The sequence below is a fragment of the Oncorhynchus clarkii genome, chromosome 28 (assembly GCF_045791955.1).
Source record: "Oncorhynchus clarkii lewisi isolate Uvic-CL-2024 chromosome 28, UVic_Ocla_1.0, whole genome shotgun sequence".
Lineage (NCBI taxonomy): Eukaryota > Metazoa > Chordata > Actinopteri > Salmoniformes > Salmonidae > Oncorhynchus > Oncorhynchus clarkii.
In genome coordinates, this window is record NC_092174.1 from 18,528,734 (window position 1) to 18,600,822 (window position 72,089).

At 43.1% G+C, this 72,089-nt stretch overlaps 2 protein-coding genes across 3 annotated transcripts in view; both read left to right on the forward strand.

Moving 5' to 3' along the window:
• Positions 1 to 4,194: 4,194 nt before the first annotated feature.
• On the forward strand, positions 4,195 to 60,595 carry LOC139386992 (extended synaptotagmin-2-like). Of its 2 annotated transcripts, XM_071132925.1 has the most exons (24): positions 4,255 to 4,291; positions 4,419 to 4,451; positions 4,643 to 5,075; positions 18,997 to 19,038; positions 21,826 to 21,960; positions 22,351 to 22,427; positions 22,520 to 22,592; positions 23,473 to 23,562; positions 29,704 to 29,759; positions 37,258 to 37,378; positions 37,625 to 37,801; positions 37,908 to 37,993; positions 38,144 to 38,192; positions 38,292 to 38,381; positions 39,215 to 39,310; positions 43,677 to 43,751; positions 43,891 to 43,977; positions 47,560 to 47,709; positions 53,161 to 53,537; positions 57,054 to 57,149; positions 58,302 to 58,433; positions 58,546 to 58,651; positions 58,799 to 58,848; positions 59,078 to 60,595. In XM_071132925.1, the coding sequence occupies exons 3-24, from the start codon at positions 4,650 to 4,652 to the stop codon at positions 59,124 to 59,126; spliced, it is 2,640 nt and encodes an 879-aa protein (XP_070989026.1). In that variant the 5' UTR covers positions 4,255 to 4,291; positions 4,419 to 4,451; positions 4,643 to 4,649; the 3' UTR covers positions 59,127 to 60,595. The 2 variants fall into 2 exon arrangements, with proteins under 2 accessions (XP_070989025.1, XP_070989026.1); XM_071132924.1 differs by lacking the exon at positions 4,419 to 4,451 and having other exon boundaries at positions 4,195 to 4,346.
• An 8,436-nt stretch (positions 60,596 to 69,031) lies between these two features.
• The window catches only part of LOC139386907 (receptor-type tyrosine-protein phosphatase N2-like), a 144,508-nt gene continuing 141,450 nt past the window's right edge, over positions 69,032 to 72,089 (forward strand). Inside the window, exon 1 of the mRNA XM_071132783.1 lies at positions 69,032 to 69,184. Coding sequence (XP_070988884.1) covers positions 69,100 to 69,184 — 85 coding nt within the window. The 5' untranslated portion in view covers positions 69,032 to 69,099. The remainder of the gene's footprint in view (positions 69,185 to 72,089) is intronic.

Here is a 72,089-nt window from a genome sequence, read left to right on the forward strand (position 1 = left end):
CAAGGTTCAATCAAATGTATGAGTAGATGGAAGGTATGTATCAATCCTGTCCTTTAGAAAAGTGTCCTTTCTTTATTCAGCTTGAAAATCTCTCCCATATTGACAAAAAAGTGATGTGCTTTCTAATATGGGATAAGAATGGAAATGTCTAGCATGTCTTTCACTGTCATGTGGTGTCTCCATAGAATTCAATGCCTTCGGAAAGTATTCAGACCCCTTGACTTTTTCCAAGTTTGTTAGGTTACAGCCTTATTCCAAAATGGATTAAATTGTTATTTCCCCCCTCATCAATCTACACATAATGACAAAGCAAAAACAGTAAATAAATAAATAAATATACCATTTACATAAATATTCAAACCCTTTACTCTGTACTTTGTTTGAAGTACCTTTGGCCTCGAGTCTTCTTGGCTATGACGCTACAAGCTTGGCACACCTGTAATTTGGGAGTTTCTCCCATTCTTCTCTGCAGATCTTCTCAAGCTCTGTCAGGTTCGATGGGGAGCTTCACCTCACAGCTATTTTCAGGTCTCTCCAGAGATGTTCGATCAGGTTCAAGTCCGGGCTCTGGCTGGGCCACTCAAGGACATTCACAGACTTGTCACGAAGCCAATCCTGCGTTGTCTTGGCAGTGTGCTTAGGGTCGTTGTCCCGTTGGAAGGTGAACCTTTGCCGCAGTCTAAGGTCCTGAGTGCTCTGGAGCAGGTTTTCATCAAGGATCTCTCTGTATTTTGCTCCGTTCATCCATCCCTCGATCCTGACTAGTCTCCCAGTCCCTGCCGCTGAAAAACATCCCCACAGCATGATGCTGCCACCACCGTGCTTCACCGTAGCGATGGCACCAGGTTTCCTCCAGACCTGATGCTTGGTATTCAGGCCAAAGAGTTCAATCTTAGTTTCATCAGACTATAGCATTTTGTTTCTCATGGTCTGAGAGTCCTTTAGGTGCCTTTTGGCAAACTCCAAGCAGACTGTTTTTTATTTAAATTTTATTTAACCTTTACGTATTTAACTAGGCAAGTCAGTTAAGAACAAATTCTTATTTTATCATGACAGCCTACCCAGGGCCAAACCATCCCCTAACCCGGACGACGCTGGGCCAATTGTGCGCCGCCCTATGGGACTCCCGATCACGGCCGGTTGTGATACAGCTTGGGATTGAACCAGCGATTAGGGAATTCATTTCTTTTTTATTGAACTGGCAACTTTTTGCGAGATGCTCAGGATTATTTCTACACCCATCCACAGCATCATGTTCTCATGGGCATTGTGCTTTGAACTAGCACAGAACACATTCATCAATTGTAATGTGAGAAACCAAACTACCTAGGCCTAATTGTCTACTCGTCATCGACTGCATGATAAACAGACGTGAAGGGTCTAATGGTGTCCTATTGCATTGAATAACATCGTTATTTTCTTTCATAATGAATGGGTCCTTCATCCCACAGGCAATCTACTGTAGTAACACACAAATACACACACATACACTCTGCCGTCTAAATGCAAATTTACTATTTCATTTCTGGCAACAATCCTCATGAAATTTTGCCAAACAGAGTCCCCCCCCCCCCCCCCCCCCCCCCCCCCCCCCCCCCACACACACACACACTACTAGACAATCCCTGCACCCTCTCTGAACTCAAATTCAACCAGGCAGGGCCCTTTGAACTGCCCAGAGAGATCAGTGATGAACACAGTCATTTTTCCTCTGAACAGGACGTTTTACCAGGAAACCCTCAATGAATAGGAAAGAACCAATAGAGATCCTATAATTCTGTGAAAGAACCCCCACTAACTGTACAGGCAGGCAGATGGAATCTTACTTCTCATCTCCAGCTATGCTTGGCTGCTACCCTCATGGGCTGCATCTTTTGTCACATTATTGTTTTGAACGTTCTTTAGGCGACTGAGCAAACATGTTAATGTTTCATCCAACATGTGTACCTTTCTCGAGGATGGATGGGGGAAGACCTTGTACATCCACTGCAAAGTCTACATAGTCTACTGCACTGAGTTAAATCCATTCCAGGCATTTCTTGAACACATATGTTAATGCCATACCATTAGAATTAATTAATTATATTTCTATGCCATGCCCTTCTGTTGAATGTGTTCATGCATCAGAGTATCAGATGGTATCAGATGATATGAATGTCAGCAGGGATACAGGGATGCATACTTAAGCAATAAGGCACAAGGGGGTGTGGTATATGGCTAATATACCACGGCTAAGGGCTGTTCTTAGCACGACGCAATGCGGAGTGCCTGGATACAGCCCTTAGCTGTGGTATAATGGCCATATACATATATTTATATATATAATGGCCATATACCACAGTCAATCATCATTCAGGGCTCGAACCGCCCAGTTTATAAAATACTTTGTTTGAGTTGCGATGACAAGTGTACATCTCCAGCTACATTGACAATACAGGGAAGCTGATCGAGTATAGCTCTAGACCTACTGAATAGAGCCCTCTAGTGACAATAGTTTGTTTCAGTGGTGTTTGTATATACCCCACTGCATCAGTCATATGATGCATTGTCACCTAGAGGGCTCTATTGAGAATGTCTAGACTAGAGCAATACTCTATCAGCTTTGGCTAATGTAGCTGGAGATGTACACTTGTCATCTCAACATTCATAGCCTATCAGATTGTTTGACATCTTGTTTCAAAGCGGTTTTCTGTCATACTCTACACTTAAGGGAATGTCAACTCCTGTTAGCTTTTTGTAATAACATCCTCTCTGAACTGATAGCCCATTCAAAATATCATATAGGGCATAAGAAATGGCCTGTTATAAAACCACATAGATAGCGATAGTTTCCCAGGGTTGCTATATTGTAGCCTGTATCATTGACGCATATCATTCTAATCATTCCATTAGGCTTATACCTTGGTAATGAATGATCTAATCCAACTACTATTATCCACGCCACGTTCCTACTGGGATTTGGCAAATTCAACAGTGCCTAGTTATAGGCTATAGGTAGGCTACAGTACATTATCAAGTCTTTATTGACATCTAGTGGACAAAATACCTTAGTACATTATGTTTTGAGCATGGTGGGACAGATCACAGGTTCTCTAATCTATCCCTTTTGTGATAGAAAATACATCAGGGACCCCCTCATAATCAGAACACAACTGGAGTTAGATTTTTTTTTAAATAGCATGAAAGGAGATTTACTATGACTTCGGCAGTGAATGGCCGGACGAACCAAGTCTCTGATTACTGCATTGTAGGAAAAGAGCTTTTAACAAAGCCATTTCTCTGTACTTGTGCACATGACAATAACACTTGAAACTTGAAACTTCTGGTCCTGGGAAGGCCTGCCTATTGGCATCGGAGAGAACATTTTTGCCGTTTTCAAGCTAATTTCCTGCAATTCTACATATTTTGTCATGGGGCAGTAATCTTTTTTGCTGTTGTTGCAGTTTTAAAGCTAATATCCTGCAATTCTACAAATTTTTCCATGAGGCAGAGAGAAAACTTTTACGTTTTAAATATTCAATTACAGTGCATTTATGTATTCAGACCTTTTGCTATGTAACTCTAAATTGTGCTCAGGGGCATCCTGTTTCCATTACTCATCCTTGATTGCAGTCCACCTGTGGTAAATTCAATTTCAACATGATTTGGAAAGGCACAGGGGTCTGAATACTTTCCGAATGCACTGTGTGTGTGTGTGTGTGTGTGTGTGTGTGTGTGTGTGTGTGTGTGTGTGTGTGTGTGTGTGTGTATATATAATTGGTGGAGTACTGTGGATACCAATATCTCTGGTAGCCTCGCAGGCCCATCTTGCCCAGGGTTAAGAACATAAATTGTAGATTCATAATATTACATTGTATTATATTATAACACGGATACCTCGGCAAAAAAAATTTATTGAGATCTGACCGCAAACCTCCTGCAGTAAACCTCATCGGACCCCCTTTGAGAACCCCTGTGATAGATGACATGTACAATAAACAGTAAAAAAAAAAAAAAAACTCTGATATTAGACTATTTTTTGTTGTTGTTGATTATTAGACTATTCGATCAATATTTATGGTTTAAAGTTCACGTATCCACGAGATGGCGCTTGGAAATCCCTTTTCAAAAATCCCTCCCTGAGTTTGACCTATCTTGACAATGATAATTTCCTGTTAGAAAAATGAGAAAGGGGCTGAGCCAGAGGGCTGATCCATGATCCTGTCTTGCGTGCGTGTAGAGGCGAAACATTCTGAAGCGGGATCTAGTGAAGGGATTATTACTGTGTTACGTTGGAAGGACGTCATGCAGTGTACGGGACTGGTACATCCAATTTAAATAATTACGGATGTCGAATTGGGAAACGGGTGAGGAAAAATATCTGTAATATAACCGAAAACGAATAACGAAAGTGTGCTGTCATTTTGGTTTATTTGCAGCTCATTGGCCACTGAGCAGGTTGACCAACTCAGGTGAGCCCTTTGCTCCGAACTATGATTCAATCAATCGAAATCTTTCCTCGGCCGCTGTGGTTGCAACATTTTGACAGTGGTAACATTGCAACGTTTCTCAGTGTGTTTGTATTACATTGTAGAAGATACGTTGTGTTTGTAAGTGTGAAATGTTTGTCTGTCGCTTATTCTCTTCTCTCTATTCTGGGTAGAGTGGAAATGAGAAGAGCGGTGGCGGCAAAGAGTGGAGCTCAAGGAAAGGAGCCTGGAAAGACAACTTCCACAGGACCAACAACGGCCAGGGAAAATGGACCGAGTTTACCAACAACACCGATATCTCCAGTCAGCCCCACGACACCAATAATAGCCCCGGTGGATCTGAAAGATGAGCCACAGTCTCCCGTCACAGATGCCACTCAGATGTTGATAAAATGTGCCAAGTCCTTCATCGTTATTTTCCCCATTTATGTGTTGGGATATTTTGATTTCAGTTTCAGTTGGGTTTTAGTAGGGCTTACCATCTTTTTCTGGTGGAGAAGACATCAAGGCCACAAAAACAACAGACTGACCCGTTCCCTGGCATTCTTGGAGCATGAAGATAAAACTGTCAAACAAAGTTTGGCGACCTCTGAGTTGCCACCATGGGTAAGAATGACATTATTTTGTTTTATTGAGTTGAGCATTTTAACGGTTCTAACACGCCTACCTTGTTCCTGGTCAGTTGTAACATATGATTAGTGTTATGAATGTTATTTTCCCCTCAGCTCAACTGTCAGTTAAATAATCAGTTGCACAGTATTTTTTTAGTGTTGATAGGATAAGGTGATACAAAGGTTCTGAGGGGGGAGTCATCGGCAATGTAACCAATAATTTTGTTCGGTAATGAGCCAATTTGAAAGTTGTGAAAATGGTGGTGTTTGATGCAAGAAACCACTTTACAAAATAGAATGCATTATTATTATTCCCATACCATTATTACAGAAAATCGGACAAATTATGCTACTCTCTGCCTATTGGCTATTTAGGCTTGAATAAACTCTCAAAATACACCGCTGCCCCTTTTAAGACAAAAAAAGCTGATTACCTGACTTGCTTTTCAAAGATGTCTAGCAATGTACACGTTTTGTGCTCTTGTAGGAAGCAATCACTACCCTATTGCTGACTACAAATGATCTATAACTGGGCTAATAACTCACTAACTAGTAAAGGATATTAACAAAATGTGCACATGTGGCTACATGCAGCTTTCGCTTACTCAAGACCACAGCTGTAAACACAGTCCATTTCAGAGTAAATGGCACAGATCCATATATGGCTATGGTCTATTTGCATATAGGCCTACTGCAGCTCTTTTTAAAATGTATTTAATTTATTTCACCTATATTTTTTATTGTATTTGTATTTCACCTTTATTTAACCAGGTAGGCAAGTTGAGAACAAGTTCTCATTTACAATTGCGACCTGGCCAAGATAAAGCAAAGCAGTTCGACACATACAACAACACAGAGTTACACATGGAGTAAAACAAACATACAGTCAATAATACAATAGAAAAATAAGTCAATATACAATGTGAGCAAGTGAGGTGAGATAAGGGAGGTAAAGGCAAAAAAAAAAAGGCCACGGTGGCAAAGTAAATACAATATAGCAAGTAAAACACTGCAATGGTAGATTTGCAGTGGAAGAATGTGCAAGGTAGAGATAGAAATAATGGGGTGCAAAGAAGCTAAATAAATACATACAGTAGGGGGAGAGGTAGTTGTTTGGGCTAAATTATAGATGGGCTATGTACAGGTGCAGTAATCTGTGAGCTGCTCTGACAGCTGGTGCTTAAAGCTAGTGAGGGAGATAAGTGTTTCCAGTCTCAAAGATTTTTGTAGTTCGTTCCAGTCATTGGCAGCAGAGAACTGTAAGGAGAGGCGGCCAACGGAATAATTGGTTTTGGGGGTGACCAGAGAGATATACCTGCTGTAGCGCGTGCTACAGGTGGGTGCTGCTATGGTGAACAGCGAGCCGAGATAAGGGGGGACTTTACCTAGCAGGGTCTTGTAGATGACCTGGAGCCAGTGGGTTTGGCGACAAGTATGAAGCGAGGGCCAGCCAACGAGAGTGTACAGGTCGCAGTGGTGGATAGTATATCGGGCTTTGGTGACAAAACGGATGGCACTGTGATAGACTGCATCCAATTTATTGAGTATGGTATTGGAGGCTATTTTGTAAATGACATCGCTAAAGTCGAGGATCGGTAGGATGGTCAGTTTTACAAGGGTATGTTTGGCAGCATGAGTGAAGGATGCTTTGTTGCGAAATAGGAAGCCAATTCTAGATTTAACTTTGGATTGGAGATGTTTGATGTGAGCCTGGAAGGAGAGTTTACAGTCTAACCAGACACCTAGGTATTTGTAGTTGTCCACATATTCTAAGTCAGAACCGTCAAGAGCAGTGATCTTAATCGTGCGGGCGGGTGCGGGCAGCGAACGGTTGAAAAGCATGCATTTAGTTTTACTAGCGTTTAAGAGCAGTTGGAGGCCACGGAAAAAGTGTTGTATGGTTTGTTAACACAGTGATTGTTTATGCCATAAGGGTCTGTGAAGAGGAAGGGCTCAGTCTTGCTTCTCAATGCAATAGAATCCTACTCCAATGTGTTCTGTCTACAACAAAATCTCTTGCATATTTCATTTTGTTATGTTGCATTAAAAGTGGTTAATATTTTGTTGTTTCGATCAACAGTAAACGGAAACGTTGATGGTGATAACTAACAGGGGGAAATCCAGACAGTTGAGTGAAGTTCAATCTCGTGGTTATCTCCTTGGGCTGATATTTCTTCTGCGCAGCAGTCCTGGTGCTACCGCACTGATGCAGTTTAGAGGGAACATTGATCATCAGTCACCACCAGTCTCAGCTCACCTAACGCAAACTACTGCTTATCACTGAGGACTGGTCAAGTCCACTAAGGAGACAAGTGCCCAGTAACCAATGGTATTATTTTAGGCCCAGCTCTGTTGACATGATGTAATGATGACTGGAGACAGAGGTTACGTCCCAAATGGCAACCTATTGCCTATGTATTGCGCTACTTTTGATCAGAGCACTATGGGCCCTGGTCAAAAGTGGTGCACTATATAGGGAGGTAATGTGCCATTTGGAACGCATCCCAGAGTATCCCTCCATTACATGATTTACGACTTCACACAGGCTCACAACAAATTAAGACCTAATCCTTGGTCTTTGGGTGAGGGCTTTCGATTATTCTGTTTGGGTGTGATGTACTCGCCCTTTTGGCTGCAGGGGTCGAGGCTGTTGGGTCTTGTTTACTAGATGTCCATCTATGTCTTTCCAATTTTCACTTTTCTATTTCTACCCTGAATGCTTGTTGTGGACAGACCTGAGGTTTCCTCCTTGAGATAGTGTTTTGGTGGAGGGTGTAGTCCTGTCACAGGTCTACATGCTTGGCTGTTACGCTGTTGGGTGCAGTCTGTTGGGTTTTGTGTAGGGCTGTCAAACAATTAACATAATTAGGATGCAAGTAACATGACTAGCTAGCTAAAGAATGTTGTTAGTTATCAAACCAGAAAATAGCAGCTTGAGAGTATTTTAAAACAGCCTGCGACATGCGCATGAATCTGCAGCAGAACCCCCCCCCCCCCCCCCCAGTAATATTGGGCACAACTTTACATGATTTGGGCTATAGGCACATGGTCATTGACTGTTAACTGGGTTCCGTGTTGTGTTCTGCACTTAAAAGGGTCCGTGCGGAGAAACACGTTTGCTTAAAAGGATGAAGAAATGATATGAAGAAATGGAGACCTGATGAACGGCGGCAAAAAAATGAACGCGATCAAAATGTCACGTGTTTAACGCGTTAACTTAGAGGGCCCTAGTTTTGTGACGTAATATAAATAGCCTTAATTCAGAGTGAGAGTGTCGAGCAGTATGATGTATTGGGCTGTGAGTGTAACATCTTAATAGAGGTCGACCGATTATGATTTTTCAACGCCGATACTAATTATTGGAGGACCAAAAAAAAAGGTTTATTTTTTATTTATTTATTTGTAATAATGACAATTAAAACAAACCTGAATGAACACTTATTTTAACTTAATATAATACATCAATATAATCAATTTAGCCTCAAATAAATAATGAAACATAATGCAAAAATAATGCAAAAACAAAGTGTTGGAGAAGAAAGTAAAAGTGCAATATGTGCCATGTAAAAAAAGCTAACATTTAAGTTTCTTGCTCAGAACATGAGAACATATGAAAGCTGGTGGTTCCTTTTTAACATGAGTCTCCAATATTCCCAGGTAAGAAGTTTTAGGTTGTAGTTATTATAGGAATTATAGGACTATTTCTCTCTATACCATTTGTATTTCATATACCGTTGACTATTGGATGTTCTTATAGGCACTTTAGTATTGCCAGTGTAACAGTATAGCTTCTGTCCCCCTCCTCGTCCCTACCTGGGCTCGAACCAGGAACACATCGACAACAGCCACCCTCGAAGCATCGTTACCCATCACTCCACAAAAGCCGTGGCCCTTGCAGAGCAAGGGGAACAACTACTCCAAGTTTCAGAGCGAGTGACGTCACCGATTGAAACGCTATTAGCGCGCACCCTGCTAACTAGCTAGCCATTTCACATCAGTTATACCAGCCTAATCTCGGGAGTTGATAGGCTTGAAGTCATAAACAGCTCAATGCTTGAAGCATTGTGAAGAGCTGCTGGCAAAACGCACGAAAGTGCTGTTTGAATGAATGCGTTTGAGCCTTCTGGTGCCTACCATCGCTCAGTCAGACTGCTCTATCAAATATCAAATCATAGACTTAATTATAACATAATAACACACAGAAATACAAGCCCTTGGTCATTAATATGGTTGATATCCGGAAACTATCATTTCGAAAACAAAACGTTTATTCTTTCAGTAAAATACGGAACCGTTCCGCATTTTATCTAACGGGTGGCATCCCTATGTCTAAATGTTGCTGTTACATTGTACAACCTTCAATGTTATGTCAGAATTATGTACAATTCTGGCAAATGAATTACTGTCTTTGTTAGGAATAAATGGACTTGACACAGTTCGCAACGAGCCAGGTGGCCCAAACTGCTGCATATACACTGCTTGCACAGAACGCAAGAGAAGTGACACAATTTCCCTAATTATAAGAAATTCATGTTAATTCATATTAACTAAATATTCAGGTTTAAAAATATATCCTTGTGTATTGATTTTAAAGAAAGGCATTGATATTTATGGTTAGGTTTGGTGCAACGACAGGGCTAAATCATCACCCGTTTGGTGATATAGGCTGTGATTCGATGAGAAATTAACAGGCACCGCTTCGATTATATGCAACGCAGAACACGCTAGATAAACTAGTAATATCATAAACCATGTGTAGTTAACTAGTGATTATGTGAAGATTGATTGTTTTTTATAAGTTTAATGCTAGCTAGCAACTTACCTTGGCTTCTTGCTGCCCTTGTGTAACAGGTAGTCAGCCTGCCACGCAGGTGGTTAGAGCGTTGGACTTGTAACCGGAAGGTTGCAAAAATGAATTCCCGAGCTGACAAGTTAAAAATCTGTCATTCTGCCCTTGAACAAGGCAGTTAACCCACCGTTCCTAGGCCTTCATTGAAAATAAGAATGTGTTCTTAACTGAATTTTCTAGTTAAATTTCCGATTGTTATGATAACTTGAAATCGGCCCTAATTAATCGGCCATTCCTATTAATCGGTTGACCTCTACATCTTAACTTTGCTTACTCAGACTTCAGCTGAAGATCATAGGGAGAGTTGTTACTGTATCTCGGAGGGATCAGGGAAGGGAAAAGTCCATTCACCTGATGAGAGGTAGTTGTCTGAACATTGTGACTGATTATCATTGTTCTTGGTTGGGATATAGTTGATCCCACTTGTCATTCTTAGGGTGGATTTACATTCGATCTTACTAGACTTATTTTACTATCTCTCTTCAACCTCAGATTTGCAACTTTTCTGTTTACACTAGCCTTGGATGTGGTGTAGCCCAAGCCACATTCCTGCTTCATGTGTGAGTGCAGCTATTAGCATACCGTAAATACTAGGGCCGTGACTATCAGTGTTGCAATACTCATTAGTATCGTGGCAAGGGAACAAAACATGAAGCGTAGTTAACTTCTTTAGTAAAACAGTCCTAATGTTGGAAACAAACATCCGTTTGTTCTCTTCCAGAGTCACATTTATTTATTTTCCAAGCTATAGCACACAATATTTTACATACAGTAGGTTTTTAAAGGACCAAAGATTTAGGTTTCCTTCACGTTTTAATTTTTGCCTTTGAAAAATGATTGTGATACTGCTATCTTCACAGCCCTAGTAAATACCATGGAATATAGACAAACAAATAAGGATAGCAATTCAAACTATACAGGAGCTTCTCATCTATACCATATTGCATATAGTGTTGCACACTCGATTAATGCAATGATTCACAAATGTGTGGATATTTTAAAAGCCTTTCATTTTCAATTTGGCTAACAGAGCAAAAATTGTGTCTACTGGTATTAAGGTAATTCTTGCATGGTGTGGGAGAGCCGTTGACTTTGCACTATCACTCAGGGGGGTGTAGATGTCTACCTCCGGAGGCAGTGTCGGAGACATCTCTTAGAGAGATTTGTGTCTAGATCCGTCTCTTTAAACTAAACAGGTATCTCTACTGGACCTAGTTTGTGTTGTCAACAGGGGGGGAAAGTAGATTAGGTATGGGCCTAATCAAATAATTACATATAGAATCTCTAATTCAATAGGATCTCAATGGGCCTAGTCATAAAGATTTGTCATTAATGTTTATAATGTGTTTTATTGTGGCATAAACACAACCAGTCGTGATGTTTTCATCTGATTTGTCACTTCAAAGGGCTCCTGTACTAGGCTACCCGTGTACTAGGCTACCCGTGTACTAGGCTACCCGTGTACTAGGCTACCCGTGCACGTTCATCCGCTCACAACATATTACCAGCCTCCGATCAGTGGTGAAAGGGTAGACTTATTTTACACCAAACAGCAAAAAGTGTAACCACATTTTGGCGATTGTCTTTAGGCCAGAGGTGATGTGTCCACTGCGGTCTATACACGCGTCTCGGTGTCAGCCACTCATCTCTGCCTTGGCAAAATGGCAGTGTTCTAGTCAAACTACATCGCATTTTGGAGCGTAGGCTATACCACCTGTTTAGGTCCATTCGCAAATGTTTCATGCCTCTGACATGTGGTAATGATTCATAGCGGTGACATTTTGTCTTCATTATTGTGATGGGCTCATGTTTTACCGGTACGGCGTACCGCCACTATTTATTTTGCCGGGACACCTCACTTTCACTCCTGGTCGGCGAAGCAGTGTAGTGTAAGGATGCCCTTATTTGTATGGGTACCCACTTAATCAGCCAGCTAGATCAATGCTGCTACTCAACATGTTTGTTTCCCAACTTCAAACAACAGTTCACTTTCCCCACATCACTGTGCTTGACAGTAGCTCAACAGCCCTCATGGAGAGACTATGTAGGTCTATACTGGCCCCTATACCTATTAGGTCCTGCTGTGTCAGAGCAGCTCTGAAGGTCCTGGGGATGGGCTGATTTCCATTAGGCTAGGAGGGAGGGAGGAGAATACGGCTAAATTCTAGAAGACCGAGCTTCCTTCCTTCCGATAATATATCGTCAGCGGAAGACCAACATGAATGCTGTTGGGATATCCCATCATTCTGACACTGTAGGTTGTGCAATAAAAAAAAACACATGTTTTGAACAATGGGTAAAATTGCGTGTTAATTGTGTAGCTAGTCGTGTAAGAAACCAATAGTCCATACCTCATGTCTCCATCATAATCTGTTCTAAACTTCTTGGAGTTTTTACCCTTGTAGGATGGTCAAAATTAGGGCGACTATTGTAAGTCAATGGAGGCAAGAGAAAAAGTGGTCAAAAATCAGGAATATAGTGTCAGCTAGGCTGGATGCTGTGAGAGTTAAGGCTACCTGACAGGCTGACCGTTGAACTTGTCATCTTTCTTGTCAAATCAGGAGGACATAATACAATATAGAGGTAGATGGATTTCGATTTTGAGATATGACATGTAGAATTGCTTTATTCAGGTATTTATATGCCTTGTAATAGGTCCTTATTGTAGATCTGACAGGTTGACATTTCACTCTGACAGGTGGACAAGTCAGGGCAAGTACAGGCAGCTTTGGTTAAGTAGCCTATACAGAACAATCAATTCCACACACAACTTGTCTTGGTTACTGTCAGAAACCTGCCCCTGTGTCTGACATTGAGAAAATCAGAAGTAAGCAGCAAGCACTCTGTCAGGAGGAGTGGCATTGATTGTGACGTGATCCACAATACAATAGTTTGAGCTTTATTTGAAAGAAATGCAGCAGGCCTTGCCCTCCTCTAGACTAGGACTGTATCCCAAATGGTACCCTATTCCCTAAATAGTGCACTACTTTTGGCCAGAGTCCTATAGGCCCTGTTCACTACAAAGGGAATTGGGTGCCATTTGCGACACAGCCAGCCTAGGTCTCAGCAAATATGCCTGGAATCAGGCTTGAAACAGTGTGGGCTGCAACTCAGCCTGTTGAGCCAGTAATGTCTCATAGTGGATGGACAGTTTGTTTTGTTTTCCTTTTTTACAGAAATGCACTCTTACCAATAACTAGGCCTATTTCCTATATTTAAGGTGGCTTGCTATCTATATAGATGTCATGCCCGCATCTCTCTGATTCAGAGGGGTTGGGTTAAATGCTGAAGACACATTTTCAGTTGAATACATTCAGTTATACAACTGACTAGGTATCCCCTTTTTCATAGTCTATTCCTGTGAGCCAATATAAGCCTAAATCATGAGCAAGATAAAGCGAGATCAGGACTTGGATGTAATAGGTGCCGGTAGTCAATTTGGGTGCCGGTATTGTTTATATTTAGGTGCAGGAGCTCCGCAATACTTTTGAGTTAATATTCTATAAAGAGGAACAGGAGCTCAAGCAGTAGAGCATTTGAGGTGTTGGTACTCAGCTCCGGTGATCTCCTGCCCAAATCAAGCACTGAGCAACAATGTCACAGAAATCATAAGGGAGTCTGAAACTAAGATTTTACCTAGTATGTACAGAGTATCATATATATATCGGTACAATATATATTACATAATGTCTTAGATGTCTCATTTAAGATACTCTTTGAAGAGTCTCCCTCTCTCTCTGTTTTGCACTTTCCAATGGTGTGTCATCATGGTGTGTACATTTTTTTTTGTTGAACAGAGAGCCTTGATTATTTATTTATTATTGGCTCGTCTTTGTTTTAGTGATGTTCCTTACCACAATTTGAGTCTACCATAAAAACAACAGCTTCTAACACTGTTGAATAACCAAGAGGTCAAGAAAACAAAATGTTTTTATTATCTACTGCATCTTAGAAACATGGACTAAATCCCTAGACGTCTGTTTGTCACAGTAACACCTCCCTCTCCAGTGAGTTCTGGAAGTGAGAAGGGTCTCCAAGGAGGCTGGTACCGGAGCTGGGTTATCAGAGCTCCAGATACGGGATGATTTATATCAGGCTGCTGCCTGCCAGCCTCCCAGCCCGCCCGATTTTTATTTATAAAAATCCAAATAACTTCACAGATCTTCATAGGAACGGGTTTAAACACTGTTTCCCATGCTTATTCAATGAACCATAAACAATTAATGAACATGCACTAGTGGAACGGTCGTTAAGACACTAACAGCTTACAGACGGTAGGCAATTAAAGTCACAGTTATGGAAACTTGGGACACTAAAGAGGCCTTTCTACTCACTCTGAAAGACTCCAAAATAAAGACGCCCATTGTCCCTGCTCATCTGAGTGAACGTGCCTTAGGCATGCTGCAAGGAGGCATGAGGACTGCAGATGTGGCCAGGGCAATAAATTGCAATGTCCGTACTGTGAGACGCCTAAGACAGCGCTACAGGGAGACAGGACGGACAGCTCATCGTCCCCGCAGTGGCAGACCACGTGTAACAACACCTGCAACACAGGATCGGTACATCTGAACATCACACCTGCGGGACAGGTACAGGATGGCAACAACAACTGCCTGAGTTACACCAGGAACGCACAATCCCTCCATCAGTGCTCAGACTGTCCGCAATAGGCTGAGAGAGGCTGGACTGAGGGCTTGTAGGCCTGTTGTAAGGCACATCCTCACCAGACATTACGGGCAACTACGTTGCCTATGGGCACAAACCCACTGTCGCTGGACCAGACAGGACTGGCAAAAAAGTGCTCTTCACTGACAGGTCGTAGTTTTGTCTCACCAGGCGTGATGGTCGGATTTGCGTTTATCGTCGAAGGAATGAGTGTTACACCGAGGCCTGTACTCTAGAGGTGGAGGGTCCGTCATGGTCTGAGGCGGTGTGTCACAGCATCATCGGACATAGCTTGTTGTCATTGCAGGCAATCTCAACGCTGTGCGTTACAGGGAAGACATCCTCCTCCCTCCTGACATGACCCTCCAGCATGACAATGCCACCAGCTATACTGCTCGTTCTGTGCGGGATTTCCTGCAAGACAGGAACGTCAGTGTTCTGCCATTGCCAGCGAAGAGCCCGGATCTCAATCCCATTGAGCACGTCTGGGACCTGTTTGATTGGAGGGTAAGGGCTAGGGCCATTCCCCCAGAAATGTCCGGGAATTTGCAGGTGCCTTGGTGAAAGAGTGGGGTAGCATCTCACAGCAAGAACTGGCAAATCTGGTGCAGTCTATGAGGAGGAGATGCGCTGCAGTACTTAATGCAGCTGGTGGCCACACCAGATACTCACTGTTACTTTTGATTTTGACCCCTCCCTTTGTTCAGGGACACATTATTCAATTTCTGTTAGTCACATGTCTGTGGAACTTGTTCAGTTTATGTCTCAGTTGTTGAATCTTGTTATGTTCACAAACATATTTACACATATTAAGTTTGCTGAAAATAAACACAGTTGATAGTGAGAGGACGTTTCTTTTTTTGCTGAGTTTATTGCTTTCTGACTACTGACCTGACTACTTTCCACAGTAGCAGAAAGGCTAAACCTGCAACCTCTGGTTGAGTTGGAAGTTGGAGCTGTCGCTTTTGACCTGCTGCTCTGTAATGCCTCAGACACAGTTACTGCTACTGACTTTTGACCTAGTAAGCAAACAGAACAGAAGATCTGAGTGTGATAGTTTCATGGCACTAGGACCTTTTTCTTTTTTTACTGTAATAATACTGACATCTTTCACAAATGCACTATTCTGAAGGCAACACTAGTCACGTCCTAACCAACAAAATGTTAATAGCTGGTGAGAGCAAGACGACCAGTGTAATTCCATGTCTAGGCCTATACAGTATATTACAATTTCCTTTTTTTGTTATTATAGTGTTTCTCTCTCTCTTCATAGATAATCCCACAGAACACAAATCTCGTAAATTGTTCCTGTGACGGTATGTGTCCACTGATAGCACTTTTGTGTGTGTGTGTGCTACCCAAGAGGAAACGCCTGCGTTAGAGGCAAGAGAGGGGGTATCCTGGCGAGGTTAAGGTGAAGGGAGAACCAGCCACCTCTTCCCTCCATTCTACTGGCCAATATACAGTCACTTGATAATGATAGATGACCTTTGATCGCAGGTTTGCTACCAATGGGACTCTCAACTGCAATATTCTCAGCTTTTCTGAAACATTGCTCACGGACAAGATACCCCTCCATGGCTGTTCAACTGTCTCATCAACAACAACTGGTGTGCTGACTCGAGCGCGGTGGAAGTATCAACTCATTGATCACAGTCTTGAAATACCTAATGGTCAAATGCTGACCCTTCTACCTCCCGAGGGAGTTTTCAGCTGTTATCGTCATTGTTTTATATATACCACCTTAGTATAAGAAAAATAACAATCTGGCACTTAACCAACTGTACAAGGCTGACTCGCTCCATTGAGAAATGATGTCCAGAGTCAGAGATTATGCTACAGGACTGCTTTGCCAGCGTTGATTGGGATATGTATTCGGTACTCCGCCGTTAACATTGAAGAGCTAGCTATTCACGTCTGTCCCATTGCGCATGGTGATCTTAGGCTTGTGTGTGGCTGCTCGGCCATGGAAACCCATGTTATGAAGCTCCCCGACGAGCCGTTCTTGTGCTGACATTACTTCCAGAGGCAGTTTGGAACTTGGTAGTGAGTGTTGCAACCGAGAACAGACGATTTCTACGTGCTACGTGCGTCAGCACACGGCAGTCCCGTTCTGTGAGCTTGTCTCGTCTGCCACTTCGGGGCTGAACCGTTATTTCTCCTAGACGTTTCCACTTCACAATAACGCTCTTACAGTTGATTGGGGCAGCTTAAGCAGGGCATAAATTTGACGAACTGACTTGTTGGAAAGGTGGCATCCTATGATGTTGCAACATTGAAAGTCACTGAGCTCTTCAGTAAGGCTGTCAGCAACGGGTGTGGCTGAAATAGCCAAATCCACTAATTTGAAGGCGTGTCCACATACATTTGGTGATGTAGTATATCTACCTCTCACTCCAGTATCCCTGCATATAGTAAATATGGTACTGGAACTGACCCTGTATATAGTATGCTTGCTTACTTGATCATGTTCATCTTGTTTTTGTCCCATCCTGTTATTTTTAGTACTACATTGATATTGATTACTGCATTGCTGGCTTTAGAGCTTGCAAGAAAGGCCTTTCACTATGCATGTGACATTACAACTATATAGGGATTAGGGTGCCATTTGGGGCGTATTCCCGCACGACTCTCCCATGAGCTGTCATAAGGTGAGATGACCACAATGCTCCACCTCACATGAGATAGGCCCTCTACATTGGTTTATATTTACATACTGTACTAAGATACGCCATAACACCATGAACTATAAGCCTATCGCCATACAGACTAATGACAATAAGGCTTGAAGGACCTTTCTAAATAACCCATGATTATTTTATTATTAAACCATTTTATTCATGATCCTCTGTGTGTTTTCCGCGGCACCAAAAACAAGAGTTCCCCCTTCAATGGGCACTGAGTCTGTTGGTTGGAAACCAGACTGTCCACCAGACTGACTGTTCAGTCAAACCAGGAAATTACTTCTCCTGTGAGGAATTACAACAAACTTTTGCTTTTATTTTCCACTGTGTGGGATCTCTCTCTCAAGGCAGGCTGAAATATGCTGCTAGTCAAACTCTTGTTTGTCTACCACAGACCCTAAAAAGGAGAGCAACATCCTGATAATGTGTCATTGAAGGGGGAACTTTATCTGGGAAATGAATCGGTTGTCTTCGGTTTTAGACAAGGAAGTCAAATCTGATTGTACAATATTATGCAGACTCATGCCTGGCTATTTGGGATTGAGTTCATGGTATTACAGTCAAATAGCATCCCTATGCATTGGAACTGCTCCGGGGTGAGGTTTCCCCTATGTAGTAAAGATCTAGGATCAGCTTCTCCTCCCCCAATCCCAACCTTCACCAGTTGGCGTTTTCCATGTAACTTACCCAGGATCAGTGTTTACAGGCATCTTCACCCTACACCCATTCAAACCATACTTGTCCAGTTTCTTTACTTCATTGATTGAGCAATACTACTTTAACACTCCACCACTACTTTGACATAGTTCCTTTCATCATTGAACTGATCTAATCTGTATTCGAGTACATCCCAATTACCCTGCTCAGTGCCTATAGAATTGAGTTACTCTCTCTGTCTCAATATGAGCCCAGGATTGCTCTCTGAACAGTCAAGCTTGTGTATGAGGCGTGACTGTTGCGCGTTCCAAGTGGCACCCGATTCCCTATATAGTGCACTACTTTAAAAGCGGTGCCATATGTAGTGAATAGGGTGCCATTTGGGATGCTGCCGGCCTGCAGAAGCTCTGTCTGTGCAACTGCATGTCTGTCATATTCGACTCCCTGCCTCAGCAATCTCAAAGTGGCTTGGTGCTGCTGTTCTCACGCTGTCAGCCTTAGACAGCAATACTGCAGCATTGTCTCTGAATGCACAGAATCAGCACTTCCTTCCTCTCTAAGCTTTACATTTGGTGCTTTTAAACCAAACCGTCGTCATCATTTTCATCTTCTCCTTCCTCATCATTCCTAGACAGCCACAGATATCAAAGCTCTATAATAAGAGGATTTAATGTTGAGGGATTGTTTTGGAGAAGAAGTGGGATTGCTGTTTTGTATCGGTTCTGTGTGTGTGGACTGTTGATTGAACTGCAGATGCCAGGGAGTCCTCATTGTTTGGAGTGTTCTGTGTACTGTAACAGTGTCTTGTTTGTCTTGAACAGATATAGGGAGTGTACAGGGAGATGACTATAGAGCTTGGCCTGGATAGCTGCATAAAACACTACTTAACAAAAGGGATGTGCTGTGTGTATGTGTTAGTGTATTAGTAGAATACCAGCATCATACAACAGACACTACAGTATCCTGTCAAACGAATGAGACATGACATGTTGCATCTACCCAACTGTATCTCTGATCAGACAGGAATATGAACTGATCAATGTTATTCTCTTTCATTCCAGGTTCATTATCCAGACGTGGAGAGGGTGGAATGGCTCAACAAGGTACTGAACATCTTCACTGCAGTGTCCTACAGGTTACTGACCAGACCTGGATTCAAATTCTATTGGAGATCTTTCAAATACTTTGAGTGTTTGCTCTAGCCTGCCTAACAGATGGGTGGGTTTTGCAGTTTTGGGACTATCCTATTGGTCTTTCAACCCAGGCAAGCTCAATCAAGAACAGATGATAAAGTATTTAAAATTATTTAAAATAATATTTGAACCCAGGTATGATACCAACTTCCCCTGCTGCAGCACTTCCCCTGCTGCAGTACTTCCCCTGCTGCAGGCGTGCTGGGAGGCGGGGATGCTGGCTGAGAGGCGGGGATGCTGGCTGAGAGGCGGGGAGGCTGGCTGGGAGGCGGGGAGGCTGGCTGGGAGGCGGGGAGGCTGGCTGGGAGGCGGGGAGGCTGGCTGGGAGGCGGGGAGGCTGGCTGGGAGGCGGGGAGGCTGGCTGGGAGGCGGGGAGGCTGGCTGAGAGGCGGGGAGGCTGGCGAGCACTTAGGGCTGGGAAGAAAGCAGGCAGGCAGGGCTGGGAGGCGAGCGGGCTGGGGAGTGGACAGGCAGGGCTGGGAGGAGAGCGGGCTGGGGAGTGGACAGGCAGGCAGTGCTGGGAGGCGGGCGGGCTGGTGAGCTGGGAGGCTGGGGAGCGGGCAGGCAGGGCTGGGAGGCGGGCGGGCGGGCTGGGGAGCGGACAGGCAGGCAGGGCTTGGAGGCGGGCGGGCTGGGGAGCGGACAGGCAGGCAGGGCTGGGAGGCGGGCGGGCTGGGGAGCGGACAGGCAGGCAGGGCGGGGAGGCGGGCGGGCTGGGGAGCGGACAGGCAGGGCTGGGAGGCGGGCGGGCTGGGGAGCGGACAGGCAGGCAGGGCTGGGAGGCGGGCGGGCGGGCTGGGGAGCGGACAGGCAGGCAGGGCTGGGAGGCGGGCGGGCTGGGGAGCGGACAGGCAGGCAGGGCTGGGAGGCGGGCGGGCTGGTGAGCTGGGAGGCGGGCGGGCTGGGGAGCGGCCAGGCAGGCAGGGCTGGGAGGCGGGCGGGCTGGGGAGCGGGCAGGGCTGGGGCGCTGGGAGGCGGGTGGGTTGGGGAGCGGCCAGGCAGGCAGGCAGGCAGGCAGGACTGGGAGGTGGGCGGGCTGGGGAGCGGGCATGGCGGGTGGGCTGGGGAGCTGGGAGGCGGGCGGGCGGGCTGGGGAGCTGGGAGGCGGGCGGGCGGGCTGGGGAGCGGATGTGCAGGCAGGCAGGGCTGTGCGGCGGGCGGGCAGGCTGGGGAGCGGATGGGCAGGCAGGCATGGCTGGGTGGCGGGCGGCATGGGGAGCGGACGGGCTGGGAGGCGGGCTGGCTAGGGACTAGGCAGGCAGGGCTGGGGGGGCTGGGGAGCGGCAGGGCTGGGAGACAGGCAGGCAGGCTGAGGAGTGGGCAGGCAGGCAGGGCTGGTAGGCGGGCGGGCTGGGGAGTGGGCAGGCAGGGCTGGGGAGTGGGCGGCATGGGGAGCGGACGGGCAGGCTGGGAGGCGGGCTGGCTAGGGACTAGGCAGGCAGGGCTGGGGGGGCTGGGGAGCGGGCAGGCAGGCAGGCAGGCTGGGGAGCAGGCAGGCAGGCAGGCTGGAGAGCGGGCAGGCAGGCAGGGCTGGGAGGCGGGCGGGCTGGGGAGTGGGCAGGCAGGCAGGCAGGGCTGGGAGGCGGGCGGGCTAGGGACTAGGCAGGCAGGGCTGGGGGGGCTGGGGAGCGGGCAGGCAGGGCTGGGAAGCGGGCGGGCAGGGCTGGGGGGGCTGGGGAGCGGGCAGGCAGGCTGGGGAGTGGGCAGGCAGGCAGGCAGGGCTGGGAGGCGGGCGGGCTAGGGACTAGGCAGGCAGGGCTGGGGGGGCTGGGGAGCGGGCAGGCAGGGCTGGGAAGCCGGCGGGCAGGGCTGGGGGGGCTGGGGAGCGGGCAGGCAGGCTGGGGAGCGGGCGGGCAGGCAGGCTGGGGAGCAGGCAGGCAGGCTGGGGAGCGGGCAGGCAGGCAGGGCTGGGAGGCGGGCGGGCTAGGGACTAGGCAGGCAGGGCTGGGGGGCGGGCAAGCTGGGGGGACGGGCTAGGGAGCAGGCGGGCTAGGGACTAGGCAGGCAGGGCTGGGGAGCGGACAGGCAGGCAGGGCTGGGAGGCGGGCGGGCGGGCTAGGGACTAGGCGGGCTAGGGACTAGGCAGGCAGGGCTGGGTGACGGGCGGGCTGGGAGGCTGACAAGCAGCCTGATATAAATCGTCCCGTATCTGGAGCTCTGCTAACCCAGCTCCGGTACCAGCCTCCTTGGAGACCCTTCTCACTTCCAGAACTCACTGGAGAGGGAGGTGTTACTGTGACAAACAGACGTCTAGGGATTTAGTCCATGTTTCTAAGATGCAGTAGATAATAAAAAGAGCAACATTTTGTTTTCTTGACCTCTATTGGTTATTCAACAGTGTTAGAAGCTGTTGTTTTTATGGTAGACTCAAATTGTGGTAAGGAACATCACTAAAACAAAGACGAGCCAATAAACTGTAGCAGGGCCACACCCAAACAAAGAAAATGCGGCAGTTGAGATAATGGTAGGCAATTATGAGGCCATTTCCTACCTGTTAGCTATGACGCAGTAATGCTCCTAATTTTCCTTTTGAGGATTAAAGTATTTATCTTCAATTGAACAGTTTAATATTTAGTCCTATTAAATAAAACCATACAGAGAACAGGGCCGTTACCTGTGTGGTGTGTCGGACAGACATTGAGCTTTGAGAATATGACCTGTCTAACCCTGAGTCTTCCTCGTTGTCTCCCTCCCCAGACAGTGAAACAGATGTGGCCGTACATCTGTCAGTTTGTTGACAAGCTGTTCAGAGAGACCATCGAGCCGGCTGTGAAGGGGGCTAACGCTCACCTCAGCTCCTTCTGCTTCACCAAGATCGACATGGGGGACAAGGTGAGACTGAGGCATTTAGATACATGTATGTTTGTGATGAGTTCTGGGGTCAATGTTACTGTTGGTTAGGTTCCCACTGTTATGTCAAGCCGTATGGAAAGCGTTCTATATCCTGTTATATAGGTGTTTGGTCTGTGTAATATAGTTAATAGGTGTTTACAGTCATTAGACATATATCAACAATGTCCAGTTATGCTTCCTGCATGTACATTTTCATATTTGTTTTCATATTTGTTAACCTTGACGTGTGGTTGGACCAGCGCAGTTAGGGAGTTTTCCCTTGTTTGAGCACACAGAGGCACTTGTCAACCAGCGGGTCCTGCTTTGTCATCCCATCATCTCTCCTCTCTCTCGCTCTCTCTCTCTCTTTCTCTCTCTCTCTTTCTGCAGCCACTAAGGGTGAACGGGGTCAAAGTGTACACTGAGAATGTGGACAAACGGCAGATTATCATGGACCTGGAGATTAGGTATAGTCACATGCACTGTGGTTCAATTTGAAGAGGTTTCTGATTTGATGTAATTGTGCGTCATAACACATTGGTTTTGTTTATCTTTTCAGCTTTATTGGAAATACAGAGATTGATGTTGACATCAAGAAATACTACTGCAGAGCTGGTATAAAAAGTATACAGGTAGTCATGATTTTAATATCATACACATGAATACACTACATACTATTCTGAAATGTGACTTTCTCCCGCTATTGAAGAGTTGATATACCAGACCTGAGTTTGGAGAGGATCTGTCTGGTGCATTAGACTAACCATTAGCCACCGCCATATTTGGCTATGCATTATGTAAACTGCAGTTTTTCTCTCCACACAATATGTTGACACATATAGATAAGGATGAAAGGTGATTATACAATATTGGCAGAGGTTGCCCTTGCAAACCACCAGCATATTTGCTGTTCCGAGATCAGAGAGAGACAGTTATATTCAGAGTAGCCTACAGTAAAGATTGCAAACCCGTTGTCTATGGCTATATTAAAGACTGTCATCTCAGGTGGTCTATGCGTCCACTCTGATAGGCTGTTTAGGTATCAGTCCAGATTTCAGACTGTTTTGTTGGCTCCTAATAGGTTGCTGGCTTTTCACTGTAATCATTTGTGAACGTGAGAATAAGTCCACATAGAGTATGGTTATCGAAAATGTCCTCTTAAATTAGAGTGATCACTTATTTAAATATAAAGGTCAAATATTTCCATTGCATGTTAATGGATGACTTTGTGTTTAATTGCAACCACATTTGGAGCTCTAGACAGTGTGGCAACATTTCTGAGAAGAGTCATTTCAGTCCTGATGGATAACTAATGGAATCAGTGTAAAGCTGGTCAGACTTTTCCTTGAAAAGGAAGTGATATTTTCACAACAAGGCCCATTACCTATACAGACAGTGATAGTGAAGCTGTGGATAATAAGAATATTTATCATACCACTGTTACATATGTTGTAAGACTGATACCCCATGCTCTGCTTCTGAAAAGCCACTGATTTGGCCTGTTTTCTGCAGCTTCAAGGTGTCTTGAGGGTCGTCATGGAGCCCTTGCTCGGAGACATGCCATTGATCGGAGCCATAGCTGTCTTTTTCCTGAAGAAGCCTGTAAGTACTGGCAGCCATTTTGACTAATTCTACAACTCTTGTAGTGGTTTTTAACCTCTGAGGACGGAGTGGTCTGCAGACAACTGGATGTGAAGGACATTTTGTTGAGCTCCAGTTTCAGAAAGCCCAAGTCTAATTATGATTTTTCTGCATCCCAAATGAATACCAATTCCCTATATGGTGCACAACTTTTGATGGGCTCTGGTCAAAGTAGTGCACTATGTAGGGAATAGGGTGCCATTTGGGACCCAGACTTAGTCCATCCCCTGCTCCTTGACTACTGTCTTCATGTGTGTCAGCATCTGTTATAGATTGAGGGTTTGATAGGGGATCCCTGAGGAGAATGAGACATGCCATCAAAAGGACAAGAAGGGCACTGTAACTACTTCCTTTTGGATGTATTTTCTTCAGTCATCACAACTGAAGTGATAATAGGTACAATAGCTTGGATATATTTCCTAGCTAGTCAATAATACTCTGGCCTTATTTTCACCAGACTCAGTTTCAGGTGACGTTGATTACCAGTAGCCACTCGCCATTTGTCTCTGTGGTCGATACATGTTCTAATTTTAGTGGTGTGACGTTATGGGACTGAATTAGCATTGCTGTGTTTATCCGTAAGATATGGGTCTTATCGCCTCGGGGGTGGGGAGAGCAAATTAGCTTTATTTGGAGTCTCCTCTGTGCTGTTATTGCAGTCGAGGCGGCGTCTCTCACATTGGGTAGGATTTCTGCTTACTCCTCATATTGATTTACCTCTACGACGAACTATGCTGCGTATCGCCTGTTATTACTCATTAAAGGTCTATGGTAAATCAGCTGGACATCCAATCTATAGCATCTCATACAACAACCCTCCCCTCTTGGCCGAAGACATATTAACCCCTAAAGCAACTACAATCTGTTAGTGTTGGACCGGTGCTGTGAGCAGATCGTTCCAGGGCAGCTGAGATGAATCATTTCTCGCCAGTTAAACTCGATAATCGTCACACAGAACCAACCTTTACAGTCCAGTCCTGATTACAATAGCATGCCACATGTATTTTCCTAGCCTGTCTAGAACTACGCTCATTGTAAAACGTAATCCTAACCACTTTTAGTATCAGTTGTGATGCAATGACACAGCGTTAAAACAATAGAGTTAGTAGAGACATTGCAGCAGAGACGAGGAGCTGCCATTAGCCCTACAAACACAGACCACAGAGATTGGCCAGAGGGCTGACACAGATCCCCAGGACAGTATCTGCCAGTGCTATTTTCTCCCTGATCTGGTCCGAGGCATTGGTCCTGGGATGAAGACTGGGCTGTAGTGAAGTCCTTAAGAGCGACAAACAGCCTTCTGTCTAAGCCTTATTTTAAACTCTGGCGCTCTGCTATTTCTCTTCAACTGGACTCTTTTTAGTCTGGACCCACATCTGTCTCTTCTGTCTTGACAGATCTGGCACCAGGCTAGACTGCTATAGAGCCCATGGTGCCTATACACGTTCACCTCTGACCTGTAGTGCAGTCATAGAGACTTTTAAAAGAATGACCAGTCCATTCTCTAACCAGTCTATCATTTCCATTGGATTTACCGCCCCCTTGAAGACGGCATTACCTGTAAAGCGCTGGTCCTTCATAATCCTCCTGCCCCTCTACCCTGACAGACAGTCTATCTATCCCCTAAGTTGTGTTGTTTGGTCTCAAAGCTACCGTCAGTGAGGTATCTGACACCCTTTAGGCCTGGCTGATAACCTGTGCCCGAGGGAGGTGGAAATGTGAGTGGCGCTGCTGAGGCTGCGTAGTGGAGCCACTGTGTGTTTGAATGTAGAGCAGTGCAGCCAGCCAGGATAAAAGGCCTCACCAGGACTGTTTGATGCCGCAGCATTCTCCTGCCATGCGGTCATAACCAAAGAGGAAACCACCGTTTCTTTCCACTGACTAACAGAGGGCATTTGTTTAACCCAACGTCATTACATTGAGACCCTTGTCATGTGCTCTTCATCTATAAACAGCGCTGATTGTTGTTGTTTAAAAAAGTGAACCTTGGATATAATCAATGCATTTTACTGGTAGGTTGCTGTCTAGAGTCATGGCTTAGTTAGCAGGGCTATGACAATAGCAGCATCACTTTTTTACAAGGCAAAAATGAAAACACGAAGCAGACAAACTCTTTGGTCTTTTAAAAACCTGTTGTAATATCAAATATTGTGTGCTACTGCTTGGGAAATAAATAAATATCACTCTAGATTAGAACATAATGATGTTTGTTTCCAACATTAGGGCGGTTTTCCTGAATAAGTTAAATCCACTTTGTGAAGGCTAAGTGGGTGCATGCCGCCCGCCGTCCTGCCTCGCCAGATAAAAGCCAGACAGCGGTTCGGACTGCTCTGCAGCCTGCCTGCCAGTCAACCAGACGCTGCTTTTTATGGATCCTTCCAAAATGGCACTCTATTCCCTATGTAGTGCACTACTTTTGACCAGGGCCCATAGGACTCTGATCATAAGTAGTGTACTATGTAGGGATTGGGGAACAGGGTTCATTTGGGATGCAGCTATGTCTTCTTTGTATCCCCACTGCAGTCAGAACATGGGAGCAGGCTGTGAAACATATCTGTGTCAACATCAGGAGAGACAGGAAAATCATCATAAACGCCCAGCCCAGGCCTTAGACAAGTGTTGAAAGCGTCATCATCACCTGATCACTGTCAGCCGTTCCTTCTTGTCCTGTATTCTGTTATGCATTTTGGGTAAGGCATCACGTGCCACTCCTTGCCTGACAATACATTAAAATCCAGGTGAGAATTGGAGTAGGTGAGAAATGTACTCATTCTGTTGCCAGAATTCAGAAGTTCCTAATTTTGCTGGAATGTGTTATAGTTGAATAAGAAAAATGAAGGAACACTGCCATGATCACACAAGAGCACAGCATGTTGTTTACCTTGTAGGCCTTTAGGTCATTAGAGCTGTTCGTTATGGGAAAGAATGCTGCTGTGTCGTGGTCAGAATCCTGTCAAAGCTTGTGCCTGCAGCACTTTATTTGTTAGGATGTGGGAGAATAGATGTCATTTTTCCTGGTTTAAAATGTCACCTCTGGTCTCTTTTGACAATCGACCAAACATAAATGATTGACAAGCTTGAATTTAGCCTGAAATGTTCCGTAGACAAAACATTTATACAGTAGAGTTTTAAGCTGTACTGTAACAGCTTTATGCTTTGCACTAATGTCTGCTTACTGTATGTACGCTACAAGTCAAGTCCTCGTCTTAAATCACCCAGATGTTGACTTTCTGAGCTGCTTAATAGCATGTTTCTCAGCTTTGCAGACATTGTTAAATGAGCAGTTTAAATGTGAACAAAGTTAGAAACATAATCTCACCTTGGTCCTCGACCTTCACACACTGTTGCAGACCTACAGTTCAGAGACATGGCACCTTATTCCTTATAGTGCACTAATATGGGCTCTGGTCTACAGTAGTGCACTATATAGGGAATAAGGTGCCATTTGGGACACAAGCATTCTCTCTTAGTGGATGACTTCTGGCACATGAGTCATGACTCTCTTAGTGGATGACTTCTGGCATATGAGTCATGACTCTTAGTGGATGACCACTGGCACATGAGGCATGTTTGGTTGACTTTATTTGGTAACTATGACAACCTTTAGACTAATGCCAGTCCTTTTATGGTAAGTAGTGTGCTAATGTGGTAGGAAACTACTTAGAGAAAACGATAATGCCAGGATTCGGGCAGAGGCTTGATTGTTATCTACAATGGATTTAGGCCTACCCTTCTCCTTATTTCAAACACTGTTTCAGTCAATGTTTTTAGAAACCCTTGAACCGTAAGTGTCTGAAAATAACGTGAATTTGATGGGAGAGGTAATGTGCCTAGACTGCTTTGCTGTCATCTGAGTTTTCTTGATGGCATGTATGACTCATAAACTGAAAGGAGCCGACATAGAGCATTCTCTGTTGCTTTTGGGGAGTGGCACACAGGCAGTGTTCTATGATTCAGTGGGCAGATCTTCTGGCTTGGGTACTGGAACAGAGAAAGACATGGCTTGCATCCCAAATGGCACCCTATTACCCATGTAGTGCACAAAAGTAATGCACTATATAGGAAAGGGTGGAATTTGATATGCACCCATGGCTCTTTCACCCTACCGGTCAGACTAACCCAGTAACATAGCTAGCCAGGTCACAAGGCTGTGTTCCCCTAGAGACTGTCACAACACAGCATTCTCAGAAAGCTTGATTCCTTCATCTACGACCCTGGAACACTGTCTAGGCCTACGTTCATTCCTGAGCCTACTAAATGTGTGGCGTTGTTCTAAGTCGTTTTGCAGTCGTGCAGTATTGTGAAGCTACAGTGCACCGTTGCTGCACACATTCTGGCATTGTCCTGAAAACTTCGAGCTGGCGTTAAAGTATTTGTTTGGAATCCAATCCACACTAAGGATGCGTCCCAAATGGCACTTTATTCCCTGGTCAAAAGCCCTGGTTAAAAGTAGTGCAAAGTACTGCATGGGGAATAGGGTGCCCAATCCAGTCTCATAGCAAAACACATTATATGTTACTTTTCGTTAGGCCTACTATTTGTAATAGCGGTTGCACAATATAATACAAATTGTAAGACGTATAGTATCCTACGTCTTGGTCGCATTTGACCCGTTTAGTATGATATACTGTATTACGTTAGACTACTTCAGTATGATATGCTACGTTCAACTGCTTGAGTATGATATGCTGCGTCAGGTTAGGGGTTAGGAGTAAGGTCGAAGGGTTAGGGTTTGGGGAAGGGTTAGCTAACATGCTAAGTAGTTAAAAAGTATCTAAAAAATATAGCAGGTGCTACTTAGCTGAAATGCTAAAGTTGTCCATGATGATATTCGGGATGGAATTTAGTCAAATATAATACATTTGGCTCTCTGAGACCAGGCTGGGGTGCCATTTGACATACAGACAATGCTTGCCACATACTGTACAGCCTACAGTCCTCTCTTCCATGAAACCAGTACAGAACGTACAGTTACTGTAGATACGGTATAGTTTGCCCTGTAGTGAGAATCTTGTAAGCATTCAATCTGTCTCCCTATACGGTGTTTCAATCTTTTCGACAGTGCTCATTTTCCTCAAGAAAATTGCTTTCCGCTCCAGATATCGCTCTTAAAGTTAATGTCCGTGTTCACTGTTCAGGTCAAAGTAATAACCATTTACCAGATACTGTAGCAACCATTTGTAGCTGTCTTCAAAGATATGACATGATGAAAGTGGATAACATCTTTCATTATAAAGTATCAATTATTGCCTTGCTCTGGAAATGTCAGTTAGAACCCGTTCAAATGAATGTCTTTTGGCTAGTTTTTTTTATGCTGCTGTGAATGAGTGCGCTGTTGTGTTTTACTAGGAAACTGTACTCCTCATGGACAAGATTTTATTAGCTGTTGAGCAGCTTCCAATTTGCTGCTTTTTAGCCATTGGAAATTCCTCTTCTGCTGATAATATCTGAGTCGCTGAGATAGATTCACTGTTTGTCAACTCTCTCTATAGACTTCTTATTAAAACACAACTCTCATCAATCTTAAATACCAATTGGTAATTATTTTCTTACATTTTATTTGCAAGTGTTTATGCTTAGTTAAACTCTTAGAAAACAACTTGAACTATTGATATTATACTAATTGTGTCTGTCATTTTCTACTCATTTTATTACAATGAAAAGCTGAATGAGAGTATTAGCTAGATGAGAACACTTGATTCAAATGTTAAGCTGTTTGTGCTTCAGTAGCCTTACTATTCAGTGCTTAGTTAACTAGGGTTGGCAGGAAACACACAAAGCTAAAGCCTACCCACAATATGCATGTTCTCTCTGCATTAGTGTACAGAAATGGCTAGTCTTATTGTTTACCAGTGCAATGGAGCAGGCTGATGCCCTCCTAGTGAGAATGCTCTCCATAAGCTTAGAAGACAAGGAGCTGTTTTTTGCTTGACTTCCTAAATGAGATGAGTTTAAATGAAATGACTGTGTTTGTGGTGCACTCAGTAGTAGTTCCACTCTGTTTGGGCTCATCACGCCCTATAGATTTCCTAGAGTTCCTCGGAGTTCTGCTTAGTTTTTTTTTCTCTGTTACTCAAAGGCATGTTTTCTTTTTCCTTTTAGTTTCTGGACATAAACTGGACAGGCCTCACAAATATGCTGGACATTCCAGGCTTGAAGTAAGTGACAACTGCACCCTGCTTCTAATTACTGTTGTGGTGTGGAACTGGCCTGGCCTATAATATAAGTGTTTTTAGGGAAATAAAGTATTGGTATTGGTCTATTCAGAGGGCATGGACTATAGTTACAGGACATATTAATTGTATACTTGGCCCACATCCCAAATGGCAACCTCTACAAGTATTGCGCTACGTACAGTGCCTTCAGAAAGTATTCACACCTTGACTTATTCCACAGTTTGTTGTTACAGCCTGAATTTAAAATGTTGTGTCACTGGCCTACACACAATACCCCATCATGTCAAAGTGGAATCATGTATTTAGACATTTTTACAAATTGAATTAAAAATGAAAAGCTGAAATATCTTGAGTCAATAAGTATTCAACCCTTTTGTTATGGCATGCCTACATACGTTCTATGAGTAAAAATGTGCCTAACAAGTCGCATAAGTTGCATACATGATTTTTAAATGACTACCTCATCTCTGTACCTCACACATACAATTATCTAAGTTCCCTCAGTTGAGCAGTGAATTTCAAACACAGATTAAACTACAAAGACCAGGGAGGTTTTTCAATGCATCGCAAAGAAGGGCACCTATTTGTAGGTTTAAAAAAAAAGCAGACATTGAATATTCCTTTGAGCATGGTGAAGTTATTAATTACACTTTGGATGACGTATCAATACACCCAGTCAGTACAAAGATACAGGCGTCCTTCCTAACTCAGTTGCCAAAGAATAAGGAAACCGCTCAGGGATTTCACCATGCGGCCAATGGTGACATTAAACAGTTAGAGTTTAATGGCTGTTATCGGAGAAAACTGAGGATGGATCAACAACTGTCGTGTCTTTACTATCATTAACTGAAGACTTATAGTTTTTTATCAAAGATTCTCTGTAATTAGTATTACGCGATTAGACTGATTTAATCATGTAAATGTAATTAACTAGAAAGTCGGGGCACCAAGGAAAAATAGTTAGATTACAAAGTTATAATTTCCTAAAATAACTTTTCAGATATTTTATCTGACCAATTGGTCTTCAAATTAATGAATTATTTACTTAACCTCACGTTAGTCTCATTCCAAACGTCGTAAATTGTTGGTTATCTGCACGAACCCAGTCTTCACTATGAGTCATCCATACATCAATTGTCTTAAATAATTTATTTATTACTAACTAAGTAATTCACAGAAATGCATAAACAAACAGTAAATATGGTTACATGAAATGATAGGAGAATGTGCCCTAGTGGGCTAAACCGGCATGGCGGCTTGTTAGACAAAAGGGGAAGAAGGGGTCGACTAAGTCACTACAGAGTGGTAATTCCTGTAAGAATAATAAGAATTGAAATGCTAATCCTTTACACATGAATGCTCACTCATTCGGGAACAATTACAATCAATATATATATTTACGCTCAGTGTGTCGTCTTGATCGCTGGTGAAAAGTTTGTTTCTTTTGTAGAATTTTCCATCTCTCTCCCTCTATTGGTTGTGGTTAGAGGGGATAGTTCAGAGTGTCATTAATTTGTTTCATTATAGAATGGATGTTTCGGCAGTTGTCGTTCTTCGCGTTCAATGATACCGAATTCCTAGCTGCAGACTAGTAATTAATATCAAAGACTTGTTCTTATTCTGTCGGTATCGATAGTCTAAGAGTTTAACCACGTGGTATGGTTAAAAGATTCAGCAATGGTCTACAACCTTTGTCCTCCTAATGGAAAAAAACATGGTCTGCAACCTTTAGCCATCTCATAATTGAGGTAAGCTCGGTCTGCTGATCGAAAACCCGAGTCGGGGTTTTATTCGGAAGGGCCGAAAAGGGCTGTCCCAGGATGTCTGACCCTAACTGGGCTCAGGGGCGGTCCTCTGATTTAGTTCAAATCAAAAGGGAATTGTATTTTTCTTCATTAAACAGTCCAAAATCATTTTACACAATTATACAAACTGTATCATACTCACTCATTCATCTTATACAACAATTAGATGTAAACCTCATATCTGAGGCTATTATATAAACAGTGTTATGGTAATGTCGCCACACCGTCTCCCATGAGATTCCCCAAGTTGTGACAAATGGACCAGTTCGTAGCTGGATTCTTCATCGATCTTTTATACTTTCTCCGGAACATGAAATTTGTTCATACCTCAAGTCCTGTTTTGTTCTCCATGAAAATCTACTCTCTCTATACTGTGTGTCCATGAGGAGAACCTCAGGAATTTACGATGTCTCTCTGACCACAGCAACCTAGTTGAAGGAGGCAAGTGGGAGGCAGGAAGAGGGGGATGGGGCTTGCTATACACAAAGAGGCCAACGTCATGACACAACATTGTAGTTGCTCCACACTACTAACCTAAATGACAGCGTGAAAAGAAGGAAGCATAAAGAGAATAAAACTATTCCAAAACATACGTCCTGTTTGCAACAAGGCACTAAAACTGCAAAAATGTGGCAAAGAAATTAACTTTATGTCCAGAATACAGTTGTGTTTGCGGCCAACATATCACTGAGTACCACTCTTCATATTTTTAAGCATGGTAAAATATATCTACTCAGTTGCACAAAATCATCAGTCATCAGCACTCCTCCCACAAGTCTCCAGAAAACATGTGTTTTGGGACCGAGAGACACCTTTTCGTTCTAACGTTGGAGTAAGTACATTCCTAGTATGTGGGGACCTGTTTGCTGGCCTCATAAATGCTAGCCAGCTAGCTAATATTTAGAAAAACAATTTTTAGTTGTGTTACCATATTTTGCCTATTCCACCGTTTTGTGGAATGCATACTGGCATTTGAATATAGTGTGGGAACGGACACAATGTGGACACAAATGTAAATGTAGATGCAGGACGTGTTCGGAATTCCATGATCAGAACTGCATCAGAATACAAAAGCTGCATGAACTTTCAAGTCTAGACACACAGCCTCATATACTTACTTAGAAAGTCTCACTGCTGTATTCGCTGCCGAAGGTGATTCTAACATGTATTGACTCAGGGGTGTGAATACTTAATGTAAATGAGATTTCTGTATTTCATTTTCAATAAACTTTCACAAAATTCTAAGAACATTTTTCCACTTTGTCATTATAGGGTATTGTGTGTAGATGGGTAAAAAAAAATCTGAATGTGGAATAAGTGAAAGGGTATGATACACAGCTTATAGGCTAATATATTAGAGGCAACCATTTTTAATGTGTTCACCACTTACCATGGATGAAGGGAGGAGGAGGGGAAGGTATCTATATCATGTAGTTCATTGTGCCAGTGAAAGGCTAAAAGCTGATTTGGCTTAATAGGCTGTTTTGATTCAGCACGGGGCTGGCTCCTGTGCCAGGCATGAAAACAGCTCTGTCCCTCCTGTGACGACAACCAGGGTTGCGTCTCAAATGACAGCCTATATCCTTATATATTGCACTACTTCTAACCGGGGCCTGGAATAGGGTAGCATTTGGGACACAAACAAGGCAAGACAAGCAGACAGGAGGAAACATGAACATGAAGGCCTAATTGTTGTGGAGAGAGGACCAGGTGGCAGCTTTTAGGGCCGGGAGGGAGGGAGGGAGTGATGGTGGTGCTGGTGAGGAATGAATGTCAACACTCTCTCACCATTTTGAGGAAGTGTGTGTGTGTGTGGTAATAAACCATGGTAGGTATAAATGGCTAACACAGGCTGATCCACTCTTTCAGACCGAGCTGAAATCTGTGGGAGATGTGGAGGGGGAATGGTCATCATGGCTCTCTCTGGGGGTGTTCCAAATGATTCCCTATTTACAGTAGAGCACTACTTTTGACCAGGACCCATAGAGAATAGGGTACCATTTGGGATGTATGTATCCCCTGTTGCTGTGTGTTAGAAGTAGTCGTACGCCACTGTGAGGTCACAGCGCCATGAGGTCATGCATTAGCAGCTCTACGCAAGGCAGCCATGTGGTGGATGGTGTGCTACTAGAGTTAAAGTAGCGATCACATAAACTCCCTTCCAAATGTATTTGGACAGTGAAGCTAACATGTTTAATTGTGTGCAAGGGATAATTGTGACTTTTTTAAATGGTGGGACTAGATGCATAAAGTGCTTTAATTTCTAAATGGTAAAACCAATATGTATGAACATACTCATTACCCTAAAATGAAACCTGTACTGTCACCTAAAATGAAACCTGTACTGTCACCTAAAATGAAACCTGTACTGTCACCTAAAATGAAACATTCTATCTCAAATCTAAAATGCTGGAGTATACAGTCGTGGTCAAAGGTTTTGAGAATGACACAAATATTAATTTTCACAAAGTCTGCTGCCTCAGTTTGTATGATGGCAATTTGCATATACTCCATCATGTTATAAAGAGTGATCAGATTAATTGAAATTAATTGCAAAGTCCCTCTTTGCCATGCAAATGAACTGAATCCCCAAAAAAACATTTCCACTGCATTTCAGCCCTGCCACAAAAGGACCAGCTGACATGATGTCAGTTATTCTCTTGTTAACACAAGTGTGAGTGTTGATGAGGACAAGGCTGGAGATCACTCTGTCATGCTGATTGAGTTTGAAAAACAGACTGGAAGCTTCAAAAGGAGGGTGGTGGTTGGAATCATTGTTCTTCCTCTGTCAACCACGGTTACCTGCAAGGAAACACGTGCCGTCATTATTGCTTTGCACAAAAAGGGCTTCACAGGCAAGGATATTGCTGCCAGTAAGATTGCACCTAAATCAACCATTTATCGGATCATCAAGAACTTCAAGGAGAGCGGTTCAATTGTTTTTAAGAAGGCTTCAGGGCGCCAAAGAAAGTCCAGCAAGCGCCAGGACCATCTCCTAAAGTTGATTCAGCTGCGGGATCGGGGCACCACCAGTACAGAGTTTGCTCAGGAATAGCAGCAGGCAGGTGTGAGTGCATCTGCACGCACAGTGAGGCAAAGACTTTTGGAGGATGGCCTGGTGTCAAGAAGGGCAGCAAAGAAGCCACTTCTCTCCAGGAAAAACACCAGGGACAGACTGATATTCTGCAAAAGGTACAGGGATTGGACTGCTGAGGACTGGGGTAAAGTAATTTTCTCTGATGGATCCCCTTTCCGATTGTTTGGGGCATCCAGAAAAAAGCTTGTCCGGAGAAGACAAGGTGAGCGCTACCATCAGTCCTGCGTTACGCCAACAGTAAAGCATCCTGAGACCATTCATGTGTGGGGTTGCTTCTCAGCCAAGGGAGTGGGCTCATTCACAATTTTGCCTAAGAACACAGTTATAAACATTAATACTGTACATGACATGAGTTTTATGATATGGAAATGTGAAATGCACATTTTAATTCACGTGTGTTTGGCTTGCTTGTATGACGTCAAAGCTGTATTTATTACGATTGCCATCTTTCAAAATACATTGATTCCTTTTTAATTGACAGCACTTCCCTCACTTGGACAATTTGGCAAAAGTTGCCCCATTAGCAGGAGGGATGGGGGCAACTTCTTGTTGTGTGCGGTGCTCAAGTTCAGAACGGCTTGTCAGTCAAAACCCATACAGCACTGTGAAGCACAAAGCCTGAGCTCTGATGTCATACATAGTATGTTACTGTACAGCCACTGCGTTTCAATTTAGGGTACAGGGGGTACAGGTGTAAATGGCTACCTATAAAACTTATCTGCAAGTGATATATATATATATATATATATTTTCATTCAAATTCTTATTTTCAATGACAGCCTAGGAACAGTGGGTTAACTGCCTTGTTCAGGGGCAGAACAACATATTTTTACCTTGTCAGCTCAGGGATTTGATCTTGCAACCTTTCGGTTACTGGCCCAACGCTCTATCCACTAGGCTACCTGCTGCCCCAATGCTCACCTATGCCAAACAAAATTGGGGTCAAATAAAAACAAAGACCAGTGGGAAACGTAAATACAGTTGTCCAGGTTATTCTCCCTGGAACATACTGTTAGAAGTGACCAACACGCCGCACATACAGGATTGTCATTGTAGTGCAGTGGGCCATCCAGAAATTTGAATGCGGCCATTTGAATATACTTCATTCAATGAAGAGACATGTATAGGCCTGCATGGCTGTGGTGGTTTGGTAGATAATGTAGAAGCTGTGCCCTGATCAAGGTCCACAACTAACCAAATGAGTATGGTGTCTTGTGTGTCATTTTTGTTTTGGTATGAGACATTGTGGGTTTGAGAGACTCCGCCCTGTGAAATGTAGCCTTCCTCGTTTTACAGGTTTGAAGGAAACACCAGTGTGTGGGTGTTGAACCTGAAACCTGCCCAACCCTGCCTTACTCCGAGCTTTTCGTGTGGGTGTGTGTGTATGGTGTGTACAGACAGAGAGAGGGGGTTCTGTGTACAGGGCTCAGGTTTCCTCTGGTGGGATTTGCATCTCATTCTAACAGCAGGTACCTCCGGTCACCCGAGTGTTTGTGTAGTGTGTGTTTTGTGTAGTGTGTGTTTTGCTTTCTGGGAATGGAAGTTGTTGCTCCCACTTCCTCGGTGTCTAAAAAGTTCAATTGTAGTTTTGCTGAGTTTTTCCTACAAACGGACGAAAACGAAAGGACTGAAATGCATAGTAACTTACATTTGTTACTAATTAGCTTTGTTGAACATGTATAGCAGCTGAACACCAGCAATGAATGAATTCCTTCTGCAGATAAACTCAGACGTGAAGGCTGGCCTCCACATATTTCCGATACACACGTTCTCACCAAAAACAAGCTTTTATAGACGTAACAGAATATTGTAACCTAAGAGGAGTTATGAGGAAGGGATGGGGGAGGCTCTGCTGAACAATTCAACCCAGCTCTGAGGGACTAACACCCAACTGAGGGAATTCTCCATTCACTACAATGCTGCCATCTAGTGGGCATTAGAGAAACTGAACATTGAGTCTGGTTTGGATTCATCCTTTATAATAAGCTTAATCTTGGCTCTAGTTGAAATACATGTAGACCTTGTTTAACTTGTGGTTGGGCTGCTCTCTAGAGTTCAGAGTGACAGTGCCCTTGGCTTCTGCTGTCACACATCGACTGAATCCCAAATGGCACCCTTTATCCTATATAGTGCACTAATTTTGATCCAGCCCTACAGGGCTCTGGTCAAAATTAGTGCACTATAGGGAATAGGGTGCCAGTTGGGACACCGACATAGTGACCCCTCCCCCTACTCTCCACCTGCCAATGGAAGACCAGAATTGAATTGTATTTGCCTGAACCCCATAAACCATCCAACACCCCCCAATCTGCTGACCGAACTGTGATGATCCCTGTGATGGCCTGTACACTGTTGTGTAGCCTCTTCTGCTTGGCCATCAGTCTCGAACGTCACCAGATCACTGTTAAGTGTCAGCACTATAGGGCTACAAGACACTGAGTAGTGCACTATATAGGGAATAGATTGCTTATTGGTTGAAACAGGATGGAGGTATAATGAGCCTAACTAGATGATTTTTTTCTATCTGTCTCTCCTGTCCTGTGTGTGTTATAGCCTGTGTCTCTTTATCCCCCATTAGTGGCCTGTGTGATAACCTGATCCAGGACATCATCTACAGCTACCTGGTCCTGCCTAACCGCATCACCATTCCTCTGGTGGGAGAGGCTCAGCTCTCTCAGCTTCGCTTCCCAATACCTAAGGTAGGGAGGGACGGACGGACGATTCCCACTAATCACACACACTACACTGAGTCTGAAAGCAAGACACACATTCCACTGTATGAAGCCAAACCTGATTAACGAATCGACAAATTTCGCACTGTTGTTTTGCTATGTTGAAATGCAATCCATCCCTTATGGCATTATTGAATTCCAATGTTGTTAATGTAATATATTAAATCACTATGAGATATGTATGAACTCAGTGATGTTGATCTCTCCTCCCAGGGCGTTCTGAGGATTCACTTCCTAGAGGCCCAGGACCTGTTAGCTAAGGATGTGTTCCTGGGAAGGATAATAAAGGGCAAGTCAGACCCATACGGGGTCCTTCACATCGGCAACCAGCTGTTTCGGAGCAAGGTGATCAAGAAGACCGTCAATCCCAAGTGGCACGAAGTCTATGAGGTAGAGAGAACATTTTTAAACATCCACAAAGTGGTTCAGGAAGATTTCTTAAGATAATTGTTATGTTGGGAAAGATTTATTTGGTCTGTGTGAATGTGACCTTCAGGCTATGGTGTATGAAAACTCAGGACCACAGAACCTGGAGATAGAGCTGTTTGATGAGGACACTGACCAGGATGATTTCTTAGGAAGGTAAGTGATACATCCTAATCCTTTAGGATCCTTCCTGAGCCATCAAAGTCACTTGAACGTCATGCATGATTTCTGCTGTAGCACATAAAGCGATCGTGTATCAGCCACTATCTCCAATGAACTCACAGCATGTGTATATTTGCCTTGCAGGTTATTGATAGATATCGCTGAACTTCAGAAGGAACAGAAAATTGATGAGGCAATGTGTATTTTGTTTTGACTCCTTTCTCAATAGAAACACTCAATTGTAAATATATGTGATCATCCAGCACACTGAATTCCTTCTGTTCCGTTCCAGTGGTTTGTCTTGGAGGAAGGGGATACCGGAAAGCTGCACTTAAAACTGGAGTGGCTGTCTCTGCATCCCACTCGTGAAAATCTTGATCAGGTACCACCTTTTATCTACTTAGCACCCCATTCCCTATATAGTGCAATACTTCTGACCAGGACCCATAGGGAGTAGGGTGCCATTTGGGACACAGGTAGATCAGTCTGTATGTTAATGAGTTTTCAGGCCTTCAGCTATAAGACACTTAACATGAATTCCTATATTCCTATACATATTCCTCCATCCACTGGAGAGAGAGTAGATGAAGCATGTAGATTAGAGGGATAGATCAGGGAATCCACGAGGGAGTGCTCACCCTGTTTGAGCTCTGTAGTTCTTATTCTTATTGAGCTCTGTAGTTCTTATTCTTATTGAGCTCTGTAGTTCCATCCGTCCACTCCACAGGAGGTTGGTGGCACCTTAATTGGGGAGAACGGGCTCGTGGTAATAGCTGGAGCGGTATTGGTGGAATGGCATCAAATCCATCAAACGCATGGTTTCCACGTGTTTGGTGCCTTCCATTTGCTCCGTTCCAGACATTATTATGTCCACTCATAGATCCCTGTAACACCAAATGGTACCCTGTTCCCTATATAGTGAATTACTTCAGACCAGGGCCTATAGGGCTTTAGTCAAAAGTAGTGCACCAAATAGGGAATCGTGTACCATTTGGGTCACAAACTGTGTTTCTCCAGTCCATTATGTCAGTGCTGATGAGACACATCGTTCTATGAGACACATCATTCTATGTTTGACCAACAGAACAGATTGCTCTTAATACAGTATATTGGACTAGTGTTCTGTCTAGGGGGAGTACATCAAGCTGTCTCACACTACAGTAACTACTGTGCTGACTATTTACTCTGTCCGTGTCCTCTCCCGCTCTCTCCCAGGTGCTGACCAGCAACAAGGTTGATAAAGGACAGGCTAATGCTGACCTGTCGTCTGCCCTGCTGGTGGTCTTCCTGGACTCGGCAAGGAGCCTCCCTGTAAGTCACTCCACCTGTGGTAAAGTCACTAGAAGAATAGGAAAAAGCACAAGACCTACTGCATGCTTAAGATTGATGAGCCGTTCTGCTTGCGCTAATGTGTAGCAGAGAAAAACATCACGCATTGGGACCGTTATAATTAGAACTCGGATGGGGAAACACACTACATTGCCTTACTGTATCTCCGCACAACTTATTTGACCTGTTAGTTATGAGATGGCCATGTCAAGTTTTCTGCTGGCCACAAAACATAATACTTTATTGTGCCAGTCTACCAGTCATGAGACGGTATGAACCACCCAGTTCAACCCAGCTTCTCCCACCTGCCTCCTCTTCCTCTGACTGCTCTCCTGCTTGATCTCCTTCCCTTCCCCTCTCATGATCATGTTAATATCCTCTACCTCTCTTCCCTCAGTCTGGTCACTCACACTAATAGTATGCCAAAGTGATACATTATTGTACCTCAAGTTGTATTTCTATTACACCTGTGAAATAACATAATTAGTTTTGACTCTATTTGCATAAATGCATCACATAGGCAAACCCTGCTTCACGTCTCTTTTTAGACTCCTTCTCTTTGCTTTCTTCTCTCCGTTTCCCCCCTCTGAAGAGTGTGTTCAAGGGGAACTTGGGTTCTGGCTACTTTAAAAGAGCGGAGAGCTTCGGGCCTAGTCTTTAGTGAGAATACTGCCTCTCTCTATAGGACCTTATATGTGTCCTCTGGCATATTGCATCCTAGTTTTATTTTGCCACAGTGGGATTTTTTTGGTACTGACGATTGAAACACAGTAACTACTTGTGGCCAATAAGCATGTTGATTGTCATATGACTGATTTATGCATGCATGAATGAAGTTCTTATTAAAAAAGTATATTTTGACAGTTGTTAGGTTCTCATTTTTCAGAGTAAATAACCCACAGACACTAGAGAAGCTTTAACTAAGTTTATTCTTCCCAAAGGTTCTGTTCAGCTGAAAACAGACAGCTAAAGACTTCAGACTTCACGGTTTATATACATCCTACTTAAAACACTCCCTCTCTCCAATCATTAGTTTATGCCCAAGAGAAAGAAGGTAACCAGATACTAACCCTGATTACTCCCTTAAGGGGAACTGACCCCCCCTCGTCACTTCCTAATCCACAGATATCCATCTGTCTTCCCTATATCAACACATCGCTCTCCTCTCCTCCATCAAACACGTTCCAAAGCCTTCTGGCTTTTTACAGACTCTTTCTATTTAAGGCTTTGTCTCTATCATTTATTTAATATCTCAATGTTCAATGTTTAGCCGATTCCAACACAGTAATGCTGTCAGTCATGATTATGGGCATGCCTTGTATAAGATATCTAAACAAAAGAAAGGGTCTTGTTAGCGAGACCTCTCTGTGGATTGCTTTCCCTCCATCCCGCTCACCCAGCCATTCCTAGCCCGTTGGTGAGTTGTTGCCTCGGCAACAAACACTCTCACTAGAGGGCAGCATTTGATCGTCTCCACAGTTTACATGGGACTCTCACCCTGCCCAGCCTCTCTTAAAGTCCAGACATAATTGATCTCAGAGCATCTCCCGACTCCAATATCCTCTAACGCACACCTCCCAAATCAAATAAAACCACAGTTCTTAGTCTAAAATCCTTTAAACTGAGCCTGTCATCATTGACATGACTTGTCAAGACCAGTGGTGTCTGATACCACTTTAAATCGGAGGATGATCTCATTGTAATGGATGGAATGGAATAAATGGAATGTTAGCGAACACTTCGAACACATTACTATGAGCCGTCCTCACCTCACCAGCCACCATTGACGCTAACTATGTAGTCAACAACAAGAATGTAATTTGTAACAACAACCCAGAATGAATAGGTAATATTATACAGAATGCAAGGATATTATGCAAAGTACTGAATGTAATGCTTCACTCTGGATAAACATTTAATTTGTTAATTAATGTAGATTAATTTGTTGCTAGAAATTATATCTGTGTTGTATGAAAGTACTCATCAAGAGATTGACTATTCCATTTACCCATCGAGATAATACAGTATCTGGAATGACATAGATGTACACTAAACAAAAATAAACGCAACATGCGTTAATGTTCATATAAAGGAAATCCATCAATTGAAATAAATAAATGAGGCCCTAATCTATGTATTTCACATGACCTTGGAATACAGATATGGGGTGTGGATCAGAAAACCAGTCAGTATCTGGTGTGACCACTATTTGCCTCATGCAGCGCGACACATCTCCTTCGCATAATGTTGATCAAGCTGTTGATTATGGCCTGTGGGATGTTGTCCCACTCCTCTTCAAAGCCTTTTGCGAAGTTGCTGCCCATACCATAACCCCGCCTCCACCATGGGGCACTCTTGTCACAACATTGACAGTAAACCGCTCAAGCAAACCGCTCAAGACCCTGGTGAGGACGTAGATGAGCTTCCCTGAAACGGTTTCTGACAGTTTCATCAGATGTTTGGGTGGCTGGTCTCAGACGATTCCGCAAGTGAAGAAGCCTGATTTGAAGTTCCTGGATTGGGATGGTTTCACGTGGTCTTCTGTTGTGAGGCCGGTTTTATGGTAGAGAAATGAGCGTTAAATGATCTTGCAACAGCTCTGCTGGACATTCCTGCAGTCAGCATGCCAATTTCACGTGCCCTCAAAACATGAGACATCTGTGGCATTGTGTTGTGTGACAAAACTGCACATTTTAGATTGGCCTTTTTATTGTCCCCAGCACAAGGCGCAGCTGTGTGATGATCATGCTGTTTAATCAGCTTCTTGATATGCCACACCTGTTTAGGTGGATGGATTATTTTAGAGAAGGAGAAATGCTCAACATAGGGGTGTAACAATTTGGTGCACCATATTTGTTTGGCAGCTCATGAAACACGTCACTAGCACTGTATATGTTGTATTTATATTTTGGTTCAGTGTACAAAACACCATAAATATCCCCATATCCAGACCATCTCCCTCCTGCCACTGGACTGCTTCGTCAGTGTTGGAATAGTCCTTCTGTTTCCTCTGTATTGTATGCTCCTCTTTATCTCCCATAGTGATTCTCCTGGCCATGTCACTGTCAATACTCTTCATGATTCATTCACCTCGTGATCATCATGTTGTTTGTCTTGTCTCTCTCTACCTGTTATCATGGTTTTGGCGTGGTTTTCATCGTTGCTCCGTTCCATGATTTTAACGATCCTCTAGCATGCCCTCTCCTAATAACTAACCTAGTGTTGTTCATTCTCTCATGCCTGGGGGGGGGGGAAGCGCACTCCTTTAGAATTCAACCATGACGGTTTGAAGAAGGCCTCAGTCAGTAAGGCCATCGAGGTAATGTAACAACAATGCATGCAGAGCCAGCCAGACAGACAGTGAGGAGGACTAAAGGCCCTGTTTGAGCATCTTAGAAAGCACCATTCCCGTAGCACAGTAAGACTGGTGAAAGCCATGGAGTCGAAGCTATGTTTTCATCTGTCCACTCACTTACAGATGCATTCTTAAGGTATTGTAACAGGGCCTAGACACACACTGCAGTTGGCCCTGTGACCAGAGAATAACTCTTTAGTAGTGGAACCAAATACAGTACCATGTTGTTTGGCTGGGTGTGTTATCTGTTAGGACATGGATGTGTATTGATCCGTTTCCTGAGTACCAATCTGTTGATTATTATGAAGTAGTAAGCAATTTGTAAAAGTGGAAAGCAATTCAGTTGATTAGACTAGCATAGACTGTATTGATTGTTTATATCCCAGTGAGTAATATTGCTTACAAGTTGTTTCCCACTCATATATTCCTACAGGAGCATTCAAAATGCCTTGCATGTTGTTTTGGGTTCCTTGTTTTGTGTTATTAATTAACAAACCCCAATCTGTTTGGACTTAAACTGCCTTCCATGCACCGTATTCTAATATTCTGATGATGTACGTAACAACTGTGTTGTATGAGATAATTAACACACCAAGAACATCTACCTTTTATATAAGTGTTTCCTCGCTTCCAATTTCAACTATATTTCCTGCTGTTATGGGGTTTTCTATAGACAATTATGTAACTACTCTACTTCCTAATCTCCAGTTTGAAGGCTTCTATATTTCGCCAATGAGGGATGAATATGGGGCCTTACATCAGGCCACTTTTTTTTTTATATTAACAGAATCTTTATTTCAGAAAAATAGAACAATTTTCTAATACAACCATTCTAAATTTGGGATGCTCCATAATTTAAGTTAACCAATATTTCTATGTGTGTATATTAAATCTGATTAGACAAGGATAGGGCGATTTAAAGTAATACCGATGAAGTTAACATCTCACAGTTCAAGAGGTTGTGTGTTTTTACACCTGTTCTTTCCGTTTCAGTCTGGTAAAAAAGTGGGCAGCATCCCGAATCCTTTTGTCCATTTCACAGTCGGGCACAAAACGTACGACAGCAAGGTAGGCCAACAGGCCATGTTTCCTACTCTATAGTTCCCATAGATTTGTATAATTATATAAACAACACTGCAATGCCATGTGAATAGCATATTCCTGGTCGTTTTCACTGCCTCTAACATGGACCTTTTTCCCCAACCAGACGAGGTATAAGACCAACGAGCCTGTATGGGAGGAGGCCTTCCCTTTCCTCATCCACAACCCAAAATGCCAAGAGCTGAAGATTGAGGTATGGGTTGTAGGCATGCTTTTCCTACTGAGTGACCTCATTGCTTACCATTTAGTTTGACCTCTGGCTATACGTTTAACATGTATCATTTATCCGACACTCTTATTCAGAGCGACTTAGTTTGTGCATTCCTCCTAAGATAGCTAGGTGGGAAAATATCACAAACATAGAAAGTGCAGGTTCAGGTTTTTTTTTTTTGGGGGGGGGGGGGTTAGTCGAGTTGAAGAGGAGGATTATTTAAGACACTTTGAAGATAGGGTTTGAGGTTTTCGGAAGATGAGCAGGGACTCTGCTGTCCTAGCTTCAGGAGGAAGCTGGTTCCACCATTGGGGTGCCAGGACAGAGACGAGCTTGGACTGGGCTGAGAGGAAAGTGCCCTCCTATGGTGCCCCCCCAGGTCTCTTGGGAGGGCCAAGAGACCTGGGTTGGCAGAATGTGTGCTCGGATAGTTGTGTAGGGTTTGAGCATAGCCTAAAGGAGAGGATCTTCCCCTCTCTACGCTGTTCTGTAGGTAAGCATCATGCTCTTGTAGTGGATGCACCTTCAACTGGAAGCCAGTGGAGTGTGCGGAGGAGCGGGGTAACATGGAAAAGTGAGTTTCAGTAGTCCAGACAAGATGACAAGTGCCTGGATTAGGACCTGCACCACTTCCTGTGTGAGGTAGGGTCGTACTCTACGGATGTTGTAGAGCATCAACCTGCAGGAGCGGGTCACTGCTTTGATGTTTGCAGAGAACAACCGAGTGCTGTCCAGGGTCAAGTCAAGGTTCTTTGCACTCTGGCACTCTCTTTGCACTCCACACTGTGGAGTTGTCAACTGTGATGGAGAGGTCTTTGAGTGGGCAGGCCTTCCCCGGAAGAAAGAGCAGCTCCATCTTGTTGAGCTTGAGGTGGTGGCCCGACATCAAAGTTGAGATCTGCCAGGCAGGCAGAGATGCGTGTTGCCACCTGGGTGTCAGAAGGTGCCAAGTAGTTGAGTGTCGGCTGCATAACAATGATTGGCGAGACCATGTGAGGATATGACTGATCACATATCACTGATATGACTTGGTGTATAGAGAGAAGAGGGCCTAGAACCAAGCCCTGGGGGACACCAGGAGTGAGAGTATGTGGTGCAGACACAGATAGCGGCCTGCCCGGGAGGATGCAATCCAAGAGTGTGCAGAGCCTGAAACGCCCAGCCCTGAGGGTGGAAAGGAGGATCTGATGGTTCACGGTGTTGAAGGCAGCGGATAGCTCTAGGAGGATGAGAACAGAGGAAAGAGAGTCAGCTTTGGCAATGCGGAGAGCCTCTGTGGCACAGAGAAGAGCTATTCTCTGTTGAGTGACCCGTTTTGAAGACAGACTGGTTAGGGTCAAGAAGATTGTTCAGAGAGATAATGAGAAAGTTGATCAGAGAAAGCACCCTCAATTGTTTTGGAAAGAAAACAAGGGATACAGGTCTATAGTTTTTGATGTCAGGGATAAGGTCGAGAGGGCAGGTTGTCGGGCAGCCAGTCATCTGGAGAGAGGGGAGAAAGAGGTCAAGGGTAGTTGTCTGTGAGTGAGACCAGTGGACTCAATAGGCTGAGTGAGTAGCGGAACCACTTTTTAAACTGGTTGACAAAGTCGTCCACAAAGAGTGAGGGAAAAGGATGGAGGATTAGGGAGGGGGAATGGGATGGAGGAGAAGGTGGAATAGTTTTCTAGTGTTCGAGGCAGAAGCTTGAAATTTAGAGTGATAGAAAGTGGCTTTAGCAGTGGAGACAGAGGACGAGAAGGTAGAGCGGAAGGAGTGAAAAGATGATAGGACCTCCAGAAGAATCGTTGCCCGCAGCCCTGTTCTGTAAGCTCACAATGCTATGCAGCAAGAAGGGAGGGCCAAGCCGGCCTGAAGGAATGCGAGTCAGGATGGGGAAAGTGAGTAGAATAGGGTCGACGAGGCAAAATCAGGAGACAGGAGGACGAAGGATTTAGGATGAGGGAGAAATGATAGGAGAGAGAGCAAAGATTGCGACGGCACATGAGCATGGGTAGGGGCTTAGGGGTTAGGGTTGGAGACAAAAGGAAACACAAAGTAGTGATCAGAGATCTGGAGGGGATGTTGCAGTGAGATAAGTAGGCGAGCAGCCTCTAGTAAAGATGAAGTCAAGCGTATTGCCTGCCTTGTGAGTTGAAAGGGGGAGGTCAAAAGAGGCAAGGAGGAGAAATAGTTGGAAAGAAATTAATAGAAGGCAGATGTCAGGAGGTTGAAGTCGCCAAGTACGAAGAGCGGTGAGCCATCGTCAGGAAATGACCTTATCAAAGTGTCAAGCTCATTGAGGAACTCTCCAAAGGCGCCTGGTGGGTGATAGATGACAATTTTAAGCTTGAGTGGAGAAGTGACAGTGATGGCATGGAATTCAAATGATGAGATGGACAGGTGAGAGGGAGAAAATAGAAAATCTCCACTTAGGAGAAATGAGTAGGTCTGTGCCACCACCGTAGTCAGATGATGAAAGAACAGCTGGAGTAACAGTGTTCTCTGGGGTGATCCATGTCTCCGTCAGGGACTAAAGGGCAGCAGAGGCTATGATGAACTCTGTGTTCTTGACCGCAGATCGGCAGTTTCAAATGCTGCCAGTGACCCGGAATTCCACATAGGTTGTGTGCCAGGGTACACTAAATTAGAAGGGTTGCAGCCAAGGGGTGGGGAGCGTCTGTAAAGCCTACAGGGAGAGGAGCGAACAGGTATAGAAAACACACATAGTTGCCAAAGCGACAAAAGAGCAAAATGAGATCATCAGAAAATAACTGGGTAAAATATTAAAGTGAGAGAGTGGTGTGGAGCCTTCCTCTTTCCTTCTTCAAAGAACCTGGCAGAACAGTCTTTGTTTCGGCGACGGTCTGACAGCTGCCGCTGAGAAACCAGGGGGAGACTGAAGTACTAACACTAATTGTCTAGCAGCGGTGGAGAGCATACCTCCCTCTACTAATTGCTGATTGCCTAGGAGAGGTGAAACCACTTCCCCTCCAATACAGCCACTTACTAAAACAAGTCACAAATTGCCCTGCTCCTTAATCCTGGTTGATGTGTCAACAGCTTTCTGCAAAAGTCAGCAGTTCACACACCAAGTAGGCTACTGGGAAGACGGGTGTGACATTACAGTTGATTTTGACAAAGGTGGGATTACGGTGGGATTCTAGTGTGAGACTGAGCCAATTATTTTTATTTATTTTTATTATTTTTTAAAGTGCGTGTCCCAAATTCCACCTTATTCCATATTTAGTGCATATTTAGTGCACTCTATACCAATAGGGCTCTTGTCAAAAGTTACTGCACCAAATAGAGTATTAGAGTATTTGTGACACACACTATGGCTACTGTATGGCCTTACAGATGATTTAGTGTGATTATGGTGTGGGATTTAGCTGATTTTGTCTGCTCGTTTACAAAACTCAGCATATCAGTGAAATTCGGGGTGCACGGAGCATGAGAGGAAATTTCGGGTCTGTAAATTCCAGCTACTGTAGTACCTGTGCACTGCCTATTTGTAAGTGCACTAGAATTTACTTGACACAAACTTTCGCTTTTATATAAAAAAAACACCCTTTCCCCCTTCAGGTAAAGGATGAGAAACATGATTGTTCCCTGGGGACTCTGAGCCTGCCCCTAGCCCGTCTCCTAGAGGCTGAGGACATGACGCTGCACCAGCGCTTCGATCTCAAGAGCTCTGGGACTAACTCCACCATCAAGATGAAGATGGCACTGAGGGTAAGGGTCCATGAGGGTTTGAATAGGGCTCTTATAGTCATGCACATGTGTCTGCATCCCAAATAGCACCCTATTCCCTATGTACAGTGGTTCCTCAATTAAGCGTAATACTGCGGGATAGCGTGGTACGGTGTGTTACTGTGCTTGCCGTTAGTGCTTGTTCGAACCACCAGAGAGCAGCTTTGAGCACATCTACGCTTGAGGAAAGATCATCATGGCATGCAATTGTGAATACACTTCATGGTTAAAATGTAAATCTATATATAATTGTATGCACACATCTGTTAATACAATCAGTGTTTGCTTCTTTGCTCACATCATTTGACCACTGCAGTTTGAGATGATATATCAAGAAGAAAATTCATGTTACAGTAGCCTATGTTGGCCTATAGCCTACTGCACCTAAAACATCCGTTAATACAAGTCCTTCAAAAGTGGAAATATGGGCAGAATATTGTATGAAATATTTGGATGTTTAAAGGCGGATGTTTGGTTGTTTTAATTCAATCGGGTCATTCCAATTCAAATGTGACTCGCCGTTCTCTTGTTGATATCGTATCCTAGCCTTTATTTAAGATTATTTTCATTTTAAAGAATGTATTTTCTTCCTGAAGAACAACAACCATTCACCAACATCCGCCACTTTCGGATTTGTCCAATTGAATGGCTCATCAAGGTGTGAACTGTGACCAATGTCCATCACTGTAAGCCTAGTGCTGTATTCTAATCCTAAAAACACAGCTTCTACAGTAGTAGGAATATATGATCAATTTCGATTTGTAAAAAATACTGTTTCAAAATGCAGATGTTTAGTACAGTGTGACAAAAAACTATAGGAAAATTAGATTTGACAATAGCATGGATTGGGACTCCATCTCGTCCCTCGCCCTCTTCAACGCGTCATTCTTCCCCTGACTCCACCAATCCGGCCTGACTATGGACAAATGCATCAGCCGTCGGCCCGTATCTCTGCCCTCAGAGAAGGTTTCTCTTTCTGCTGGTTTGCCTTCAATGACTCAAATAACTCTATAAGTTGGTCTACTGATTTGAACCTGATCAAACTTGTTTGGTAACAACTGAAAACAATTATCTGTAGCTCTGCCAAGCCTACAAGCAAAGATGAACTTGTAAAGGCCATCAAGGCTAATGCGGCTAATTGATTACCGGTATTTATCCTGTGTCGCACTAATGAAAAATGTGAAAAACAAAGATACTGTTTTTGTTTGCCTGGTTGAGTGGATGAGCTGAACACTTCAGAAACCAACAGCAAAGTTACTACTGAAGGCTTAGCCTATTTACAAGTCTATTTTGTAGCATAAAGCTATATTTGTTATTTGTCACATTGTACCAAGAGAACCAGAAGAGAAAAACTGGTTTTAATGGCATATGAGGAAGCGTTCATATATTAATTCCCTCAGTTGGTATGGTCGGATTTTAGCCAGGCTATTGAAGCATGGTAAGAAATTCCAGATTTGAAGTCTGCATGAAGTAAAATGTCAATTTCAAACAATTTATGGTTTATGTTGTCTCTCTTTCTGCTGGTCTGCCTTCAATGGCTCGATCTCGGTCTTCAAAGTTTGAATCTGATCCATGTGCACCTTCATCAGATGGACTGAATGATACCGCCCTGTGCCCCAAATCTGTGCTGTACTGAGGACTTTAATTTTTTTTTCTTTAGGACAGGCTATCTGGGGTTGATTCTAATTTGTTTATTGTAATAAAGCACGTAGCCCTCGCTTTTCCTACCCTCCTCCTTCATCTTCTATTATTATAATGCACTAAAGATCCTAAGCTAAGATCCTAAGAGAGGAATTGCATTAAATCAAATTATACATTTCCAATGATTTACCGTCCATAAGGATGGGGTGCCGCTAGTCAAAATATATTTATCATGCTTTCCTGATTGGACATGTTAGATGAAACGACTGGAGTTGAGAATGTTGGTATATTCAGAGACCTAAAAGCTGAACAGATAAACAGTTTTGATTTGCAGGAGTGTCTCTCTCCTCTCGCACTAGAGTCCTGCATCAGGCAAAAAAAAATCAGCTGGCGGGTGGTCCCGGAGTTGAGCTTGTATTTGATTTTGGATGTTGTTAATAAAATAGTTTAATTGAAACTTAAATAATCGAAACAATATTGAATGTAAATATTTAGTTTTATGTCGGCTATAGGCTTTCATTAGAAATAACAATGCCGCCGGAGAAGAAGGCTTATGTTTTATGTGTCCCCAACCGACTGTGTTTTCTGTTCATTTATTTGCATTGTTTCTTTACTTAGTTTGTACATAGGAGACGGTAGCCGCAACATTATGACCGAAAATAACTTCTGGACATCAGGACAGCGATTACTCACCACGGACTGGCAGAATCCTTTTTTTCCTTTAACGAGTCTGACGAGCCCGATATACTGATTTCTCGGGAACAGGCCCAGATCCCCGTGATTTGCGTGAAGAGGTGGCAGAGAAAAAGGGGCCAGCGGGCGGGCTGCCTTCTGACAATTTGTAGGCGATCGAATAAACCCCCACTTCCTTCCATTCTGCTAGCAAACGTGCAATCTTTGGCGAATGAATTAGATGACCTACGCGGAAGATTAAACTACCAACGGGACATTCAAAACTGTAATATCTTATGCTTCACAGAGACGTGGCTGAACGACGACACTATCTCCATACAGCTGGCTGGTTATACGCTGTACCGGCAGGGTAGAACAGCGGCGTCTGGTAAGACAAGGGGCGGCGGACTATGTATTTTTGTAAATAACAGCTGGAGCACGATATCTAAGGAAGTCTCGATCTATTATTGCTCGCCTGAGGTAGAGTATCTCATGATAAGCTGTAAACCACACTATCTACCTAGAGAGTTTATCTGTATTTTTCGTAGCTGTTTAAATACCACCACAGACTGAGGCTGGCAGCATTCAATGAGCTGTATTCCGCCATAAGCAAACAAGAAAACGCTCACGCAGAGGGCTTGTGCTCCTACTAGCCAGGGACTTTAATACAGGGAATTTTTAAATAGTAAATTTTTATCAGCATGTTAAATGTGCAACCAGAGGGGTGGAAAAAGCTCTCCTGTGCCCAAGAACATGAAGGTAACCTAACCTGACTAAATGACTACCGACCCATAGCACTCACGTCTGTAGCCATGAAGTGCATTGAAAGGCTGGTCATGGCTCATATCAACGACATTATCCCAGAAACCCTAGACCCACTCCAATTTGCATACCGCCCCAACAGATCCACATATGATGAAATCTCTATTGCACTCCACACTGCCCTTTCCCACCTGGACAAAAGGAACACCTATTTGAGAATGCAATTCATTGACTACGGCTCAGCGTTCAACACCATATTGCCCTCAAAGCTCATCAATAAACTAAGGACCCTGGGACTAAACGCCTCCCTCTGAAACTGGATCCTGGACTTCCTGACGGGCCGCCCCCAGGTGGTAAGTGTAGATAACACATCCGCCACGTTGATCCTCAACACAGGGGCCCCTCGGGTGCGTGCTCAGTCCCCACCTGTACTCCCTGTTCACTCATGACTGCACGGCCAGGCACGACTCCAACACCAACATTAAGTTTGCCGATGACACAACAGTGGTAGGCCTGGTCACCGACAACGACGAGACAGCCTATCGGGAGCAGGTCAGAGACCTGGCCATGTGGTGCCAGGACAACCTCTCCCTCAACGTGATCAAGACAAAGGAGATGATTGTGGACGACAGGAAAAGAGGACCGAGCACGCCCCCATTCTCATCGACGGGGCTGCAGTGGAGCAGGTTGAGAGCTTCAAGTTCCATGGTGTCCACATCACCAACAAACTAACATGGTCCAAGCACACCAAGACAGTCGTGAAGAGGGCGCGACTAAATCTATTCCCCCTCAAGAGACTGAAAGGATTTGGCATGGGTCCTCAGATCCTCAAAGTTTTACAGCTGCACCATCGAGAGCATGGTGCAACTGGTTGCATCACTGTCTGGTATGGTAACTGCCTAACCTCCGACTGCAAGGTTCTACAGAGGGTTGTGTGAACGGCCCAGTACATCACTGGGGCCAAGCTTCCTGCCATCCAGGACCTCTATATCAGGCAGTGTCAGGAAGGCCCTAAAAATTGTCAAGGACTCCAGCCACCCTAGTCATAGACTGTTCTCTCTGCTACCGCACGGCAAGCGGTACCGGAGCGCCAAGTCTAGGTCCAAGAGGCTTCTTACCCCCAAGCCATAATACTCCTGAACATCTAATCAAATGGCTTCCCAGACTATTTGCATTGACCCCCCCCCCTTATTTTCAGTTACCTGATGTGGAATATAGTTACTTGCATGTACATATTACCTTAGCTAACCGGTGCAACCGGCACATTGACTCTGTACCCGTACCCCCCTGTATATAGTCTCGCTATTGTTATTTTACTGCTGCTCTTTAATTTTTTGTTACATTTATTTCTTATACATATTTTTTTTTAACTGCATTGTTGGTTAGGAGCTCGTAAGTAAGCATTTCACTGTAAGGCCTACTACACCTGTTGTATTTGATGCGTGACTAATAAAATGTAATTTAATTAGGTTATTAGAAGGCTCTTTTAAAGCAATTTTAAGTTGTCGTTGTGCCTCATTGCATTGTGAAAATAAAATATATATATATAGTAGTTATTAATTCATGGCATGGTTTATTTTATCCAAATGTTGAATATACATGCAGACAAATTGATTCATACAGAGGAATAATAGCCTACTGTCTGGAGTCATAAAAACTATTAGGCTAAATAAATCGCTGTTATTTTGTTGGGTAACTGGTCGGCTTTTGAAACTCCTAAGAGGCGGCGCCTTTCTTCAATATAATCATTAATTCGCAACACGTATCTGATTATTCATAATGAATAGGATTTATTTGTTTCAATTTGTTTACATACCTCATTGTAACCAAAAAGTCACAAATGATTAAACACACACACACACACAACATGAGCAGATTGGTCAAAAATATTCTTTATTAAAGACAATCAGAAAGAATGTGTCGGTACTTATTTATTTTGAACCAAAGCCTCAAATGAGTGAGTCACTTAAATGAGTGAGCTTTATGCTGACAAATGTAGCTTTATGCTGTAAAATGTCCTGCTAAATAGTCCAAGTCTAAAGGAAATTCCATTAAAAAAATGTAAATGTAATAAATAAATTAAATGGAGCAGTTCTTGAAAAGATGTACAACCTTTTTCCCCTCTGTGTCCAAAATGTAATATTTTATGGAAATCTATTACAGTAAGGTACTTTAATTGTTACCCAGAAATGCATTTGATATTAAAATAAAAATGGTTGCATTGGGCCTTTAACCTGAATGCAATTATAGAAATGTTGCTTAAGATTCAATTATACTACACATTCTTCAAGTGTTCTTGTGCACTGTCTCATATAATAATTGTCTATCCTCTCCAACCTCTATGTCCCTCTTGTGCAGGTTCTGTGTCAGGAGAAGTTGACAGGGTCCGACCAGACGTCCTCGGTGCAGGTTCGTAAGACCAGCACTAGTAACCCCATCCCCGTGAAGAGCCCGCCCGTCGCCGAACCCCCCAACCCTGTCACTATCTCAGACCTCTCACGCTCTGTGGCCGCCTCGACCCAGGATCTCCACAGGAGAGGGGGGGGTGGCGAGCCCTACTCAGGGGGCCCGGTAGGCATCGGCCTAGCCGACGCAGGCAGGAGCACCTCCAACCTGGCCATCTCTGGCTCTCACAAACACCTGGCCCACTTTGGGTCAACTGTCAGTATCGCCTCGGACATCTCCAACCCGTACGCCACACAGGAGCTCCAGCAGAGGCTGAGCGAGTTGCAGAAGTAAGCACGTATGAACGCAAGCGCACACACAAACACATTGATACATGCACATACAAGTCATAGACTGTTCTCTCTGCTACCGCATGGCAAGCAGTACCGATGCACCAAGTCTGGAGCCAACAGCACCCTTAACAGCTTTGACCCCCAATCCATAAGACTGCTAAATTGTTAGTCCGGGTAGCTATTTGGTTATCTGCATTGACTATCTTTTGACTCATCATATACAGTACGCTGCTGATACTGTTTATTGTCTAATCTGTCACACCTAGTCACTTTACCCCTACCTATATGTACAGCTGTATTACCTCAATTACCTCGTACCTGTACACATCGACTCGTAGTGGTACCCCTTGTATATAGTCAAGTTATCATTGTATTTATTCCTTGTGTTATATTCTTTTTTTTAATTATCTTTGCATTGTTGGCAAGGGCCCGTAAGTAAGCATTTCACTGTTAGTCTATACCTGTTGTTTACGAAGCACATGACAAATGCATTTGATTCTATATACACCATTTTACAGTAAACAAATTGACAAGACTTTCAGCACACTTATAGGGAAGGACATTCAACAAGCACAGCACTTACACAAATGACTGATGATTGGCTGAGAGAAAATGATGATAAAAATATTGTAGGGGCTGATTTGTTTGACTTCAGTGCGACTGTTGACATTATCGATCATAGTCTGCTGCTGGAAAAACACATTTGTTATTGCATTACACACCCTGCTATATTGTGGATAAAGAGTTACTTGTCTAACAGAACACAGAGGGTGTTCTTTAATGGAAGCCACTCCAACATAATCCAGGTAAAATCAGGAATTCCCCAGGGCAGCTGTCTAGGCCCCTTACTTTTTTTTCAATCTTTACTTATTGACATGCCACTGGCTTTGAGTCACTGAAATGACTGCAGCACTTACCAAAGAGCTGCAGTTAGTTTCAGAATGGGTGGCAAGAAATAAGATAGTCCTACATATTTTGAAAACTAATGCATTGTATTTGGGACAAATCACTCAATAAACCCTAAACCTCAATAAAATCTTGTAATGAATAATGTGGAAATTGAGCAAGTTGAGGTGTATTTGGAGTAACCGTGGATTGTGAACTGTTATGGTCAAAACATGTTCATACAACAATAGCTAAGATGGGGAGAAGTCTGTCCATAACAAAGCACTGCTCTGCCTTAACAACACTATCAACAAGGTAGGTCCTAAAGGACCTAGTTTTGTCGCAACTGGACTATTGTTCAGTAGTGTGGTCAGGTGCCCAAAGAGAGATTTGTGGCATACACCACAAGACATGCCACCAGAGGTCTCTTCACAATCCACAAGTCCAGAACAGTCTAGAGGTGCACAGTACTACATAGAGTGACTACATGGAGCTATATTCCACATCAGGTAACTGAGGCAAGCAGTAGAATCAGATAAAAAAATGAATAAAAATACACCTTATGGGACTGTGAAGAGACACATACAGTGGGGCAAAAAAGTATTTAGTCAGCCACCAATTGTGCAAGTTCTCCCACTTAAAAAGATGAGGCCTGTAATTTTCATCATAGGTACACTTCAACTATGACAGACAAAATGAGAAAAGAAAATCCAGAAAATCACATTGTAGGATTTTTAATGAATTTATTTGCAAATTATGGTGGAAAATAAGTATTTGGTCAATAACAAAAGTTTATCTTAATACTTTGTTATATACCCTTTGTTGGTAATGCCAGAGGTCAAACGTTTTCTGTAAGTCTTCACAAGGTTTTCATACACTGTTGCTGGTATTTTGGCCCATTCCTCCATGCAGATCTCCTCTAAAGCAGTGATGTTTTGGGGCTGTTGCTGGGCAACACAGACTTTCAACTCCCTCCAAAGATTTTCTATGGGGTTGAGATCTGGAGACTGGCTAGGCCACTCCAGGACCTTGAAATGCTTCTTATGAAGCCACTCCTTCGTTGCCCGGGCGGTGTGTTTGGGATCATTGTCATGCTGAAAGACCCAGCCATGTTTCATCTTCAATGCCCTTGCTGATGGAAGGAGGTTTTCGATCAAAATCTCACGATACATGGGCCCATTCATTCTTTCCTTTACACGGATCAGTCGTCCTGGTCCCTTTGCAGAAAAACAGCCCCAAAGCATGATGTTTCCACCCCCATGCTTCACAGTAGGTATGGTGTTCTTTGGATGCAACTCAGCATTCTTTGTCCTCCAAACACGACGAGTTGAGTTTTTACCAAAAAGTTATATTTTGGTTTAATCTGACCAGATGACATTCTCTCAATCTTCTTCTGGATTATCCAAATGCTCTCTAGCAAACTTCAGACTGGCCTGGACATGTACTGGTTTAAGCAGGGGGACATGTCTGGCACTGCAGGATTTGAGTCCCTGGCGGCATAGTGTGTTACTGATGGTAGGCTTTGTTACTTTGGTCCCAGCTCTCTGCAGGTCGTTCACTAGGTCCCCCCGTGTGGTTCTGGGATTTTTGCTCACCGTTCTTGTGATCATTTTGACCCCACGGGGTGAGATCTTGTGTGGAGCCCCAGATCGAGGGAGATTATCAGTGGTCTTGTATGTCTTCCATTTCCTAATAATTGCTCCCACAGTTGATTTCTTCAAACCAAGCTGCTTACCTATTGCAGATTCAGTCTTCCCAGCCTGGTGCAGGTCTACAATTTTGTTTCTGGTGTCCTTTGACAGCTTTTTGGTCTTGGCCATAGTGGAGTTTGGAGTGTGACTGTTTGAGATTGTGGACAGGTGTCTTTTATACTGATAACAGGTGCCATTAATACAGGTAACGAGTGGAGGACAGAGGAGCCTCTTAAAGAAGTTGTTACAGGTCTGTGAGAGCCAGAAATCTTGCTTGTTTGTAGGTGACCAAATACTTATTTTCCACCATAATTTGCAAATAAATTCATTAAAAATCCTACAATGTGATTTTCTGGATTTTCTTTTCTCATTTTGTCTGTCATAGTTGAAGTGTGCCTATGATGAAAATTACAGGCCTCTCTCGTCTTTTTAAGTGGGGTAACTTTCACAATTGGTGGCTGACTAAATACTTTTTTGCCCCACTGTACACACACACACACACACACACACACACACACACACACACACACACACACACACACACACACACACACACACACACACACACACACAGGTACAGATGCATGCATACGCACACGGGCAATAGCACACGCACTTTACACACACATATATTGTTGTATGGTGGTATCACACATTTTGTGTTGTGGATATGTGGTGGCTTGACAGTGTTATATGATGTACTGTTTTTTCTTTAGTTGTATGTGTAATGTAAGTGTCTTAATGTGTTTGGACCCCAGGGAGAGTAGCAGCAGCTAATGGGGATCCCTAATAAAATACAAAATACAAGTACCACATTGTGACACAATACAAAGAAATGCAACGACATTGACTAACCTGCAGATTATATTACAGACCTAATGTGAATGATTGTTTTGTTACAGAACAATGTGACTAATGTGTGTGTCTCTGTCTACAGTGGCTCAGCCGGTCATTTGCCCCTGGGTGAGGTGCAATTGACTGTCAGACACAGCCCTCAGAGGAACAAGCTCATTGTGGTTTTGCATGCCTGCCGGTAAGAGACATGGCGGGAGACTTAGGTCCCGCGTCCCAAAGGCCATTTAGGATGCATCCATACTGTAGCTTCCACATGTTACTCTATACACTAACTATTGGAGAATGTATCATATTCTGTTATCAGCTTTATCCACTCATTTTTATTCAATGTACAAGCCTTTTTCTTTGACCACAGACTTGATGCGCAATAATATAATCATTTTGGATCATTTTATTTTAACCCATTACACTTGTGGGAATTGGCCTATATGGACAGGGCTAAATGTAAATGTTTTTTTTTTTTTTACAGACAATATGAAAAGCGTAAGCATGGTAGCAATTGAAAGGGAACAGTTTGGAGATTATGAGAAAATTATTAGACCAAAGTTGAGGACCCAACAGTTCACCTGACACAAGACTGAATCCAAACATTACACTGTTGATTTTATGTGCATGTTACATTTGCTGTACTTTTCACCTCATGTGTTGATAATGAAATCTGAATATCTGGCCACACTCCCTAAGCAATTTCAATGCACTTTTATGACTCAAAGAAGAGTCATCAACTATAAGGTGCTATTTTTTAGCTTTCCTAGCTTTGCCATTGAGGAACTAGAGCAAGGACACTTGTAGTTGTTTTTGTTTGGAACACAACCCAGCATCCCCTCCAACCGACAATTACTGTTGTTTATGCAATCCAAAAATTGACCATTATAAATTGCAATATGGTCAGTTGGGCATCATTTGAAAGCTTGTTCTATTGCCAAAATGACTAGCTAAGTAATAAAATATGATCTTAGTGTTTGGCTTTCAGAAGGCAATTCAGAGAAAAATATTGTAATTATTTTGTGCGCATAGAAAGGAGTCATAAGTGCATTCAGGTGTGCCGCGGTGAATTCTCTTCACAACAGACAAACAGGCTCATTCTGTTCAGAACAACCCAGGGTTTCACGCCATACAGTGCTGTGAAGCGCAGAGCCTGAGCTCTGATATAATTTATAGTGTGTTACTGTACAGCCACTGCGTTCCAATTTAGGCGCTTATCAGTGCCCAAATCTGTCATTTGTATCAACAAGTGTAAAGGGCTACCTCAAATGATGTGAAACGGTGTGTTCTTTTTTTATCTATCTCTCTACCTCCACTCTCTCTTTCTCTCTCCCACTCTCCACAGAAACCTGATTGCGTTCACAGATCATGGGTCGGATCCGTATGTGCGGCTCTATCTTCTACCTGACAAGCGAAGGTCTGGGAGGAGGAAAACCCACACGCACAAGAAGGACCTGAACCCTGTTTACGATGAGATGTAAGTTTCAACATTCATCTTTGTTCCTCTTACCATCAAACACCAGTGGATTTACTGGTAGTCTACTGGTAGTCATTGTATAATTGAATTGTTTGTGTGCATGTGTTGTCAGATTTGAGTTTGGTGTGTCGGTCGTGGAGTTGCACAGGAGGACTCTGGATGTGGCGGTAAAGAACGGAGGAAATATCTTTTCCAAACACAAAGGGCTGCTGGGGAAGGTGAGACTGGACCTCTCCTCCTACTGCAGAACTGTGTCTATCCATGCATGCCCCTTCTGTTATTCGATAACATACAGTAAATGTGAATACACATCATTACCTGTCCAAAGCTCACTTTCCCTCCTTCATATCGTGTCATCTTGACAGGTGCTGGTGGATTTGACTCACGAGGATATCGTCAAGGGATGGACACAATGGTCAGTGAAATACTTCATTTGTTTATTTATTTATTTTGTACAATTATTAGTACAATTAAGTCCAGTCGTGTTCACACACATATTTGGGGACTTCTTATAATAATTTAATAAGAACTTTCATCATAAGATCTGAATATCAAGGAATCAAGCATAGAATAAGACTGTGTGTTTGTTATTCTAGATTTTTTTTATTTTAAATTTACAATGTGTCTCCTGTCTTTGCTACTAGGTATGAGTTGAGTGAGGATGGTCTGAGAAAAACTCTCCAGCAGCTGTAGACTACGAGAGGTAGAGGAGGACCTAATCAAGTCTTCACCAACGTGGCATTGCCACTAGGGCCCTACTGTAAGTGTCAAGCAGTGTCTATAGAGTAGTGCTGTTTTAGGATAAGTTTTGCTTTTTGGATAACAATGAATACAATTACATAGTTAGGTGTGAAATGATCCTAGATCAGCACTCCTACTCGGAGACACTTGGCATATACGGCCCCTGAGCAAACGTATTGGCCTTTTTCATACAATTGCTTTTAAATCCATGAACAACTTTTTGGGTGGTTTTCCCTTTTTTAAATTATCGTTTATTTACATGACTTGCAATTGTAAAAAAATATATACATTTTGATATTCATTTATTCACATCAGTTGCATCGTTATCTCTCCCCACTTAGAAATGATCCAGTGCAATAGTAAGAAAGGGAGTATGTGTTCAAACTAATTCTACATTTTTTTAATCCATATTTTAAAATAAAATGATTGAGGACTGTAACAAAATATATATTTTCTTGCTACGGCTGTTACAGCAGGTTTTGCTGCCTTGTTTTATGTCGGGAATGTACAACATATGAATATGTAAATATGTACAATGACAATGAGGACTAAAGAGAAGGTTTATTATAATGTTTGTAGTGGAGGGTTTTGCTTGGTCACAATGACTATTTTATAATTCAACAAACTACATGCAAACTATATCAGAGCTAAGTTGAACTACGACCCGTCTATCCTCTAAGGGAAATAGTATATATATATGTATAGTACTTCGCCACCAAAGAGACAATGAAATGAAATACTTGTCTGTGGGGTTTTAACTAAACCAAATATATTTGCACACTATTCGTTTATGCATGTTTAAAATCTTTCAAAGCATCAGCATAGTGTTAACAGTAATAATAACAGAACTTGGCTGAGTTAACCTCACAGTGATATTCCAGCCTTCTTCAAATCATTGTGGCTTATGATAATTGATTTCCCAACTCTGAAATCACGACAGATGAAATATATTTATCATGCTTGTTGTCAATAAATGCACCAGTCTTCATGTTTTTGTTCTACGAACACATTTCAGCATGCACATCTTATTCAACGCTTCTCTTTACTGCAATCGCTTGCAAAAAACACAATGTTTTGGTTTACGTTATAGGTGTGAAATGATCCTAGATCAGCACTCCTACTCGGAGACACTTGGCATATACGGCCCCCTCACCTTTATTGATTATGTCACCTGTACCTGGATATCTGTAACACATGTAAACACTCTGTTATGACTTTATTGATCTGGTTACCATAGTAATGATGTATCATAATGAAAGCATTTTAGATTGTACCATGTTTAAGCTGTAACATAGTGGCTTGTAGCCTAATGTATCAGTTCTGATGTGTTCTCATATTTCTGCAACCTCTGTCCTTTTTTAAAAAGTAGTTGTATGCGTACCTACAGGTAACTGCCAAAATAAAGAAACCACCAACATAAAGTGTCTTCATGGGGCTTTGGGCCACCACGACCCAGAACAGCTTCAATGCACCTTGGAGGGATGCGACACCATTCTTCCATGGAAAAATTCCATAATTTGGTGTTTTGTTGATGGTGGTGGAGAACACTCAGAATCTCCCATAAGTGTACACTTGGGTTGAGATCTGGTGAGTGAGAGACACGCGCGCGCATACACACACAGGGGTGGACTGGGAAGTAATTGCAGTGCTAACTGCCACTAGAGATCCTGGTTCGAGTCCAGGCTCTGTCACAGCCAGTCGCGACCGGGAGACCCATGTGGCGGTGCACAATTGGCCCAGCGTCTTCCGGGTTAGGGGAGGGTTTTGCCGGCAGGGATGTTCTTGTCCAATCGCGCACTAGTGTCTCCTGTGGCGGGCCGGGCGCAAAGCACGCTGACACGGTCGCCAGGTATATGGTGTTTCCTCCGTCACATTGATGCGGCTGGCTTCCAGGTTAAGCGGGCATTGTGTCAAGAAGCAGTGTCCGTACGGGAGTTGCAGCGATGGGAAAAGACTAACTATCAATTGGATACAACGAAAAAGGGTTGAAATTAAAAATCCAGGTCATGTGACATGATGAACCAAAACACAGGGCCCTATCTAACATTAAGAGCACCTTCCTAATATTGAGTTGCACTCCCCACCCCTTTCGCCCTCAGAACAGCCTCAATTCGTCGGGGCATGGACTGTTAAGGTGTTAAGCGTTCAGTAGGGATTCTGGCCAATGTTGACTCCAATGCTTCCCACAGTCATGTCAAGTTGGCTTGATGTCCTTTGGGTGGTGGACAATTATTGAAATTGTTGTGCTTGAAAACCCAGCAGTGCTGCATTTCTTGACACAAACCCGTGCGCCAGGCACCTGCTATCATACCTTGCTCAAAGGCACTTACAGTTGAAGTCGGAAGTTTACATACACCTACATTTAAAATCAGATTTCACAATTCCTGACATTTAATCCTAGTAGAAAATCCCAGTCTTAGGTCAGCTAGGATCACCACTTTATTTTAAGAATGTGAAATGACAGAATAATAGTAGAGAGAATGATTTATTTAAGCTTTTATTTCTTTCATCACATTCCCAGTGGTTTAGAAGTTTACATCCACTCAATTAGCATTTGGTAGCATTGCTTTTAAATTGTTTAACTTGGGTCAAACGTCTCGGGTGCCTTACACAAGCTTCCCACAATAAGTTGGGTGAATCTTGGCCCATTCTTGCTGACAGAGCTGGTGTAACTGAATCAGGTTTGTAGGCCTCCTTGCTCGCACACACTTTTTCAGTTCTGCCCACAAATGTTCTATAGGATTGAGGTCAGGGCTTTGTGATGGCCACTCCAATAATTTGACTTTGTTGTCCTTAAGCCATTTTGCCACAACTTTGGAAGTATGCTTCGGTCATTGTCCATTTGGAAGACCCATTTGCAACCAAGCTTCAACTTCCTGACTGATGTTGCTTCAATATACCAACATACTTTTCCTGCCCCATGATGCCATCTATTTTGTGTAGTGCACCAGTCCCTCCTGCAGCAAAGCACCCCCCATAACATGATGCTGCCACCCCAGTGCTTCACGGTTGGGATGGTGTTCTTCGGCTTGCAAGCTTTCCCCTCTTCCTCAAAACATAACGACGGTCATTATTGCCAAAAGTTATTTTTGTTTCATCAGACCAGAGGACATTTCTCCAAAAAGTACGATCTTTGTCCCCATGTGCAGTTGCAAACCGTAGTCTGGCTTTTTTATGGCTGTTTTGGAGCAGTGGCTTCTTATTTGCTGAGCGGTCTTTCAGGTTATGTCGATATAGGACTCATTTTTACTGGGGATATAGATACTTTTGTACCTGTTTCCTCCAGCATCTTCACAAGGTCCTTTGCTGCTGTTCTGGGATTGATTTGCACTTTTCTCACCAAAGTACATTCATCTTTAGGAGACAGAACGCGTATCCTTCCTGAGTGGTATGATGGATGCGTGGTCCCATGGTGTTTATACTTGCGTGCTATTGTTTGTAAAGATGAACGTGGTACCTTCAGACGTTTTGGAAATAGCTCCCAAGGATGAACCAGACTTGTGGAGGTCTACAAATTTTTTTCTGAGGTCTTGACTGATTTCTTTTGATTTTCCCATGATGTCAAGCAAAGAGGCACTGAGTTTGGGCGCCAACCCAGACAGGATGACCACACATTCACTTGTGTTCACACCCATCTACACACAATACCCTATAATGACAGTGAAAACATGCTTACTTGTTTGTGTGCAAATGTATTGAAAATGAAATCAAGAAATATCTAATTTGAATAAGTATTCACACCCCTGAATCTGTACTTAGCACCTTTGGCAATGATTACAGCTGTGAGTATTTCTGTGTAAATCTCTAAGAGCTTTCCACACCTGGATTTTGCAACATTTGCCCATTTATCTTTTCAAAATTCTTCAAGCGCTATCAAATTGGTTGTTGATCATTGCTAGACAACCATTTTCAGGTCTAGCCATAGATTTTTAAGTAGATTTGTCAAAACTGTAACTCAACCACTCAACTCCAATGTGGATTTGGCCTTGTGTTGATCCATCCTCAGTTTTCTCCTATCACAACCATTAAACTCTGTAACTGTTTAAAGTCACCATTGGCGTCATGGTGAAATCCCTTTGCAATTTCCTTCCTCTCCAGCCACTAAGTTAGGAAGGACACCTGTATCTTTGTAGTGACTGGGTGTATTTATACACCATCCAAAGCGTAATTGACAACTTAACCATGCTCAAAAGGATGATCACTGTCTGATTTTTTTTTACCCATCTACCAATAAGTGCCCTTCTTTATGAGGCATTGGAAAACCTCCCTGGTCTTTGTGGTTGAATCTGTGTAGAATTCGCTGCTCGACTGAGAGACCATACAAACTGTATGTGTGTGGTACAGAGATGAGGTAGTCATTAAAAATCATGTTAAACACTGTAATTGCACACAAGAGTCCATGTAATTTATTATGTGATTTAATAATCACTTTTTACTCCCAAACTTATTTAAGCTTAAACCTATTGACTAAAGACATTACAGCTTTTATTTTTTTAATTTATTAGTAAAAATGACTAAACATAAATTCACGTTGACGTTATGGGGTAAAGTGTGTGCCAGTGATGACAAAAATCTCAATTTAAACTCATTACCTTGCACTTTCACCACCCTGTGATGTTCATAATTTACTTAATCTGGAGCCTAATAAACTGCATGCTTTTCCCAACTAGTCATAGTGGGAGGACCACACAACATGTCATCGCGTAACTCCAAGTTTACTTCCATATTTTTTATTTTTTTTATTTTACCTTTATTTTACTAGGCAAGTCAGTTAAGAACAAATTCTTATTTTCATTGACGGCCTAGGAACTATGATGGTTATTATATCCATATTTGCTCATAAAAGTATTTCCACTGACATTTCTGGTATAATTAATTTTACCACCACAAAAAGATCCCACCTTGTCTATCGTATTTTGTTTTGTCGACATTTGAAAAGTTTACCTAAATTGTTCTGTTTCGGGCCTCTCCCCCCACTCTCCCTCCCCCCGGAGTTTGATTTCATTTCAATTCGCATACCGCCCCAACAGATCCACAGATGACACAATCTCAATCGTGCTCCACACTGCCCTTTCCCATCTGGACAAAAGGAACACCAATGTGAGAATGCTATTCATTGACTACAGCTCAGCGTTCAACACCACAGAACCCACAAAGCTCATCACTAAGCTAAGAACCCTGGGACTTAACACTTCCGTTTGCAACTGGATCCTGGACTTCCTGACGGGCCGCCCCCAGGTACTAAGGGTAGGCAACAGCCCATCTGCCACGCTGATCCTCAACACAGGGGCCCCTCAGGGGTGCATGCTTAGTCCTATCCTGTACTCCCTGTTCACCCACGACTGCATGGCCAAGCATGACTCCAACACCATCATTAAGTTTGCTGACAACACAACAGTGGTAGGCCTGATCACTGACAACGATGAGACAGCCTATAGGGAGGAGGTCAGAGTGACAGGACAACAACATCTCCCTCATTGTGAGCAAGACAAAGGAGCTGATCGTGGACTATTGGAAAAGGGAGGGCCGAACAGGCTCCCATTAACATCGACGGGGCTGAAGTGGAGTGGGTCGAGAGTTTCAATTTCCTTGGTGTCCACATCACCAACAAACTATCATGGTCCAAACACACAAAGACAGTCATGAAGAGGGCACGACAACATCTTTTAGGCCCTCAGGAGACTGAAAAGATTTTGCACAGGTTGCACCGGACTGATGACACTCTCCTCAAAACGCCTGCGCTGCAGCATACTCCTAGCCAACATCTCTCTCCAATATCCCTCCTCAAACTGCTCCATCGACTCCCAGACGGTCTCTGGCTCTCTCATCGGCTAGGCCGACCGCCCCTTGTGCCCCCCCCCAAAAAAAAACTTGGTTGCCCTTGGTCTGTTTGTGGCAGCGGACCCCGGCGTTGTCGCTGTCCTCCTTTACTCCTCGATGAGTCCCGCCAAGGAAGGGTCTCGCATCCACCTAGTATCTCTGCCCATGACCAACTCTCCTTCACCTCCTGGGCACGCTGCTTGGTCCTGACTAGGGGGGATATTCTGTCACGACCGTCGTATGAATAATTGGACCAAGGCGCAGCGTGAGTAGAGTTCCACATTTTAATGATAGTGACATTCCAAAACAACAAAGATATAATGATTGTGAAATACGTAGCGCACATAGGCACTCATACAAAACAATATCCCACATAGCAGGTGGGAAAAAGGACACACTAAGTATGATCCCCAATTAGAGGTAACGATTATCAGCTGCCTCCAATTGGGAACCATACACACACACACACAAACACATAGAAATATAATACCTAGAAACACCCCTAGTATATAGGCGTGGCAGACCTATATACTAGGTGGTGTCAGAGGAAGGCCCCCAATTTTTTAAAAGACTACACCTGTTGTATTTGGTGCATGTGACAAATAAAATGTGATTTGTCAATACCTAAGCCTAGCATCACTGAGACCAGGAGACCACACTGTCTGTGCTGAGCCCAGCAACATCCTAGTTGTGAATGAATAAACACATATTAGACAAAGAAGAAAATCACTGAATAAATGCCTTTATATATTAGCATTGGCTTATAATACCTTAAAACAGCCTAACTACAAATTAGTGCCTGTCACATGTGCGTGTATAGATAGATTGGCTTTTAGTACACATAAGTCAATAGCTAAGGACTTTTTAGGCTATGGCAAGTTAGTACCTGTCACATGTGTTCCTCGAATCCCCCCTTCCCTGATTAAGTGGTAAAAGCCCGCTATTTCATACGATATAGAGCAAAAATATTAACTCTAAAAAAAAAACGAGTTTAATTGACTCCAACCTAAGTGTATGTAAACTTTCGACTTCAACTGTTTCTATAATTTCGACCAGCCCACCCAACTAAAAGATGGTTCAACCCATCTGGCATTTGCCAGATGGCCAATCTGCCCCTTCACATACCCTTTAAACCCCCTATACTCCTTTGAGGCCCCTCTTTTAATGTCACTGAGGTCTCTTCTTCTTCTTGGGAGATAAAATAATGGGCAACTTGGCATTGTTATACGTGACCCTAAGTATAATGGGATATTAATCGTGTAATTAACTCAAGAACCACACCCGTGTGGAAACACCTGCTTTTCAATATACTTTGTACCCCTCAAGTGGTTCCTTGATTTTGTCAGTTGTATGTAAGACATCAAATGAAAACTGTCTCTGGAGTGAGGCTCCTATCCTCCTCTTGTTCCGAATTGGTTTGCCATCTCTATGTACTTGTTTATCTTATGCCTTAAATCCACAAATATTCAGATATTTAAAAGTACAATCTTTTTACAATTACCATGTTTGAGAACGTCTCCTTATGTCTTTTGCCTTATGTCTTTTAAATGATAAAGAGTGTTTACACAGCAACAAGCTGTATATTACTTTGGCTCCTTGGACTTTATTCTAATGTCCCACTGTTATCAAACTTTTATTGGTAGAACTTGCTCTGAATTTGAACTAATGCTTATTTTTTTATTTGTGTGTCATATTGTTTTCATTCATTTGAATGTCTTACTGATTTCATTTACTTGAGCTATATCACTGCAAATGAGTCACGGAAGATGCCATTTGAGGGATGGTTTTGTAAATGGTGTATGTGTCAGTGTGATCACGATGATTGACTCACCTGATCTGAGATTGTTTTACCATTTGTATTACCTTGGTTGACTTTTATTTATCTGGTCATTAGTTTCAGAGAGAGGGAGGGATGTCAGTCAACTCAAACCACCTTACCGTTCTCAATTCCCACCTTTCTCAGCTGTTTCTTCAAAGTCTGCACATTAGGTCTTCTACATATTAAAGGTTCTCTATCTGAAGATCACACCAAAGCAGGATGCTGCAATAACAGATGTGATTATGTATTATTGCATGAGAGAGAGAACCTGTGCCACAGAATGATGTGGAGAGACGGGGAGAGAGAGAGAGAGGAATGGAATGAGAGAGAGCGATGGAATGAGAGAGAGAGCGATGGAATGAGAGAGAGAGCGATGGAATGAGAGAGAGAGCGATGGAATGAGAGAGAGAGCGATGGAATGAGAGAGAGAGCGATGGAATGAGAGAGAGAGATATGGAATGAGAGGGAGAGATGGAATGAGAGAGAGAGCGATTGAATGAGAGAGTGAGAGATGGAATGAGAGAGAGATATGGAATGAGAGAGAGCGATGGAATGAGAGAGAGAGCGATGGAATGAGAGAGAGCGATGGAATGAGAGAGAGAGCGATGGAATGAGAGAGAGAGCGATGGAATGAGAGAGAGCGATGGAATGAGAGAGAGAGATATGGAATGAGAGAGAGAGATTGAATGAGAGAGAGATATATGGAATGAGAGGGAGAGATGGAATGAGAGAGAGAGAGAGATGGAATGAGAGAGAGTGATTCATGCTAGAAAGGTAGATCTAATGTTTGGGATTTCCTGGAACAAATGCTGTCAGTTGGAATTTTCTGTGAATGTCCTCATAGTATACATGCAGTAGGACTACTGTTATTACTTCCTAAATTATAACAGAAGGCATATATTGGCATTTCATTTGGCACATTCATTCTGCTGTTCATTGCTTTTCAAGGCTTAAAAATCCTCCTTTAACCTGTCTCCTCCACTTCATTTACACTGATTGAAGTGGATTTAACAAGTGACATCAATAAGGGATCATAGCTTTCACCTGGATTTACCAAGTCAGTGCATTCGGAAAGTATTCAGACCCCTTGACTTTTTCCACATTTTGTTAAGTTATTCTAAAATGTATTACATGTATTAAATCGTTTCCCCCCCTCATCAATCTATACACAAATGACAAAGCAAAAACTGGATTTAGAAGTTTTAGCAAATGTATTAAAAATAAAAAACTATCACATTTACATAAGTATTCAAATCCTTTATCAGTACTTTGTTGAAACACCTTTGGCAGCGATTACAGCCTTGAGTCTTCTTGGGTATGACATTACACATCCCAACAGCATGAGGCTGCCACCACCGTACCAGGTTTCCTCCAGGCATTCAGGCCGAAGTTCAATCGTGGTTTCATCAGATGCAAGAATCTTGTTTCCCATGGTCTGAGAGTCCTTTAGGTGCCTTTAAGCAAACTCCGATCAGACTGTCATGTGCCTTTTACTGAGGAGGGGTTTCTGTCTGGCCACTCTACCATAAAGGCCTGATTTGTGGAGTGCTGCGGAGATGGTTGTCCTTCTGGAAGGTTCTCCCATCTCCACAGAGGAACTCTGGAGCTCTGCCAGAGTGACCATCGGGTCCTTGGTCATCTCTCTGACCAAGACCCTTCTCCCAATTGCTCAGTTTCCCGGGTGGCCAGCTCTAGGAAGCGTCTTTGTGGTTCCAAACTTCTTCCACAGGTGGACCCCAATCAAGTTGAAGAAATGTCTGAAGGATGATCAATGGAAACAGGATGCACCTGAGCTCAATGTTGAGTCTCATAGCAAAGGGTCTGAATACTTATGTAAATAAGATGTATATTTTTTTTTATAAATTTGCAAAACATCTAAAAACCTGTTTTTGTTTCTTCATTATGGGGTATTGTGTGTAGATTGATGTGGAAACAAATTAATTTAATACATTTTAGAATAAGGCTGTAACGTAACAAAATGTAGGAAAAGTCAAGAGGTCTGAATACTTTGCGAATGCACTGTATGTCATGGAAAGAGCAGGTGTTCTTAATGTTTTGTATACTCAGTGGGTATTGTTGTGTGCGCTCAATGACGTGCTGGCTGCGCTCTCTGCACGTGCGCTTCTCCTTGACGTCTGCTAGGAGGGGCCAAAGCGGTTTATGTTGTGTTCTTAGTGCTGATCATCGTAGTGAGGCTGACTGCAGGAGCTGAGACCCAAGGAGCTACTGCCTGAAACGCCCTGCATCCTCCCCTACCTTCCATCTCCATCTCTCTCTCTATCCTGCATGCGAAGCATGGATTCGATTTACATTTTTCTCGTCCTACTTGTTTCCCAAACCTATTTTCTAGCCTCTGCAGACAGGAAATTCGGTGAGTAGCCTACATCTATTTATCTGTGATTATGAAGGATCATAATGTTCCCACAGCTGCGAGGAGACGCACATATGGTTATTTTGGGTCTCTGTCAATATTTTATTAGGCAGTCTGGAAAGGCACTGAATAGCCTACGACTGCAGCTCTTGTTTGTTGGAATATATAACGGCTATATCTATAATGGGGGCAATTCGGTGTAATAAAGCCTAATGACAAGAAAAATGTGCAAGAAATATAGGCTATAATGTAGGCCTATATTATTGTTTACACCTGTTGTTTACATATACGTTTTTAACATGTGCAGGCCAGCACACCTAAAGTGTTTACTACTCTTAAATTATTACTATTTTAATAGCCACTAGGTAGCCTAACAGTTTTCTTATTGGAATAAATGGCATTATTTAGGATACAGTATAACTTTTTTTTGCAGGGAGAAATCGCTGTAGGCCATCAGGATGTTTGATGTCTTTCTCTCACTAAAATGGTGAGGGTCAGGGAAAAGTATTTTTCAATGTTGGGTGCGGGACCGGGGTAAAATTCGCTTTATATTTTATTTAAGGTGGATATTCGGTTTTCTCTTGTCAATAGCTATTGAACCAAGCATTCCATCACTTTGAAGATGCTATATTCTGAATCAGGGGTGGATGGAGAGCAATCCACACGTTATTATTTATTTGTCAAATATTTTGGATTACAATCGTCAACAGTTTTTACACGAAGTGCGCATGACTATGAAAATGATATAATCTGAATCAAGGGAGAATGGAGAATAACCATAGGTTTTTTGTTCATTGAAATGTCAATATACATTTATTTTCTTCCGGCTTTCAAACTTCAATAGCTCTTACACGAAGTGTGCTGTGACTGAAAATGCTATATTCTGAATCAGGGGAGGACGGAGAAAAATACACGTTTTTGTTGAAGTAAAAAAAATACAATTTAAAAGCCATGTGTTTTTCTCCATCCTCCCCCGAATCAGAATATATAATTTTCAATGTCATGTCACGCGTTGTGTAAGAGTTATTGAAGATTTAAATATTGTATTAGGTGTGGATTGTTCTCCATCCACCCATGATTTAGAATATACCATCTTCATGTTCATGCATGCTTGGTTCAATAGCTATTGACAAGAGAGAACCGTATTTCCAGTACGAAACAAATTATACCTCTAAGAGTGCGGGCCACTTTATTATGTAACCTTGATAAGTGGCGGCAGCGCTGCTATGGTGACCAGAAAAATGGTAGCTATGCTGCTCATTGGGAGGAAAACCAAAACATTATTACTTTCTAAACTTTCCAAAACCTATTTGTTTGTAGCCATATCTATTATTATAAAGATAAGCATTTTAAGAAGAGAGATGAAAATTAATCACATTGTAGAACACTTCCTCCTTTTAGTATTATATATGGGTATAGACTAATTATCTATATTAAATGCTGTATCTATATTAAAGGCTATGTAATACAATACTCATCCCATGGAAACCATGTTTTTCATATCAAACAGTATCTAATGATTATTCCGTTGGCATATTTGATAGCGATGTGGAAAAGTTCATCTAAGGCCTCTGTGTGGTGATGAGTTCCATTTACTTCAGTTTTCAGTCGTTTGCTGTTCAATGTGATGTTGTAGCCTCAAAACGTTTTCTAATTGCATTTGCGATAACTCCATCATTCATGCGGAGAAGGTCAATTTAGCTGCCATTAATGCAGTGTGTTTTCCCATCGACTTCACTGACTTACCCTTGTTTGACTCACACCAGAATTGAGGGAATTGTTCTGCATGCTAAAAGCACAGCAATAGCATAAGGTGTACAGTGTCCGAACAGGTGTCAAGACATGTACACAATGCCATGGACTAATGTGTAACACGTACCATGACCCTGCTTTTACACCTGTGCAGTACCTCTATTATTACTCTAGTAATGTTGTATAAACATGTTGTCGCCATGGAGCATAGTAATTACTGTATTACTACACAGGGATAAGAGCAAGTTACATAAAGTGTCACCAGCTCACTCTGACTGTTCTACCTCCTCAATAGCATTTTCTCTATATTATGTACTATATTGTACAATACGCTGCCTTGCCTGTCTCACTCAGCTTTGACCTTATTGATATTGGATGTACTGTAGGGCCGGTATCCCAGACACAGATTAGGTCTAGTCCTGGACTAAAAATCCCTTTCAATGGACAATCTCTATTGAAGTGTGCCTTTTAGTCTGGGACTAGGCTTAATCTGTGTCTGGGAAACCCTCCTGTAATGTTCAGGACAAGCAGAATGTTATTCTTGGTTGCAGTTAGTGGAGTGTTTTGATGGTCTACCACCACATTCAGAAGTGATGCTGTCAAGGTTTAACGTTTCATTTTCCTCTGTTGTGTCTTGGCACAGCGTACAGGCTTGTGTAAATTGTAGATTATTGGTAAGGTGAGGGACAATATTACCCTTTCTAATGAGGCGACTAAGATGTCTAGATCTTTCCTGGCCCATGAGGATGTGGATAGGGCATTAGCTTTGATTCCCCCTAGCTAGTATCATTTGACAACAGTAAAATCTGTTACGCTCTTGTTTTTGCTGCAACTGAGCCCTACTATGACTATATGCTGGAGCCCACGTTGCCTGTGTCAGATTTTGTGTCATGTGGTTGAGTGACTGCTGTCACTAACAGCTGGTGAAGCTTCATTCACTGACTGCAACCCCAATCACCTGTGTCACCTGTGTGCCATCTTTAAGTTCACATGAACTTCAGTGTAGGCTTCAGATAGTATCCTTCTGTTTCCGCCCTGTTTTCTTCAGTTTAATGCCAAGTGAACACGACCTTGCTGTAAGAACACCTCGACCTTGTTCTTGTTGTGCTGCTACACACAATGTTATCTCATTGTGTTGTGTTCACTTCCTCTG

Excerpts from the sequence above, each read along its gene's own strand:
- LOC139386992 (XM_071132924.1), top strand. The coding sequence starts at position 4,650 with ATGAGAAGAGCGGTGGCGGCAAAGAGTGGAGCTCAAGGAAAGGAGCCT. Across the intron at positions 23,563-29,703 it reads TCTTTTTCCTGAAGAAGCCT|TTTCTGGACATAAACTGGAC; the intron begins GTAAGTACTGGC and ends TTTTCCTTTTAG. Across the intron at positions 39,311-43,676 it reads ACTCGGCAAGGAGCCTCCCT|TCTGGTAAAAAAGTGGGCAG; the intron begins GTAAGTCACTCC and ends TTTCCGTTTCAG.